The following is a 72,089-nucleotide window of genomic DNA, read 5'->3' on the forward strand; positions in this document are numbered from 1 at the left end:
CCAAGAAAACAGTGGCACGTTCCTTAACAGTGGATACTGTAAGCCAACTCCCAAAAGACACAAAGCCATTGTCAATGGGTGAATACTTCATGCCTGAACCAGGAACGATTTCCGAAATCACTTCTGACAGTGAGATAGAAGCATGGATGTACTGCTCTCCCTATTACATGGCCATAGCAGAGCCAGAGACAAAGGCAGAAGATGAAACAGAGAACCTGTTCTTCTCTTACAGAGCTCCTACAGAGACAAAGCCAGAGCCAGAGACAGAGACAGAGACAGAGACAGAGACAGAGATAGAGACAGAAGAGGAAGGAGATGATATGGAAGAAGAAGGTTATGAAAGCGAGATGGAAGAGCCTATCCCACCCGAAGAGGTTATAAATGAAGAAGAAGTTCCAGAAGCATCAGAAGCAGATGAGCTCATGTTGTGGGACAGAATGGCGATGGCACCATTTGGTTTGGTAAATGGATCTTCTCATATGCAAAATCTTTATAAGAGATGGTTAAAGAAGAACAAGCTGTCTTTCAGCAGTGGCTCATGCCGCCCTAACCCACCTTTGCCAAAAGAAAGATGATGATGATGCACTGTGCCAACAAGCACCAGTCCCACAAACCCAACAGAAATCAGAGGGTCCCTGTTATGTGACGTTCCTGGATGCGTCATCAGAAGATGAGTCTTCAAGCCAAGAGGTAACTAATCGTGAAACCAAACCCGAAACGGCTCTAATCCCATTTCAACATCTCAAGGAGCAACCTAAGTTTCCACCAAAAGAAGAAGTTGGTTCTAGTGGGACATCAGAAGAGGACACCACTCCCTTGAAGGAGTCGGATCTGTACCTAGAAGCAGTCCGTGGGACCTTCATTCGTGAAGTAGAAGGTGAAAGGCAGTTAACTTTTGTGGATGCAAATGGCACTGAACACCACTTGAAGGTGGGTAGCAGCCTATCGGAAGAGGAGTTGTCAACTTTATACAACTTGTTGAAAGAGAATTTGGATGTGTTTGCTTGGTCCTACAAAGACCTAAAAGGGATTGATCCCACAATATGTCAGCATCATATTGACTTGGAGCCTGATGCCAAGCTAGTACGGCAATGACAGAGGCGAATGAACCCGAATTATTCCACATTGGTAAAAGCAGAGTTGCTGAAGCTTCTGGAAGCCGAGTTCATCTATCCAGTGGCAAATAGTGAATGGGTTTCACCCATCGTGGTTGTACCCAAGAAGAATGGCAAGCTCCGTATATGTGTAGATTTCCGCAAGTTGAATTCCAAGACGAAGAAGGATCACTTTCCGATTCCTTTCACAGACCAACTGTTGGACACAGTGGCATGACATGAGCTTTATTCCCTTCTGGATGGATTCAGCGGATACAACTAAGTGCAAATAGCATAAGAAGACCAATCCAAAACAACCTTCACCACAGAATGGGGGACCTACGCTTACCGAGTGATGCCATTTGGGATCTGCAATGCCCCTGCTACCTTCCAGCGAGTCATGATGGCTGCATTCCAAAATCAGCTGCACGACTTTATTGAGGTATATTTGGATGACTTTTGTGTCTATAGTTTGATCCATGAACATTGGGGACACCTGGAACAATGTTTTGACCGATGCCAGGAGTATGGGATTTCCCTCAACCCCGACAAATGCATCTTTGGGGTCTCTTCCGAAGTTCTGTTGGGCCACATTGTCTCTGCACAAGGGATATCAATAGACCCTGCAAAGATCGAAAAGATCGCCGCTTTGACAGCACCCACCAACCTCAAACAGTTGAGGGGATTCCTAGGCCATGTGGGTTACTACAGAAGGTTCATAGCCCATTTTGCAACAAAGGCAACCTCCTTGCACAAGCTTCTGAGGAAAGATGTAGAGTTTGTTTGGACGGAAGAATGTGACAAAGCCTTCAACACTCTGAAGCAGTGTCTGATTGAGGCACCCATTCTGCAACCTCCTGATTGGACGAAGGAGTTTCATGTACACACTGATGCATCAATTGAAGGCTTAGGCGCAGTTCTTTGCCAGAAGGGCTCCTTGAAGCTAGATCAACCGATCTACTACGCAAGCCGAAAAGTCACTGATAGGGAATGGAACTATACAGTGACAGGGTTGGAGTGCTTGGCAATGGTGTTTGCCCTAGAGAAGTTCCGCCACTACCTATTGTCTACCCTCTTTAAATTTTATGTGGATCATGAGGCCCTGTCCTTCCTGATGAACAAAGCAGATGTGAAAGGACGAATGATGAGATGGCTCCTTCTATTTCAGGAGTTTGACTTTGAGGTAATTACCAAACCTGGCCGTTCCCATGTTCTGGCTGATCATCTGTCGCGTATCCCACAAACTGCAGACGAGGAGCAGGATGATCCAAACCTCCCTGATGCTTCCCTATTCCTGGTAGAAACTGTAACTCCCTGGTATGCAGACATTGCCAATCTGTTGGCAACCCAACAGTACCCTCCTGGCATTTCTAGTCGAGAAAGGAAGAAGCTCATGTTGGAATCAACCCCCTACACTCTGTTAGGCGGCGCACTGTACAAGAAAGGCAAAGATGAAGTGCTCAGAAGATGTGTTGCAGGAGATGAGATTGGGATTGTTTTGAAGCCTTGCCATGACGAGCCATGTGGAGGCCACTTTGCAGGAGAAGCCGCAGCCAGGAAGGCTCTGCTAGTAGGATACTGGTGGCCTACCATTCACAAGGATGCCTATGATTAGTGTAAAAGATGTGATGCTTGTCAGAGAATGGGGAAACCTACCAAGACAAGTGCCATGCCACTGCAACCTATCCTTCCTTTGAAGCCTTTCGAGAAGTGGGGCATCGACTTCGTAGGTCCGATCGATCCTCCTACCAGAAGGAAACAAAACCGATACATCCTCATATGTACGGATTATGTCACAAAGTGATGTGAAGCTAAAGCCCTAAAGAGGGACGATGGTAACAGCGTGGCCCTATTCATATACGAGAATATCATCACCCGTTTTGGCAGTCCCCTAGAGCTGGTAAGTGACAGAGGCACTCATTTCATTAATAAAGTCATGGAAGAGTTGACAGAGTTATATAAGATCCACCATCGCAAGTCCACTCCTTATTATCCCAGAGCCAACGGCCAAGTCGAAGTCACGAATCGCATCCTCTGCTCGATTCTGACAAGAACGATTGCCGCACATCGTCGTGATTGGGACGATCGACTTACAGAGGCCCTCTGGGCATACAGAACCTCCCATAAAGCAGCAACATGACAGACACCCTTCCAGCTGGTGTATGGTACAGAAGCTGTTTTCCCTATTGAACTGGAATTGCCCTCTTTGCGAGTGGCTATCAAAGAGAGTTTGGGGGAAGATGATTCACTGCAACGCCGTCTCCTGCACTGGGAATGTTTGGATGAAACTCGCAGGATGGCTCTACAGTGCATGGAAGCCACGCAAGCTCGATGCAAGGCTTACCATGACAGCTTCATCAAGCACAAGGAGTTCAAAGAAGGTGATTTGGTCCTAGCCTATGATTCACGATTTGGCAAGTTTCCTGGCAAGCTCCAACAACGGTGGATGGGCCCATATAAGGTACTTGCTGTCAACCCTAATGGCTTTGTCCAAGTGCAGACCGTTGATGTCTCTGATAATCCCTTCTTGATCAATGGATATCGCTTGAAGAAGTACTTCCCTCCTTGAGGATCTTGACAATCACGGTCACCTAATCCTTTCCCCTATTGGCGTGGCACTGTCATTCTTATGATACTACTTCTAATAGCCGTTCTTCAGCCACTCCTGATGAAGTGGACGCAACCCTCTGTCCCCTCAACCCCACCTTCCAACCTTGATATCTATCCTCTATTTTTTACCAGCGATAGTGGCGAGGTGGGTTCTGACAAATGGTATTTCTACCATTCCCTTGCTTAATTCGAAGAGAAAAAAAAAACAAAAAGAAAAAAATACATATCGGTCATGGGAGAAAAGGACTTAGGTCCCTGTCATGCCGAGCTATTCTTCGAGAAAAGGTGGAAACACCCTCGGGAGTAGGAGAAAAAGAAAAGAGAACAAAAGATTAAAAAAAAAAGCTGTTATGGGAGAAAAGGAAGAAATTCCCTGTCATAGCAAGCCTCGTTCCAAGAAAAGGTGGCACACATCCTTGGGCGAGAAGCTGGCTGTGGAAAAGGTGGCAATACCTTGCAGTCCAGAAAGTGGATTCATCAATTGATATCCCCAGGATCCAGTTCCGAAGCTGCCTCCCTTGGTACGCTGTGTCCTGGGTCTCTCTGCAGAGTGTCTAATTGTCCTCTAGCATACGCCATGTTCCTATCCAACACAACGTTCGATTTGATGGCTACCTCCATGGGTACGCCTCTTCAACAACAGACGACGCGATCTTCATCGACAAACAATTGAGTGATGTGAGCTTTCATCCTAACCGGATGGGGAAGTGAGTATGGTTGCCCTCTGTATCTATCAGAGTGTGAGACAGAGGGTGGGGCGAGAGACCAGTCTTTTCCCTTCAAATCAAATGAGAGGTGAGTAGTGTGAATGAAGTGTTGCACGCACGGGATGGGCCTCTCAATGCACAAAGCACAATTTGTTTCTGTGCACTGCACTATAAGGCTCCCTGGCCTTCCTTCTCGCACAGTATGCCGGCACAGGGCGGGATGCACAGTTGCACCATCAAATGCGCACAAGGCATACAACCTTTGCACAAGTGACTGTGAGGATTACATCAATGGGTTTCAGGAAAGGGCTGCCCTCCTGTATCTATCAGCAGAGCGTGAGACAGAGGGTGGGCTGAGTGTGACTAGAGTTTCTTCAATCAATTATCGAGAGGTGAGATTGAGGGACGTTACGACCTTTGGAGTTAGGTATGTTCCCGTTTCCCTATGCACCCACGGGTGGGTCTCTGCCATCATCACCGGATACGTCACCCTGTTCTGTACACTACACTGTCAGGCTCCCTTGCCTTCCTCCTTGCACTTATGCCAGATGGGTTGGACGCACTAATGCACCATCAACTGTGCACCCTGGCATACTCCCTCTATACCATTCCCCTTGTCGATTTCTAAACCGGGTATGAGATATGGGTTTCAATCATTCTTCCTCGAGTGATATTAGTAATGGGGCGAGTGACTGGTTTTTCATTCCATTTGAGTGACTGTGAGTTGAGTGCAATATCCCTCGACATCGACTCGATGCGATTCCTTCAACCAGCTACCTCCCTGGGTGCTGCCGTGTGGTCCCTGCCATGACGGATGTGTGCTGAGAAGATGCCTTGGTACCTCCTGCTGCAGACAACAACACCAGACGTGCCATCGACAATCAACCTTGATTCTCTACCACATGGGCCAAGTTTTTCTAACCCTACACCTTCTGTTCTCAGTGACGTTCATGTTTTAAGTGTGGGGACGTTAATGGATGGTCTGTTATGTGGTCCTAGGTCCCTGTTGCTCGGTTCACCCTATCCGTTAAGGTTTTAAGTGTGGGGACGCGTCCCTGCGCGTCTACATTACATACCCCTTTGCATATGCCTCAACCTGCTCATGCATGTATGCCATGACTTTCTTTTACCCTGATGGGGTCCCTTCCCACCCACCCGCTTATGTTCCACCCACCCTCGAGGTTGTTCCCTTGCAATTCTGTTTGCATCGGAATTCCAATTTGATTTGACAGCCGTGTCCATCGTGCCTTCCCCCACCTTTTTCCTTTTTCCTCCACCCACTTTCGACTTCTGGATTTATTATTATTAATTTTTAAATGTGTTTTTAGGTGTATTTTTGGTGTTTTTCACACGTGAACCCCTCCTACTTTCGCCGGAACTGCGTTTTGATATGACAATCTTGTGCCACCCCTTCCTGCGGACATTTTTCCTTTTTACTGCATGACATTCCGGCGAGCGGTTCGTACAATATTAATTTCCGATCCTATTTTTGAGTTTGTTTTTTGGGTTTTTCCCACGTGAACGCGTCTTATCTTAGTCAGAACTATGTTTTGACATGATAGGATTGTCGGGCACGTCTTTCTGCACATTTTTCCTTTTTCTTGCACCTCGTTCCGATGCACGGATCTTTCGATATTAATTTTTAATTGCGTTTTTGGACCCGTTTTTTATATTTTTTGCATGTGAACGCCCTGTCTTTCCCCCGGAACCCTCGTTGCATGTTTCCCCTGTCTTCCCCCTACTGTCTTGCCCCATTTTTATTTTTACGACATTTCGTTCTGATGATCGGATTGGAAGATATTAAATTTTCCTTATTTTTACGTGTTTTCACGTGACTTGTCCCGTGCGTGAACGCGTCTCTTTTCGATTTCACGCGTCTCCACGCGCCCCAGTCGTGTCCAGTGACCCCTACCGTCATCCTGGTGCTCTTTCGATCCCGTCACAACAAATTTTTTTACCCCGCGCGCCCCACCCTTCGGGCACCCCCCCATCCTATGGGCCCCTGCCCCTTCCCCTATGCCCACCCACACCTCTGGGCCCCTGCATTACCCTCCCACCCTTTTCCACACCCCCCCCTCCCCCCCCTCCCGCCCATGCCCTTTCCTATCCCCCTAACCTTACCCTTCTCTCTCCCCGACCCCTCCCCACCCCAACTGCCTTCCTCTCTCCATCCCTCTCTCTCTGCGTGTCCCTCCCTCTCCACCTCCATCTCCATTTCCTGCCCTCCTCCTCCTCATTCCTCTCTTCTCCTCCTCCTCTCCTTCACCTCCATCTCCCTCCTCTCCTCCCCTCCCTCCTCCACGCCATCCGCCCCCCTTCTTCTTCTCTTCTGCACCGCGCCGCCATCGTCTGCCCTGGTCCCGCCCTTGTGGACGCCTTGCCCTCTGCCCTGCTCTCGCCGGTGGCCTGGACACCTTGCCCTGTGTCCTCCCTGCGCCACCGTGACGCCGCCTGCGCCCTACTCCTTGCCATCATCCAGCCCCGTGATGATGTCACCGTCCTGCGCCCTGCTCCAGCCCTCGTAACGCCTCCCTGCTGCCGACGACGACGCCAGCCCTCCTCTGACGCCGCTGACTCCCTGCGCCTCACGATGCTCACGACGCCGCCGCTGACGTGGAGCCCGCCTCTGGCGCCCCTACCTTGGCCGCTGTGAAGACCATCTCGCCGTCCTCTGCGCCCTCCTGCTTGCCGTCCTCTGCGCCCTCTTGCACGCCGCCTGTCGCCCTGCTGCTCACCGCTGGCCCGTCGCCACGCCTCCTTCCTGTCCGCCGCTGCCTCTTGTCCGGACGCCCCCACTCTGCTCCACGTGCCACCTGCACTCAAACATATACCCCCCCCCCCCCCCCCCCCCCCCCCCCCCCCTCCCCATTACACACCTAACCCCTCCCATTACCCTCTCTAAGCCCCCCTTCCCCCCCATTACACACCTAACCCCCCCATTACCCTATCTAAGCCCCCTTTCCCCCCCACCCTTACACCTCCACCTACACCCCTCTAAGCCCCCTTTCCCCCCTACAATCACACACACACTCAACCTCTCTGTAAGCCCCCTGTCCTACCCTGCAGACCCGCAGCAGACAACCCTACCGAAACCCCTGTTCCCCTGCAGAACCGTAGAACCTCAACGAAGCCCTGGTTCATACGCAGACAACCACCGAAACCCCCTTCTTAAACCCTGTTCCCCCGTCCCGCCGAACCGCAGCACACCACACCCTGCAGAACTGCAGGCAACCATCCTTCCTAAACCCTTGTTCTCCCTCGAGACGCCGACACACGCGCGTGTGGTTGAGTTTGATTGTGCGGGATCGGGTGCGGGAGATTGTTAGCCGATTGCTGACACACAGCTGCCACACAGCCTATTTCTGGGTATTTTCCCGGATTGTTAATTTCCAATACCCGAAAACCTTTTAAAAAAACATTGAAATTATTAAAAAATCATTAAAAAAACACTTAAAATTCACAAAAAAAAAACACACAATTTTTTTTTGAAAAATCCTCAATATTTTTGTACTAAATTGCACTATTTTTCTAAACTGAAAATTCAGAAAAAAAATTCAGACCATTTTAAAATTAAATATTCTTTTAAAAATACCCAAAAAATGAAAAAATTCATAAAAAATGGTAAAACATTCCAAATTAATTGCAAAAAAATTCCTAAAAATTCCGTTAACATTTTTACTTCTTTTTGGCATATTTTCTAAGCTGTAAAAATACTGCATTACATCCTAAATTCATCAAAAATAAAAAAACAAAATCCTTTTTCATCCAAACACCAACTAAACATCTAGAAAAAAATCCAGATATTTTGGGATTGAGGAGAGCGCATTCTTTGCACTCACATATACCCACTACCAGGTATTTTTCCTTTTATTTATTATTTTTTTTCTTGCTACCCCAAAATTCACAGTTAATTTTTAAAATGAACCCTAAACACCACTATGGCACGTGCATTCGCGCTAAACACACCATTTTTTTAAATAAAAATAAACCAGCTGCTCACTTAGCACGCGCTAAGTGCGCTTAAGAAGCACTTTAACATTTTTAATAAAAATGAACCAGCCGTCACAAGAGCACACGTTGGCAAAAAAACACTCCACATCACCTTAATTTTTAATAAATGAATTTGCATTTAGAGACCCAGTCTGGGTATCGAAGTCTGGGATTCGGATTAAGCACCGCTTCAACCTAATAATTGGTAATTAAAATTTTAAGAAGGAACCACCGTTTTCTTGATAAGGTTTATCACTTAATAAAATTTCACCCATTTCTTAATAATTTATTAAAATGAACCTTTCATTAAATTAATTCCCCCTCACTGCACTTAATTTTCCCTTTTTAATGAACTTGTTTCGTGGGATGGGTTCGCGAAGTCTTCGGAGTTGTCTCCATGGTCAAATCTGTTTATCAAAGTTGTGGTCTTGATATGTGTAGGTTGTTGTTATGTTTTGGTTCAGTTTCTTTGTTACAGTTAAGGGTACGGTGTGTAGTTTTTCTTTATTGCCTGATCAGGGGTTTTGGGTGTTTGCATGTTGCATAGCATGAAGCTTTCGGTCGCATATATCTAGATGTCATGTCGAATTTTTTCTAGGCTGTGGTTTGCTTGGGGATAGTTGGTCGAGTCACGTTTTATCGTTTTGGTTGATATCTTATCCTTGGTTTTTGTCTGTTGCTTTGCATGCATTCTCCTTGATTGTCTGTGTTTGTGGTGTGTGTGTAACCATCTGAATGGCGCCTTCTCACGCTCCTCCCCCTATCCAGTATGTCCCACTAGTCAGTAGGGATTACTCTTCCCTACTCACTTTTGAGCCTCTCATGAAGGCGGGACTCGCTGCTTTCGTAGCTGCCTCCTTTCCATTGCTTCCAGAGGATCCATCGATGTGTGACGAGTTTTTGGCCTCTTACAGCAAGAAGTCGGGACTGGTCCAGGGTACTTCCATGACTTTGACACCTTGAGGCCTAGGGAAGGCTCTGTCTCTTCCCTCCAAAGGTGAACCCTTTGTTACAACTTGCCAGCTTTTCTCTAAGGAAGAGATTTTGAAGCTGTTACAAAAACAGACTAGGGAAATTCTGGATGTTAAGAAGGTGATCAACTCTTCAGGAGTTTCCTTTTCCATGATCACTGATCCTGTGTGGAAGTTGGTCTGTCAGTTTCTCCAAGACAGGTTTATGCCTGTAAAAACGCCATCCCATTACTTGTCCAAAGAGCTCTTCACAGCTTCAAGGATGGTGTTAAAAGGAGTAGCTATTGATTGGAGCACTTACGTACTCACTAAGATGGATCAACATTTCATCAAAGTCACCAGGGGCAATATTGCCAATGTCATCTATGGATCGTATTTGTTTGCCTTCTTGACCTACTCAGGTTTACAGAAGAGTGTGCCTCCACCTCCTCCATCTGATCCAGTACCTCCTCCTCCACCTTCAGATGAGTCAGAACCAATTGATATAGAGGATTTGGATTCTCCGCCTCCCCTGGTCATACAATGCAAATGCTTGAAGCAGGTAGCGGATAAAGCTCCTTCAGTTCTTCCTTCAGTGCCCATTCCTGCTACCTCTGGCAGTGATCTCCTTGGTTATCTCACATGTAATAACCTGTTCAGAGCACATCGAGAAGGTTCATTGGATATATTAGTTCCCTCACTGAACAGTCTAGTCTCGGGAGATGCCATTCATTTCCTCTGTAAAGACATTCAGAGTTCCATTGAATTGTCAGCGACAGCCTGTGTTCAACAGCTGTACGCTTCCTTTTCTGAAGAGTTGATGCAGTCTAAGGACCAGTTGCATAAGGCAACATCCGAGTTAGCCTCTGTTAAGGATACCCTAGCAAATTTGTTTAAGCAGATGGAGCAACAAACCCACCTGATTACAACCCAAAGGGATGAGATATCTTCTTTGAAGATTCAGTTAATAGAGGCTCAATCAGAGGTTACTAGCCTCTCAGAGGAGAAGAAGAGGCTGTCCAGAGAAGCGCAAGAGTTCCAAACTCTTTTAGATGTCAAACTTTCAGCCTCATAGACTGCTAATGACATAGTGGAATCACAAGCTTCCCAAATCAAGCAGTTGCAAGATCAACTGGCAAGGTCATGGTCTGTTCCTCCAAGCCCTCATGTTCCCTTGATCCCTTCTCTCTCACAGCAGGACTTGGCAGTTCTTCAGAGACAGGCTACCTTGTGTCCTCTCTTCCAAGATAAAGTGGAAAGATTGCAGTCCAGAATGGATTTGCTATGGTCTACATTTGAGCAGTATCAGGAATATGTTCCACCAGACCATTCTTTCTTTGTCCACTATCAATTACAGAAGTTGGCCTTCTACATGAAGCTTTCCACGATGGATCTTCCTCTTCTAGAGGATGGTTGAGTGGGGCTTGATCTGCTGAGTTGCTGACAGAGGTGGTAAGGGTGGTGTTTGAAGATTCTGTCACATGACCGATACCATGTTGATGTCATATATGTATCTACGAGGAGACTTGTTGATTCCAGATGAAGTGGATATGGCTTGGTATGTGGGAGACGTGGTTTTACAAGCTGTTTTGTATGTCAACCATTTGGAGTTGCGAATAGATGACATGTTTCAGAGTTACTCCTCCAAAGTGGCTACTTGCCCTGATAATTCCTGGCATAACATGATTGATTCTGTGGTCCTGAATCAAAGACAGAACACAGCCCCTACCTATGTCCAGAGCACTAATCAACTGAGGGTGGATCTCTTAGCTTATCTTTCCAAACATAATCCATTTGATTCTACCTTTTTTGATGCCTATCAGAGAAGATCTACCTTAGGACCTTCTGTTCCTACCCTACTGTATTACCAACAAATGGCTCACCGATATGATATATATGTTTCCCTCTGTCAAACCAATTCCACAACCATCTTACCCATTCTTTTCCAACCTCAATCTTTTCCTCAAATTCCCATATTTACATACTGCTCTTTTATTGAGGATAGAGTATTTTCCCCTTCTCCACCATGTCCTTCTCCATCCATTCATGTACCTTCTATCTTTCCTATTTATCAGTTAACACCCTTCTTAAGTGATTCCCTAAAATTTTCAGCCACTCCTTCTTTAAATTATTCCTCATTTTATGATTTTGCCTATCCATCTCTTCATCCACTTTTCCTTATTCCACTTCCATCTCCTGCCACTTCTATATCTCAACCACCTCAGTTGGTTAGTGACTATGACGGGTTTGATCATCAGATTTCCAGAAGAAGGGGATGGAGCTCGAATGATTCCCTTACAGGACCTTAGATAAACTGGCCAGTAATTCCAGGGGATTGGACAGCTGCCAGTCAAGCATACCAGAACTATATTCATTTTGCTCAGCAGTATTCACAGTATCTGGATCCTTCTGTGCGCTTAACTGCTCATTTTACTTGGTATTTGGCGTATATGCATAGGCATTCTCATAATGATTCAAAGCCTATTCCAAAGTTGTGCATGAATGTCAATGTGAGCATTGATTCCCAGCAGCTTGATATATTGTATTTTCATGCCCTTTGTTTGCTTAGCAGATACCTTGTCCTATTGGAAAGGATGTGCTGCCTTCAGTTTTTTCAGAATCCTCCCAAGACATTTGTAGATGAATCTTTATCTATGGATCGTTTCCGAAATCACCAATCTTTTAAGAGGGATCATCTTCATTGATACCTTTTCAAATGTATGGTGGATGATTTTTAATGACAAAATCTCTCTTTTTGGAGGAGTCATTTAGATGGTTGTGTTGTGTGTAGTGTCTGTGTTGTGAGTTAATTTATGTAATAAGAACGTGGTGGTTGCCTATTCGATTTACTTTCGTGCGAGCTACATTTTGAAGAATTGTGGTGATGGGGCCGTGGTTGGAGAGTTGAAGATGATGCAGAAGAAGAAGAAGAAACCTCTTATATCCTTTATAAGTTTGTTGTGATTTCTAGTTTGATAAGAAGTGTTAATGTATAAAGGGTTTTCCTTTCGTTGTATTTTTATATCAGATACAGGTTATAAGTTGGGGTCGTGGTTGGATAGACTGTTTTTGAAGATATATTGAAGATCAAAGTTGAGCTTTTAAATGAACTTGTATTCCCTTTTTCCTGGGTCGCGAGGACGCTTCCTTATTAAGTGTGGGGATATGTTGAGTGTTGAAATGACTTATTTTTTGGCTGATTTTTGTTGTTTTTGAGAGCTGAATGGTTGATTTTATGAGATGATTGATTGGTTTGGAAGTGGTTTGAGAGTGTTTTGGATGATATTGATTATGTTTTGGAAGTTCATGATGATTTTCAGTAGAGATATGAGGTTCTGTGATGTTTTGATTGGTTCTGTATACCTTCTGTATAGCTTCTGTTTTGTTCTGATTGTCTTCTGTAAGGAGGATGGATTGATGATTGATGAAGATTGAGATCTTGTGAAAGCTTATTAAGTGATTTTTGATGGTTTGGAATGGTTTGAGTATGAGTTATGAGGTTTTGATAACCTTCTGTAGATCTTCTGTAGAGCTTCTATCTCTGTACTGTAGCTGTTCTGGTACTGTACTATGACTGTTCTGTAGACCTTCTATATGCTTCTGTATGTGTTCTGTAGAATGTATGTGTAGCTTGGGAAAGTTTTCTAACTTTGGAAAGAGGTGAATACAAGTGCAAAAGAGCTAAAAGAAGTGAAAGAAGTAGCTGCTGAAGACTCAAGTAAAGACTGGAGTGAAGTGACAGTGGTGAGCTATGAAAGGACACTGTAGTGGCTCTGGTGACTCTTCATATCAGACATACCTCTTGGGAGGGGTATCCACGACCTAAGAAGGATTATTGTGAGTGATTATGAGAGATTTTAGTGAAGATATGATGTATTATTGATGGAGAGAGAGAGAGAGTCAGAGATAGCCAATTCTACTAAAACAGAGTGATTGTATATGAGAGATTGAGAGAGAAGACTATGAAGATATTGAAGATGAATACTATGTGATGTATTTCCATTCAAAGATGGTGTATTCCTTTGCTTTCTTTTTTCTATTGATGGATTTTGTGAAGATATTGAAGAATATGGTTGATTCTATCAAATCCGTGGGAGATCTACATGATGCTGCATGAATATTTGTTGTGCCTGGTGTTCTTTTCTTCATTGTGATCATATAAAACCTAATAAAAAAGCTTGTTGATGTTACAAGATAGATTTTCTTGCAAGAGAATTCCCTTTTCCTTGGTGTTCCTTTTGGGGCTCCATCCTCTAAGAAAACATTGCTTTATTCACCATGGCTACTTGTCATTACTGACCCTTGCCATGCTTTTACTATCAAACACAAGCATTTGAAATATTTATCCAAATCACAATGCAACAATCAGTTGATTGTTAAAAAAACATTTAGGGTGTTGTTCAATCAACCGATAAAACTAATTGTATTTTTTCCAAACAATACAAGAATAGACACGATAATAATTCCATCGCGTATTTGCTCTCCCCCTTGGGATCAAAGAGCGATTCTATGCAAAATTTACTTGATACTTGTATGCACAATTCTTAATGTCATTCTTTTTACGATTATGCTATTCATAACCCCTAACCGATTGCTCTATCAACGAATAAGCCATATGCAACTAAGTGCAATTAACTTCCCTTGATACATGCACTTTGCAAACTTTATCTTTTGAATACGTGATAAGAGGCCTATCCCTTCCCATGACCTATTCTCATACATCATAGTATGGGCCTAAGGTATCTCATGCGAGAATCAAAGCAAGCATCTATCAATTTAGAAATACATTACTTACGACCGGAACCACAGTTGGATTGATAGTGATGTCTTCGCCCGAAGCTTCATTGTTGGTTGTAGGATTGTCATCTGCACGCGACATTCTTTGCTTGGAGGCCGTTGTCCACAAATAGACTCGAGATTAAGAAGGCGGAATAGATTTGAGATGGGAGAGTGTAAGAGAAGATGATTAAGTCGATGCGAGATAGAGAGAATTGTGCAACTTCTCTGGGTAACTCTCTCTCTCTCTCTCTCTCTCTCTCTCTCTCTCTCAAGCTCTCACTCAATCTCTTAGAGGGGTATCCTTCCCTCTACCTCTCTCTCGCAGACTCTCAAGGTTTCCTTATGCTCTCTTGTGCCTCCCCATGCCTCATATTTATAATGAATTAGAGAGGAGGGGATGAGGCTGAGAACAAGAGTTCTTGGTGGAGAGACTCTTGGAAAACTCAATGATCTAATGCTTAGCTCATAAATCTGATGGTTGCATTGGCTCCAAAAGGGGAGTAAAACTCCAAGACACTTGCTTGGGAAGCTTTCAAATCACTCCTTCTTTCTCTCCCTGTTCAAAGTGATGTCTACTGCTTGTAGACTGCGATTGCAGCGCGCGCGATTTCACAAATCTCTCTCTTTATTTTTGTTCTTTTTAAAAAATCTCCAAGACTAACTAAAACATCACTTGTCTTTTCTTTTAAATGACATCTAATTCTATCTTTTTAGGATAATATCTAAAATATGCTAGTTTTTTTCGCCCAAAAATCTAATAATTTTTTACCATCCATATAATACATATTAACACTAGTGATTAATATGGCTCATAACTCTCATTCACGTTGTAACTTCTGTGAAGGGTGGCTATGGTCCTTGTTAATCCGAGAAAAATATCAGATTAAGACTCTTAGTTTTTTATTTTAATATATATTTTTAATTAAATAAAAATTATTAGCTATTAACGTTAGTTAGTTTTTACCTTAGTCTTTAGTTAGTAATCTTGCTAACTTATTAATTAACTAACTAACTTTCAAACTAATCAACTAACTTTTATTGTGTGGAAATATTACAATAGAGATCCGAATGGACACACAGGACCAATTAAGTAGAGGATTTTTGAACCATCGACTTCTAGCAAATCCATATTAGCTAGCATAAAGGAATCACTTACCATAGCAAAATAGTCGATCGAGAATTATGTGCTTCACCTAAACCTTATACAATCCTTGCATGTATAAAAAAATACTTACATGAATCCCTTTTAACAAAAATACCTATATGGATCCCTTTCAACAAAAAATATCTAGGTAATTGTATGAATAGAAGCAACACAGAATAGGACCAATTTACCTATAAGTTGATCTGCTGAAGATAAGATTGAATCATTGCTGATCAAAACCCATTGCAAATGATGGACAAAAGAAAATATCAATCCCATCAAACATAAGGGTCACTAATCAAATGAATAAACTTTGGCACCACAAAATATGACAAATTTACCTGTAAATTGAGCTACAGAATCTCTGCTCTACCTTGTGTTAAGTGCTACAATAACAATTGATCCTTAAGTTAGAACTAGCATCAAACCCTATTGTAAAGATAATAGAAAACACAGAGAGGAAGAAAAAGAGAGTGTGTGAGTATGTGGGAGAGAGAAAGAAATGAGCACCTATTCAATCTTGCCCAAATTGATCTCTACAAACGACAGTAGTAAGAGTTAGTATTTACATGAAGGTATACTGAAAAAACACTAGAAAAGAGAAAACATAAAGAAAGAGAGAGGGGGAGAGAGATGAGTTCTTGTACAATGTTACCCAAAATGATCTCTATAATAAAACAACAAGGGTTAGAACTAACATCATACTGTATTGAAAAGATAACAAAAAAAAACCAAACAGAGAGACAAAGAGATTAACATCTTTGTCTCGCGCTCCAAATAAACTTTGCAAGAAAACAACAATTAGAGCCAACATCAAATTCTATTGAAAACACAACATAAAAGAGAAACAACATATAGAGAGAGGGGAGGAAAGAAAGGAGAGAGAGAGAGAGAGAGAGAGAGAGAGAGAGAGAGAGAGAGAGAGAGAGAGAGAGAGATGATGATGATGATGATGAGCACTTGTGCCTCTTGCCCAAAAAACCCTTTGTAATAAAATAATAATAACATTAAGAAATGACATTAAACCCTATTGAAAAAATAGCAAAAAAGAGAAAATGTAAAGAGAGATGGACACATGTGTTTTGCCCAAAATTTAGAGGTGCGTGGAGAAGAAAGTACAGAGGTAAGTAGAACACTCAAAACCCTAAATACTCTCACTAGGGAGCTTCAATGGAGATGAAAATTCACCAGTATAGAAAAGAGAGAAAAACTGGTACGTTGCTCAACTTTTGGGGCAAATTGATTTTGTGAGAGGGAAAAAAAACCAAAATTGAAAATTCTCCAAAAAAGGGGGGAAAAAATATGAGGTGAGAGAAACTTAAATTTTGTGTACTATTCATTTTTCCTTTTTTAAATCCCTCATTACCCCTTTTTAAAATAAAAACCCAAGATTTGGAGAGATAAGATTCACCCTCCATGGATGCCAACATCTAGCCTTCCTATTGGATAATCCAAAAAGACCACATCTTAAACTATATTATTTTTAAGAGTCCATTTGTGAGTTTATTTTTTTCCTAATGAAGGACACTTGATGATGTTCTTTAATATGAATCAGAAAGGATGAGTTGCAATATGGTATCACAGCTTAGAAGTTGAAACCATAACTATGATTAACTTTTTCTTTGCAGCACTTCAAAGAGAGTTTGCCCCTGAAAGGGAAGGTTAGTATTGACTATGTGTCCAAAATGTAACATGTCAAGAACCTCATGAAAATTTTTGTGGGCATGCCAAGAAATTGAAGGAATTATTTCGTAAGTTGCAAACCTATATTCCCATTCCAGCTGTTGCTCAATTGCAATACTTTTTGAATGGATTAGAATTTAATATTCAAGTGCAGTTGAGAAACGTTGCTCTTGCCGATATTGATACAGATATTACAAGAGCAGAGGAGATAGAATCACAATTACAAGAAGTCTATACCTCGAGGGAAACCGAGTTTAGGGTTTGGAAATACTTTAGCATTAACAAATGGCGATCAAGGGATTCCCATGAGTCCTCCAAATGGGAGAGGAAACATGATTCAAAATGTGCTCATGTTACCAGTCCCTCCTAGTGTGACCATGTCTATGGCTAGCTAGATGGCTCCACCAAATGTTGGAAGCCAAATGATAAATCCTACCATTGTTAGAGGAAATCAATAGCCAAGCACCAACCAAGTGGTTAGGCCAATGGAAAGATAGATAGATGATCGCATGGCTATGAGTCAAGTGCCTCAAATGTCCTTGGCAAAGTTAAGGATATGATGAAGCACTATAGTGGCATGATCATCGAACAATGTAGGCAAATAGCCATTGATGTCAATTTCTTTAAGAAGCAGCAAAATTTGATAGGGAGTTGATGCCATGAAGAGGGTGGATCCTCAAAATTCAGTTGTAAGTAGTGTGGCAGCCAACATTTCCCTAGAAATTGTCCAAATGTTAAATGTGATATATGTGGGAAGTATGGCCATTCAGATAAAACATATTGGATCTAGATTGGTCCTTTCCCAGCACTGAAGTAAATAGTTAGGTCTAGTTAATCATTGAGCACAAGGAAACAATCTCCAGCAAGATGATGGACCAACACAAATACTACAAAGAGGGAAAACTATGGTAGAGGAGTTGCCTAGTGGCAGTGGAGTCAGCCTTATCGAAGTAGTTTGTGTCAATGGCACTGAAGCTTCTAACCTATGGGTTATTACCGCTAATATTGTTAACCCTCAAAAGAACAAGATGGAAAATTTGAAAATTTGAAAGTGGGAAATAGTCCCAAGCCAAGAAAAAGAGCATATTAAGGAAAATTTGAAGACACAAAGCATAGTATAAATTCTGAATGTAAGAGAGCGACACATAAGAATAAGCATAGCTTAATATTTTTGCAAAAAGAGCATTAGACGCATTGTATTTTATTTTGAAAAAGAGCATTTGACTCTCCATACAAGTTGTAAAGAATTAGAGACATGGGTTAAGGCCATGCTAATAAGAAAGGAGGAAAAAGAGTGGAGGAATGAACAAAGGCCCACAAACCAAAAAGGGGATGGCTGTCCAAGGAGGAGATAGGGTATATATAAAAGTTGAAAAGTGAATGAAGAAGCTCATTCTTGGGTGTGTGGCCAGACTTGCTCTCTTCTTGTTTCATTCTTATGCATGAGAGAGGGAGAGAGGGAGAGAGAGAGAGAGAGAGAGTGTGTGTGTGTGTGTGTAAGTGAGGGACCGTGGAAAAGCTCTTCTCCTCTCTTTATCATCATCATCTGTGTGTGTGTGAGTGCGCATAGCTATGTGAGAGGTAGCCATAGCTCTCAACTTGAAATACTTGAAGCAATAAGCAGTCTGCGGGTCTTGGTGGTGTGCTTGCGAGAGTGCCGACATTTTGGTTTCATTGCTGGGACAAACGAATTCAAGCTTAAGTGCTCTTGCATGCTCCAAATTGAGCAATGAAGTAGGAGTTTGTCTTGGAAATGGTGCTTGGTTTAGGTAGGAAGTGAGAAAGTCGGAGAGTATTCGATCTCCTTTGCTTGATAGTTTAGGTATTTGAAGATCTAGGAGGATTAGTTAGATCAGTGGTATGTTGTTTTTCATTAATAGGATGCATTAAGGTTTGGAGAATAAGGAGAAAAGAAGGAAAAGATGAGTCTTTGTAATAACTAGAATACATGGGAATAGAGAAAGAAAGAAAAAAAGAGTTTTAATGCTTGGGAAGGAAAATAAATAGTAAGGAAAGAAAAAGAGAGACAAAAGGTGAGGAAAGGGGAAGAGAGAGTTCATTTGGACACTGAGAGATTGAGAGAGAGAGAGCCACATGTCAAGAGGGCAACATCAACAATCTGTGGTATCATCACATTTGTATGTTCCACGTGTGCTCTGAGCCTTTCTTGATGTGTATTCAATGAAGTTTGAACCTTGTGTGCAGCAACAAGAAGTGCATTTAATCGTTTCAATCAATTTTGTGTCATTTAGCATTTTTTGGGCATTGGTCGGTTGAATCCTCACCGACACTCGAACGTCCCCAAGACTTGGACGGTTGAATCCTCACCGACACTCGAACGTCCGAGTAATTTAAGTCCACTCAAACACTTGGACTCTGATAGTCAAGTACACTTGGACTCAGACATTTGAGTTGCCATAGCTGCACTCAGATTTGAACACTCGAATCAGTCCCACTTGGATTTACACTACTTTTAGGCCTTGGATGGTCGACTCATAGGCCTTTCGCGGTCGACTCGGGGACTTAGACGAGCATCGCTCTGAGTTTGACCACTCGAACGGTCACAGAGTCCACTCAATTAGCCAAGTCTGGGACTCAAACGGGTTGTCCAGAATATAAAATTTGACCATTTTATCCACTCCAAGAGACTTGCTAAGGTCAACATCTAATTGTCTAGCAACAATCAAGATTGGAACTTTGACTACAAACAAGACCATAGCTGATTGTCACCAGAACTTTGATCTAAAAATCCAAGAGTGAATAAAATTATTGACCTCGGTAGCTTACCCCTAGTAGAGACCCAATTTGACTACCTGGGCTAATCACCCATGAGACCATCTATCAAAACCCATGAGAGACCCATCATACCATCTACATGGGGTGATCACTCATCAGACCATCTATCAAAACCTATGAGGGACCCAAAATCAACTGTTAGGAGTATTTATGATCCATATGAAAGAGTTGAATTGCATGAAATTGATTGGTAAAAGTGTGGATGTAATTGATTTCATCAAATGTTGCACCCTATACACCATAGACACTTAAGTGCATATGAAAACTAGAAATCTTGATTTTGCACAATCCACATCAAGTCGCACTGCTCAAATGTGTGTGCATATATTTGTAGATTGATTAGATCAACAAGGAATACACAAAAGGGGATTAAGCTAATAAGAAACAAATGCACTAGTAGGAGTGCAACCCCAAAAATTGGATGAGTGACCCAAGACACTAGAGACAACGATCTAGGAAATATAAAACCATCAGACCACTGAGGGAAGGAAGGACTACCCAAGATTAGAGGCACATCTTTAGCTGGTCTAGTCAATGATACTTGTAGTTGAGTAACCTAATGAGAGAAAAATCTCCACCATATTCATCAACAAGATTTGCAATGAAGAACTTTATAAGGCCTTAGCAAGCAACTCGAACATGCAAAGGGATGTGCTGCTAGGAGTCATTGAGGAGGTTATAGAGTGGACGACTTGCTCAGAGAGAAAAGCTCTAGGGCTACGGTGTAAGGGAACAACATGTTTAGAAATGCTGAGAGAATCGCAACACTTAGTGAATGATCAACCCCTAGCAAGCAAGACAAAGAAAAGAATGTCAACTAGCCCAAGTGATGGCTAATCTAAAGTCACAACAGGAATCATTATGAAGGCCAGTGCAAAACCCACATGAAAAGTGTGCATCGTGGAGGGAACCACCTACCATCTGAGTGTCTTGGTCCTAGGTTCTAGCCTTATGCCAACTACGAAAGATTTGGGTATGATACTATGCAATGTCAATTTCCAAGACGATTGCCATACCAACAACCCTATGCCTAGCCATACTATCTAGGAGCTAGGCAACCTAACTTTGAAAGAGGAGCCCCTTTGGCTCTATGCACACCTAACGATTCAAAGCGAGCCGCTCCAAGGATAAACATCAATCCAACAGAAATCCCTAGACCACCAGGACCTATAGTGGCCTATCCACCAAGCGATGCTCCAGCGCACTTTGTCGAGGAGTCACTGGAGGAAGACTCATACATGAACCCTTATGTCTCTTATGACGAGGAGGATAAGTCCATACTGATGGACTTTAGGCCTATGCCAATTACGGCTTTAGGCAGGTGGAGAAGTAGAGGCCTTGGAGGAGGTTAGAACCATGAGCCCATATCATGTTGGATGTGTGGCCATCCAGGGCACATCTCATCATGTTACCCTGAAAAGGAGCAAGCAAATAGGGAGAAGGATGACTTGAGGTGTCTCGAATGCAAAGTCACACACCTATTTCTCGATTGCCCTAGCTCAACACCCTCCACTAGTTCGGCAATCATGTCATTTGTGCTACTCAGACTCTTTTGTATCAAGTCATCTAACAACAATGCTAGACCCATCCCCATAAATGTCATGACATGAGCCTAAACGAAGCAAGCTGGTATTTCATTACTACCTAGACCTAGCAACTTGGATGTAGCTTTTATAGGAAAGAAGGGCCGACAAAGGAGAAGAAAGAGCATTGATGCAAAAATAACACTCAAAATAGAGAGCGCGATCACTTTAACAAAGGGAAAGCAGGTTACTGATGCAAAAGCAAAAACATCTTCTCCTAAGATGAGGGAGAAGGGAAATGCTAAGGTTGGAGAGTATCCTGACTCCAACTAGTAACTAAAGGCTGTGGATAAGGTCAAAGAATGGATAAAAGAAGTGCAAGATTACTTGCAAGATGCAGAGCCTATCATTGAGAACAAGAATAATGAACTCTCAACCATGAGCCTACGAGTCTCTCCCACATACTTGAGAGCAAGAGAGGCAACATCACCAGATACACAGTAGCATAGGTAGAACATGGATGCCATGAATAGATGAACTATCCAAGAGCATTTGCAGGAAACCCATGAAGCAGAGGAGGAAAAGACAGTTGGTAATTTTCTCACATACTTATATCAACTCCTATAACATTACTACTACGAGAATTACTTAGGCAAAACCTTGCACTATGGCAAGGGTTGAAGTAATGGGTAGAATGAACCAATAGACATGAACCACAAGACTTACTCGACCATGACACTATGACGCACATACCAAGCCTAACACTGAACCCAATGCTTAAGTCCCCAAGTGAAAGCCTTTTGGGAATGCATTGAAATGCACACAGTCTTACCTATCTTTGCCCTAGGAGATACAACACGAAAGTGGATAGTAGACACAAGAACAAGAGTTAATGTACTTAGCTATGCAGTCTTGCAAGCTTGGGGAAACCCACCGATAGAAACTGCACGATTCAATATCACTCTAGCAAATGGGATGAAAGTTACCGTTTGGGGTCCTAAAGGATTGGCCCTTAAAGATAGCGAGAATGTAATTCTCCATGAACTTCATAGTCATAAAGGGAGTGGATTATGATATCTTGCTAGGCAGACCTTGGATGAGAAATGCCCAAGTGATAGAGGATTGGGGTAATGGCTTGATATTCTTAGACAATATATCACAAGCAATCGGAGTAGAGATAAATAATTGGAAAACCTCACTAGTGGACCTAGATGCCATCTTTGCCCTGCTAAAGGGTGACTCAAAGGCCAAAAGCAATTATGGACCTCTAAATAAGTACATTCCTTGTCCCGAGAATGAGTGCGATTGGATGTATGTGTTGGCAACCATTGATCTACTATTCTCGTATGACTATAGGCAAGTAGTAGACTCAACTAGCAAATCCAACAAATCCACAACTTCTAACCTACCCATAGTGCCCCTATGCATGAAGGCCAAGAGTTCCATCAATTGACCAACACCAATCACCTATCATGTCCGAACTAACAAATTGGAACTCCATAGAATCCTTGAGTACTTGTCAAGTGAGCTACCTGGCAACCTAGCTACAAACCTAAAGCCCCTCAAGGATCTCATGGAGAGAGGAAGGAGTGGCGATGGACTAAGGTGCATGACTTAAACATGTTATACAGCTGGGAATTCATTACAAGTGAGAAAAAACTTGAGGACAAGAACCTTGAAGACTGTTGTTCCATTAGTGAGGAAAGCGAAGAGAAAGGGGAGACCATAGAATATGATAGGATGGAAGAGTGATTGAGCAAATCAAAGCAAACTCAAAATCCCAAGAGATCAATGCTTTTAGAGCGAATGAAGGAATTGCCAAGGTAGATTGTGATCAAACTTGGCTAGAATACCTAGATGTAGCAAATTATAAGCAAGTGTGATTAGTTTATCCTAGTACCACATTATTATTTGGAGTGGAGTTGGCCTCAAGGACTACCAGGAGAGAGAACCTATTCTAGTGAGGATTGTGAGTACAACTCCGAGCCAAAGGTAAGCTTTGATAGCAACTTTGAAATGCCTCAACCACCTAGGACCAAACGCACCAAGGGCACCTCCCAGTCCACCTAAGGTACAAGAGGCTAAAGAAAGAGAAAAGGAAATAGTCAAAGTTTTCAGAAGCTGATAGCAAAAATCCTAGGATTTGCCCAAGAACTTCACAAAGTTTAAGAAGGGTAATCAAATAGTGGTGTTAGTAGGAGCTAAGTAGAAAGGCTAGGCAAGGGAATCCTATGGGGGCCTAAAACAGGCCCGATACTAGCTCTAAGGCACTAGTTGGGCCTCTACTACTCACCTAAAACCACCCCACATGGCCTTGTGACCAAGAGCATCTAAGAGCTTTGTGTTTGTCCGATTTTATAGTCCAACGAATAATTCTTTTCCCTCCTAAAAGCGAGTCCCTACACATATTGGTGTTATACACCACATAGCACACACACATGGAGCACCCCTTGGTTAATCACTGCAGCTCCACTACAACTCTCCTATACCTCGGGGATTGGCCCCAAAATGTGCCATAAACATGAAACACATTCGACACAGTCCACTTTTTCAATTAAATGATCCAAGAGATAATATATAAACCTCACCAAATAACTCCTAAGGAACTGAATATCTAGCCCTACGGCTTGGGATACCTTACACTCGCAGTGTCGGTCATCAGTCATACAAACACATGCTATGCATCCAGGATATAATACTATATGGTGCATCAATGCAAGTGTGTATATGATCATCGTGCTCATACAAATCTATTCTTTGAAAATCGGCAACATGAAAGTGCGAAGACAATTCTTTTCATGATTTTCTTTTTCTATGATAGTGCTTCGTTGCTTAGGGCTAGTATCGAGCTTTATCGTGCTACTAGTTCCTTTTTAATTTTAAACAACCGTGAACTCTATATTATATGTAGCATGAAACATCAGAATTTAATGTATTTCATCACTCAACAACCCCCTACTCTCTACCCTTTAAAATTTTGCATGCGTTGATAGGTGTAAGATGTAGCTTTTTATGTATTTTTCTTTATTGAAAGTGATAAAAACTCACTCTAACAAAATATAGGCCTGAATTGAGGCTAAACCTCATGCTTTAGCTTTATCATATATCCACAAACATTAGCCTTATTTTTTTAAAATGATGCAAAAAACCTAAATTTCTCTATTTTTTCTTATTTATTTATAGAAAATGATGCAAAAAACTAATTTTCTCTATTTTTTATATTTTCCTATTTATTTATAGAAAATTACTCATAATTATTGATTTTCTAATCTAGATCGATTGCTCTTATGGAAAATGATTTTCTTAGTATGTTCCATTTCATGGGAATGTCAAATACATACCAAACACCCAAAATTCACATATTTTTTCTTAAACCACCTAGTCTCGGGTTTTAAGTATTTTGCATAAAATTATTATATGAATCATTTTTTAATGATTCCTTCAACATAATTGATCAAACAAAGTATGGGCAATCGAATACAATCATTGCTAACCATTTCAAACAATGGATTATAAAACGATAAAATCTATATTTTTCTCATAAAATTGCTCATTATATGATACACATTTTTTGACGTTGGAGGGGCACTAACACTCTTTCATGGCTACTAATGATTTGTCCAACCTGGATTTATGTCTCTTTCCGCTCCCACATCATCGTACAATCAAAAACGTCAATCTTAGCCCATCCCCCTCTCTTTTACATTAATCCATGATGAGAACAAACCACAAGAGGAGAGAGGAGAGAGAAAGACTAAAATCAAATCTTGGTGTAGAATGCATCATTTTTTATCATTTCTGAAGCGATGGAGGGCGAAGAATTTATGCAACTTGCTACCGAGAGCTTGCCTAAGATGATACTCTTTGTTGGAAAATGATATTTTTAATGATTTTTGGGGACCCTGAAAAAAACAACAACCCCCTCCCTATGTTTTGAAGAATTGTGATACTTCATTCCAAAAGCTTCATTAAGCTTAAAATTGAAGCTCTTTAAAAAAATTGATTCACATTTTTTAGTTCACACTTTCGTTGAAGTGATTTTTTCAATTTCGGAGGGGCAAACATGCTCAAAATTTGAGATCCGTCTGGATGATTGACTTCGTGACATCAAAATCTTTAAACCTAGCCACCGCCACACACTTTTCGACTCCTGGATCACATAGTTGCTTCATAATGCGAAACCTTGCAGGGATTAAATGGGGGGTCAAATGGACTCTAATTGACGAACCAAGTCTTGCGTCGGGTTCGTAGCATTGAACTCCATCTAGAAAAACTCCAGCTCATCAATATGCAACCATTTGATTTTGCATGAAAATTTGGTCTTTTACGACCTCCCAAGCTCTTTTCCGTTTCAAAAATAGCCTTTAAAATCCGCTCTCATTGGCAACCGGGATAGGGCAACTCAGTTTGTCGAATCCCACGAACTAATCTACACAAATAACCATAGAAAGTATCAAGCTGCCACAAAAAATATGCTCAACAAAACATAAGAATAGTTCTCACCCTATTCCCTAACAAAACCAAGGCATGAAGATCCACAAGGGATGGGCCCATCATAATCTGACAGAAATCCAAAGCGAGTCGCTAACCAATTGCTCCAACATAGACTAGCTAAAAGAACCATCAAAGAGGTCAGCCTAGTAGTGATTTGAACTACCTACCCAACTAAGGACAACTGGAGACCAGGAACTCCTACGAGGCGAGGACTCCTATAGCCTAGTATCAGATATTTCCTTGTAACACATTTGTTTTTCAAAATTTCCATACTCGAGCATGTAAGAAGGAGGGAGCTAAGTGTAGAGTGACCCAAGAAGAACAGGGCAACGACCTAGGTCGTGACTCAGCACCCAAGAATCTACCAAGCTCTCATAAGGTGACACTTAATCCTTTTCTTTTTCGCTCACTTTTATTTTCACTCCAACCTTCCATATTTCTTCATTTTGGCTAGTTGCTAACCCTAGGAAAACAAGGCATCGGCCCTGGGTCTTTGGCTCATCCCCAAGAACCTACCAAGCCTCCGCAAGGCGATAATCAACTCCTTTTAGGATTTTTTTCATTTTCCTTTCTTTTCTTTTCTTTTTTAAGGGGGTTAGAATCCCTTTTTACACACCTCTATATTTCTTTATTGGTTCAAGCATATTCAAAATTTCCACTTCTTTATACTTCGACATGCTTCTCTAACTGCCTCACGCTAGTAGGGACTCCCATAACAATTGCCTAGCATGCTAAGAGAACAAGGTCACTAGGATTGCCTTCTAAAACACGTCTCTTAATGCATGACAATGTTAAAACATGTCTCTTAATGCATGACAATGTATTGACAAGAGGTAGACAACTACTCGAATCTCCCCCTAGATATAGCTAACCAAACTCTAGGACTTCATACCTTGATTGCCAGTCCCCACAAACGAAAAGGAAATAATCCCCACATACACACATATAACATTCTGAGCTTAAGGGAAAACTTGAAAAGGTGATGACACCACCTGGAATGGCCACAAGAAGCTCCCGTGCAACAAAGGCTCCCTCCAAGAACACTTCATCAAGCTTGTTTGATGCAATCACTAAAATAGAAAACCATTAAATGTACCTGCACTAAAAAGACACATGGCCCTCTTGGCCTAAAGGAATACAACAGTTCACAACCAACAAACTGGCCCTCTTGGCCTTATGAAATAAAACATTAGAACCCTACAGAAATGACCCTCTTGGCCTCATGGAATAAAACACTTTACTACCATTCAACAATGTACTGTTGAAACAAACCCTTGGTCCTGACATAACTCTGCTAAAGCATAAGACCAACCAAGGATGAGAGCTTCTCAGGCCCTATACTAAGTGCATTAGGTTATTGGCTAATCTCCCTACATAAACAGCAAGAGGTGTCCAACAAATATGATGATACACAATCCTATGCATCCATGACAGAGTAGAAAGGTGCTCACTTGCTACCTGACTCATAACCCAAACTAACCATCGATGGCCGAAATATGATGTGTCAGTAAGAAGGCTAATGTTAGGAGGTAGTTGTAAGGTCTCCCTTGGACCACAATTGAAAAATACATCTTCAACAAAAGCATAGTTAGCCAGGGAATCTGCAAAGCAATTCCACTATCGAGGAACTAATTGATAAGTTAGAGTCTCAAAAATATGCAACATATCCAAGGCTGTACGACGGTACATTCATAGGATGGGATCTCGCACACTATATAGGTCCCATTTAACTGATTGATCGCTAATTGCGAGTTCCCTTTCACTAACAATTTGTGGATACCACCACATCGGGCTACATTCAGCCCCATAATCAAGGCTTTCTATTCTGCCATATTATTAGTAAAAGAGAGTCCAAAATAGACTCCCATCTTCATGACAACCTTCTGTCGGGGGTCTTTAATGACTATACCAACACTCTCATGTTTAGCAGGTCCCCCTAGAAGCTCCATCAAAATACAAAGTATAAACCCAGTCTTCAGGGATAGGCCACGCCATATTAATCAGCTTACTCGTACTTATTATAATCAAATCAAGCCGAGAGAGAGGATGTATAACAGGTACAATCTCTCCTTCCTTGTTAAACTTGATAGAAATGCTAGTTAGAATTCATTGACAATGGCGGTAGTAGACCTTAATTTCCCACGTAAAATATCCATCTCACCACTCAATAACCTTATAGCCGTTACTCCACCAGATCACTCGACCTTGGTGGTAACATTACTCTAGATACAGATGCTCAAGATATGGAATGATTCGTCCCATCCGCTTGTCTTGATATCTATTGCACGTTAAAGTTGAATCATGAAGGACTTGCACAGGCACCAAGCCAACTTCAGCCTTTATAGATAATAAGGATTCATCTTATTGAAATTAACTTTAGTTTTAAACTCTATCCCCTACAAGTATGCTAGGACTGTAGAGCTATTTTGTATGGTCCATCCCATTTAGGTTCCAACTTACCTAGAAATAGCTCATGACAAGCATCATAATAGAGAACCAATTGACCCTTCACAAAGTTATATTTCTTAGCCCAAAGGTCATGAAGGGTTTTTGTTATTTTCTTTCCTACTTCTTGATGTAATAAATGCTGCAACCGAATCTCATCGAGACGTGCAAGAGAAGTATATCTTTCCTATAATGCTTTTGTTTCTCCTAATATGAATGATTGAGAACAAATCGCACAATGGGGAGCTCTAGTTCTAGTGGCGAAATGCACTCTTTCTCATATACTAGCTTGAACAGGGTGTGGCATGTAGCTCTCTTGAATGTCGTGTTGTAAGCTCACACTACCACATATAATTTCTTATCCCAATCATGCTTTCTTTTCGATACTACCTTGGATAAGATTCCCACCAACTGTTTATTTGTACTCGCAACTTGACCGTTCACTTGAGGATTATACGGAGTAGTTTTATTATGCTTAATCTTCAAAGCTTCCATTAAGGATACTATAACTTTATTCAAGAAGTGTGTCCCTCAATCAAACACTATCTCCTTCGGTGGACCAAAACGGTAAATAATTTGCTCCATGATGAAACTAGCAGTTTCATTAGCATTAACCTTCACCGTTGCTCGAGCTTCAGACCACTTTGTAAAGTAGTATGTCACTACAATAATATACTACTTGTGCGTAGTTGATGAATGGTATATTAGTCCCACAAAATCAATACCCATTTTTCAAAGGGTAATGTAACCAAAATGGGATTCAGAGGTCACCTACGATTCTCCCTCGCATCATGTCTTTGGCAGACATCACAATGCTTAACATAACTGAAAGTATCTTGAAAAATAGATGGCCACCAATAGCCATCACACTAAGAGCTTTTTGGAAAGTAAGTCATCCAACAAAATGTTTTCCACATTCTAAATCATGGAATTCCTCAAGAATGAATGGTACCTCATCAAATACTGCACAACGGTGAAAATGTCATCTACTCTTCTCCAATACAAGACACCTGCTATAATTGAAAAATGTACTGCTTGTTGCTTAATCTTTCTCTTTTCCAACTTTGAGAAAGCAATCCTAAATCCTCATGTGGATAAATAATGTATTATAGCTACATACCAAGAAGGGATGGAAGCTATATCGATCTTGAATAGACCTTCAATGTCACTTCCTTCAACTAGAATTTCCTTTAGCTCCCCGAAATCCACAAGGCATTCCACAATACCTTACAGCTTCAGTGGCTTCTTCCTATTCTCATAATCAAACTCATACAAAGTGATTAACCACTTTGCTAAACGGTCAGGCAGCTCCAACTTATTCATTAACAATCTAAGTCCTTCTGCCTTCGTAAAAAATACTACCTTCTCATAGAGAATATAATGCCTAAATTTCTTTGTGGCAAAAACTATTCCAAGGCACAATTTCTCCATATAAGGATAATTGACCTCAGATATCCCCAATTTCCTACTAGCAAAGGCAATTGGATGATACAATTCCTTCTCCCAAATTTAGGCTAAACAACAGCTAATACTATGCATTGTTGCTACTAAAAATATATAGAAAACTTCACCTCTTCTAGGTGCTTTTAGGATTGGTGCTTTCACTAATTCCTGATTTACATCCTCAAAAGATACTTTACAAGCTTCATTCCACTCAAACAGACATTTAAAATATAGGAGGTTCGTCAATAGCAATGCTCTTTCTGCGAGGGCATTGATAAATCTTTGATGATATCCCACTGATAACAGAAATCTATGTGCCTCTTTTGGAGCTTGTAGTGGGGTCATAGTAACTACAATCTTTATATTTTTTGGATCAAATCACAATACAAGCCAAACTAACCACATGGCCCAGTAATAACCCATAGGGTACCCCAAAGACTCACTTCTATGGATTAAGAGCAATGCAAAACTGTCTACAACGCTCAATTTTTTTTTCTTAAAATGATCAATTATTGTTGCCTTGTAGTGGAGTTTTCCCCAGATCATCAATAAAGACTTTTAACTCCTCTGGGAAGATGTCACCAAAAGTCTTATCAGTTGTTCTTGCCAAGAACCAAGCACATTGCATAGACCAAAGGCCATCACATGATACACAAAGGTACCGAAGAGAGTGATAAATGTTGTTTCAATTTGTCTTCCTCCACAATAGCCATTTGGTTGTATCTAGCAAAGCAATCCATAAATGAATAGATTTCCCTACTCACTATAACTGATCCAAAACCTGATCAATAAATAGTAATAGATAGTAATCTTTAACCTTTTGCTTATTAAGCTCTCTAAAATCTACACAATGCCGAATTTGATTATCCCAATGTTGAGCAGGTGATGTTCAACATTTTGGTTTTGTGGAACCAAGGACACATCGAGTGTGAAGTTGCTTGCACATTGCACGTTTTGGAATAGGAGGGGCATGGGAATGTCAACTCCAAAATGTGTGACTAAGTAGATTTCAATTTGAAAATTCATTGTAGTAGATGAACTGAGTTTCCATAACGAGTCATAGGATTCAAAAATAAAGAATAAACAATTCAATAATGGTACTTATAGATTAAAATGAGAATTTAATAATAACTAAGATGTTCTTTACATAGTGTCCAAGGCATCTTGTTACACATAAACGGGGTTTTATGTCCCTTCAACTCAAAATTTATCTTAGATGCATGAAAGGGAGCCACTTGAGGATCAACAAGATAAAGAATGAGATTGTATGCTCTCGGTGTGTGAGCAAACTAGGGAATCGAGAGAAGATAGATATAGAGAGATTATGGGAAGGGAATATGATCTTAGCTCTTTTTATGACTTACTGGATTATTACCTTTTTAAAAAAAGCATGTAGTCATGCTGCTTTTAAAAATCCATGTGCTTTCCCGTTAAATAAGCTCCACTGGTATTTTACATGGTTGCTCAACAACTATGTCTTAAGGCTACACCTCATGCATTGAATGTGTTGGAATAGTTGGAGAGTACATTCTATGTATGGGGCTCTTCCACCCTCCCACATGTGACTCTCTCCTCTCTTAGTGGGGTGAGAGTGCATTAAGGGAAGGGAGAGAGGGCACCTATTAGTTTGTAACACACAATTGCACTATCTTGAAGACTCACTCATGAGTCTGTGCATACTCCTTTTCAATTGCTTGCAGCATAAGGTGCATGCATAAGGAATTGAAAATGTTGATGAACATTTTTTTAAAAATTTAATGAAGAACATTGAGCACTACATTGAGATTGCATTAAAGGATAGATGCATATACTTCCATGGCCCTTGAGTAGGCAATACTCACTCTTTGTGTGATGAATAAAAGGATTCATTTTCTTTGAATGTAATTTTTTTTCATTTTGTGAGGAAAAGGACCTCCTTTTCTATGTGTACTCTTTCAATTATTCTTGTGTACTACATATGCAGTTAGGCATGGCCATGAGTGTGTAGACTCGACCTACTTGTATATTCAAGCATCCAACCTAAAGCCCTTAAAATGACCCCTTTTACTTTATTAAAACTTCTATAGATTTTTTTCAAATTGTAATTAAAAAACCCAAGTTGTAAATATAATCCTATAAATTTTACTAAATATAATACCCTTTCTTTTGAACTCATGTGGTATCTTACATGTTCTATAAAGGTGGACCCCTAGGATCCATTGGCACATGCATGCATAAATGCGTAGTGCATCCATAGTATACATATTAACTCTATACTAACACACAACTGAACCCACATGCCCATAACACCTCTCTACACACCTACCTTGTAGGCACCTTAGCACCTCATCTACACACATAGTGTATCCATAGTGCAATGTGCATCCACCAACACACCCACATATGCATTGTGGATTCATACACACACATTGTGCAACCCTAAGCTCAAAATGCATTCATCTACTCGCTCATAGATACACATAGTGTGCATCCACAAATGCATTGTGCATCCTCCTATACACATTCACTCACACACCATGCATTTGAAAAGACTACAACCACTATTACGCCCATGCATGATCACACTACACCCCGAGGCACATAGATAATACATCACATAGAGGTGGGGTGCCATCTCTTGCATGTAGTCTTTCCTTCTCAAGCTTCGCGACTCCCATACTAGTGGAAGGAGGAAACTTATAGAACTCAGTATTTGAGTTTTTGCGTCATGCTCAGGCAAGTCCATGGTAATTGGCTCATTTGGTTCTTCAACCCACTGCTTCAGCTCCAGCCATAGCATTGGGTGTTGCCGAAGCAGGTCGCCTAAGCTTAGAGTTACAGGGGTGGTCATCAGTGTATTGAGGAGGTTTCTAGCCGCTTATCCCTCTTCTAACTCCGCCTTTCTTGGCCAATGGCCTTGACTGGCTTGGTGGCCCAAATAATTTAGACTTTGTTTGGATGGCCCAGCTTGTGGTGCCATTGCCTCCCTTGATCTTGGTCATGGGGGAGAGATTGGCATGCTTATGCTTGAGAGATCATCAATCTTGTCCTCTAGTATAGGCTCAAAATCCTTTAGGTGTTCATGGACCTCCTTCACCCACTCCTTCACCTTCTTGATGGCTTCGAGTTCACGCCTCGGATTGGGGTACTCCCCGACCTTAGCACTTCCCTTTTCAGCTATCCATGGAGCCGGTGTTTCTTCCTCTATGTCAGTGACTTTCCTTCCCACTGGGAGTGTTGTGGCACCTTCGGTTTTGAGGGTGACCTTGGCATCTAGTCTTTCCTTTCTTCGTCCCCGACTCTTCTTTCCAACTGAGGTTGCGCCAAGGTTGCTAGGCCTTGGCAATGATATGACGGCCTGCTTCTGTGCTCGGGTCATGACGTGCAACGGGATAGATGTGGCCTCCCGTCGAGTGTCTCGACATCGAACAACCCCAATGGAACTGATGGTTCAATTGCCAAACTAGAGGATTGCCTCCGTCTAGGGCAATTGACAAAGAGATGAGTGATTCCACACTCAGTTCATCTCAAGTCAGCCTTATCTCTATTTGCTTGCTCCCTCTTGGGGCAGTGCGAAGAAATATGTCCGGGGTGACTGCAAGTCCAACATATGATCGGTTCTTGGGCTTGCTCTCCTAGGCCTCTGCCTCTCCCTCTACCTAATGCCATCACTAGTACTGGTCGATAGTCCATGAGGATAGTGTTGCCTTGCTCATCGTACGACACATATGGGTTTACATAAGGCTCATCACTGTTAGGCTCGTCCACATAGTGGAATGGAGTATCACTTTTAGTGGGTGGGTCATGTAGGGTCCCGATGGTCTAGGGATGCCTATAGGATTTATTTCCATTCTAAGGATGGTCGGTTTAGCGTCATTAGGTGCCGAGAGAGCCAATGGGGCTCCCCTTCCAAAGAGGTTTGGTGGCTTGTTCGCAAGGTAGAGTTGATTGTAAGGCTACGGGTATAGGAGCCTCTGAGGTAATCAACAATGCATGGTATCATGGCTGACGAACCTACCACAATTAGCACAAGGTCGTGACCTAGAATCCTGACACTCAGCTGGCAAGTGATTTCTGCCACAATGCACACATTGAACATGTGGGCGCATTGGTCGTCTCATCATCTCCTATAGTTTGGCTATGTCCATCCTGATCTCTACTAGCTCTTGTCTTGAATCAGTACCTTTCCCTTTATCCAGCGGGCTTGGGTCTACTCTTTCACGCAGTTTTGAGGTTCTATGGGAACTCCTGGCACTGGACTCTTCTTGATTCAAGCCTCTAGAGCTTCTTTCCTTAAGCTGGTCATCCACTCTAATAGCTTCTTCAAAGACCCTTGCTAGTGCATCTCGCTGTAAGCTTGAGTTGCTGGCCAAGGCTTTTAGAGCTCTTCACTTCGTATTTCGTTGAGGAATACTGTGGATACTGCCCTTTCGGTTGGCCTCTCACCCATGGGAATTCTCTTGAAGAGGCCCCTCACCTAGGTCACATAATCTTGAATATCCACTCTCTCTTTCTACTTGACATTCATAAGTCGCACCAATAGGTTGTTGGAGTATTTAGGTTCAAAAAATCTCTTAATGAAGAGATTTTTCAAGCCATTGAAATCGGCACACTCTGCAGCATCTAAACTTGTGTACTAGGTCCGACCCTTGTCCCCTAAGCACAGCCCGAACGCTTGGGAGTATTGAGTAGGATCAGTGAGGCCATTGGCCTTGCAGACCTACTCAAACTGCTCCACGAAGCTGTATGGATCGTCGATAGCTTTATATTTGTCTAGCTATTTTTCTACCACATCGATTTTTGATTGGCTCTTAGAGCCTCGATTGACTCCTAACCATGTTAGTAGCGAAGTTGCCAATGCTGCAGCACTGTTTTGCGGTCGTGTTATCTAGCAACCACTTTGTTAGGAGCTCGCTCAGTGTGAGATCTCCTTCTAGCGCTCTCTCGCTCTTTGACCGATTCCTACCTGCTAGGGCTAGCACGCTCTGGATCTCTTGCATTTCTAAACTCTGGCATAAGTTCCTAGTTTATTGATCCTGGAGAGGGCCGATTTGATGAATCAGTGATGGACAATGGTTCGAAAGCGTAATGGTACATAGATAAGGTGATTTGGATGCATTAGTAGTGGCTTGTGCTAGCAGCTCCACTTTCTTGAAATACAAGTTGTACGTATGCGAATTTTTGAGTTGTAAGCAACTCTTATTTAATTTTTATTATGAATCGTTTAATGCATATGATGAATAGATGATTGCAAATGATTGAAGTATGTTTATTGATGTTTGCAATTTCAAAAATTCATGTATTTTTCTTGATGCATGTTAAAAACAATAAAACCATAAAACTCAAAACATATGATTTAATTGAAAATGGTGTTACTCTTGGGTTTTAGGGATCCATTGATGTTCATATGGCATGAAAATGAGTATGTTGATGGATCACACTTCACATAAGTCATAGAAGTCAAAAAAATAAAAATAAAAAACAAAAATTTATTATTAAAATAAATAAATAATTTCATTAAAAATATTCAAATGAAAAAAATAAGTTAAAATTTTTTACTTTTATGTAAAAAAATTAACAAAAATTAAAATAATATTTTTTGATTGTATAATAAAGATAAAACATGAGGGTTTGCTTGGTTTGTCTTTATTTATATGTTAAAGTGCATGTTTAGGGTTTGTTTCTATGGAAATCTCCCTACATTTGTGTGAGCATGAAAGACATAAATAGTAGGGGTGTGGGGATAAAATGAAGATATATTTGATTAAGTTACTGATTTCTTTGCATATCTTTGCATATAGGCCATGGTTTTTATAAGTTTTAAGAGGTTTAGTAGCATGAGTTAGCCTAGTGTTGTTCCTTATAGCGACGCATCACAATGCTAGTAGAAAGAAATCATGAAAAGATTGTTTGTGCACTTTTATATTGGTTGGTTTTTCGTTAAGTTGTTTGAGCATAGAATCACATACACTTTGCATGTGCAATCTAAATATGGTATTAGAAGATAAAATCATGGATGCATTGCAATTGTATGTTGAGGTGATGACCAACATTGAGAGTGTAAGATTCCCTTTGTTATAGAGTAATACGATAACTTGGAAAATAGATTAAGTGAGGAATATATACAATCTCCTAGATCGTTATGTTTAGATTATGAGAGGACTCTGTTAGGCTTGTGTTCTTATGTTAAGACGGTGCATCCCCTGGGGCCAATACATGGGGTGTTGGAGAGCCGTAAGAGCCACAACACTCTATTGGGAGGATCTCTTTGTGTATGTGAATCAAGGTGTTCATTACATGTATCCCTCTATTGGAGTTGGAAAGGGAAGTACGTTGGACTACAAATCGATACAAACATGTGATTTATTTAGAGTAGCATACAATCTCTAGACGCTCTTGATTGCGAGGTTGTGAGGGTAGTTTGGTGAGCATAGGAGGCCGACCAGCTAGATCCCTAAAGCTAGTGCTATATCAGGACCAAAAACAGACCCGACACTAGATATAGGGACTAGCCGGGCCTCTATAACACTCACAAGACAACCCCACATGGCCTTGTGACCAAGAGCGTCCGAGGGTACACTACCCTAATTGCTACTAGAGATATTGCATTTGTAATGGAATGTAGTCCAACGATTTACCCTTCCCTTCTCCTCAGAGGGAGATCCCACACATAATGGTATACTATACCACGTAGCACAAACATAGGGAGGCAACCTCTCGGTAGAATCACCGCGGCCCCACTATAGCTCTCCTACACCCCAGAGATTGTTGGCCCCAAGATGCACTACTTCAACATAAAGAACATACAAACATACTCCACTCTTTGATTTTTAATGATCTAGGAGACTTCAATATTTCCTTACCAAGCACTTTCCCCAATAACCGATCATCCAGCCTTCAGCAGCAAGGGTATTCTTACACACTACTCCACATTGGTCATTTATTAGGTAATCAAGTGCTATGCATCTAGGTTTTATACCATGTGCATGCAAAATGCAGAAGTCTATGACCATTGTGAAAAAACCATTTTATAATTAGAAATCAGCCACATTATGTGCCAAAACAACCCTTTAATGATTTTCAACTTACGTGTTATTCGAGGTTGCTAGAGATTAGCACCAAGTTTCCTCGTGCTACTAGTCTCTTTAACCTTAAATTATTATCGGCTTATATGCTATGCGTAAACCAAATTAATAAAAATTTAATATATTTCCAAAAACCTCTCACTCTTACAATCTCTTTTCCCCACCTAATCGTTTAGGTTTTGCAACATTGCATAGGTGTAGGGTTCATTTTTGTGTCATTTTTCAAATGGAAAGTAATTAAAAATGTACTAAAACATACAAACAAGGATGAGCTAAGGCTTAATCCTCATGCCTCAACCTTCTCACACATCCAGAAACATGGATTATGTTTTTTCATATTTATTTGTCGCAAAAAATCTAAAATTTTTCATTTTTCTCTATTTATTTTTTCAACAATTATGAAAAAATCAAAATTGTGAGCTCTCCTTGATCAAAAGCACTCAGCCCCATTTTTATATTCATTTTCATTCCCTGGAAACTCAAAGCACTCACTAAACCCCCAATTTTTATGATTTCTTCAAAAACTGCAATTTGGGGTTTTACATGTTTTGAGAAAAAATTACTATGTAATCAAAATTTCTAGTTTTTTCCTTTCATTTCAAAGATAATTCAGCATATGTAACCAAGATCAATCATCATCAAAAATTTTCTTCAATCATCTTTCATCAAAAAAAGAAAAAGAACACTTACTCATAGAAACCCACGTATTCAAGGCACATATCCCGAGATTGAGAGGCCGTTGACGCTTCCCTCTTGCTGTTGATGTGCTCTCCAGCCTCGATCTACATCCTCTATGGCTCCATCAGTATCGTTTGCTTCAAAATCGTTATCACCCCCACCCCCTTCTCTCTTGAATCAATGCATAGAAACAAACCACAAGAGTAGAGAGGAGAGAGGAGAGAGAAATACAAGATTTCATTCTTTTTACTCAGTGCATCAATTTCAGATTTGTTCAAGGTGATGGAAGGCAAAGAAAATCTGCAACTCAGGGCCCCCTCCATGACTTGCATCTCTCACCAGTTGTTGCAAATGCCAAATTTTCTCCAAAAATCAACCTCACAAAAAAATACACGTCCGTCCCCCCCTTCGTGACATTTCATTTCATGTTGATTAGAACTTTCATAATCAAGCTTTAAGCTTAAAACTTTAAAATAACTAGTTCATGACTTCATGTTCACACTCAAGTGGATATTTTGATTTTGAGGGCCTAAATAAACTCTTTGAAATCCGACTAGACAAGCGGATTCATAACATCGAAACCCACAAATCTAGGCTGTATCACGGTCTTCCTGACTTTCAGACCCAGTAGCCGCTTTATAACACTGAACCTTGCAGGGATTAAATGGGGGGTCAAATGACATCTGATCAATGAATCGAGACTTGCGTTGGATTCCTGACGTCGAAATGCATCTAGAAAGACTCTAGCTTAGCCATCCGCCACCATTTGATTTTTTATGAAAATTGACTTTTGACACTTCCCGAACACTTTTTACTCCAAAAATGAGTTCTAGCGCTTCAAGAACGGGCCCAAATGGAGTCCTAAAATCCAACTCTCATTGGCGGCCATGAGATAGGGAGACTTAGCCCGTTGAATTCCACGAACAGATGTGCACATAAACAACCACAAGGAGCATCAAGTGGATACAAAAAAATACACAATACGCATCACAGCTCTCACCCTACCCCTAACAAAACCAAGGCATGAAATCCATGAGGAGTGGGCCTAGCATTTTCTGACAGAAAGCCAAAGCTAATCACTAACTAATTGCTCCAACACAGCCAAGCTGAAAGGAACTATTAAAGAAGTAGTTCGAAGTGGTGGTATGAACTACCTACCTAACTGAGGACATCTTAACCAGGAGCTCCTCCTATATGAGGTCTCCTATAGCCTTAGCAATAAATATTATATTTTATCATATTTTTCTTTTAAGCCTTTATTTTTCCATACTCGAACGTGTAAAAAGGAGGGAGCTAAGCGTAATGACCCAAGGAGAACAAGAAATTGGCCTCAGGTCCTGTCTTGGTACCCAAGAGCCTAACAAGCCCTCGCAAGGCGACACTTAATCCTTTTCTGACACTCACTTTTATTTTTGATCCAACCTTTTCTTATTTTTATTTTTTCAGCTAGATGCCGCCCCTAGGAATACAAGGCATCAGCCCCAGGTCTGACTTGCCTATCAAGCCTTTGCAAGGCGATAAGCACAGATCATAGATATTTATTTCTCTCTTTTTTTCCTATTTTGATAGGGGTTATAATCCCTTTATACACACCTCCGTATGTTTTTATTCTCCAGCTATTCAGGATTTTGCTTTTTTGCATATATTTGTTATGGAAGGCTTTTCTAACTGCCTCACAACTAACATAAACTCCTAGAATGACTGCTTAGCAGGTCAGCTACACATGGTCACTGGGATTGCCTTCTAAAATAGGTCTTTTAGTGCCTGACAATGCCTTTGCAGGAGGCAACAACTGCTCAAACCTCTCACAGACATATCTAGCCTAAACTTGGGACTTCATGCCTTGATTGCTAGTCCCCAACAAACGAAAAGAAAGTAACCCCTACATACACATATATCATTATCTTCTTAAGGGACAAACTCAGAAAGGGGATGAGACCACTTGGAATGGCCACAAGAAGCTCCTCCGCAGCAAAGGCTCCCTCCAGTGACTTCGACAACCTATGTGATGCAATCCCAAAAATAGAAAACCATTAAATGCACCTACACCAAACAAACATATGGCCCTCTTGGCCTAAGAAAATAACACAGTTCACTCCTAACAAAACTAGCCCTCATAGAATAAAGAAATAAAACATTTAAACTCAACAAAAAATTAGCCCTCTTGGACTAAGGAAATCAAGTATTAACCCTAAAAATAACCGGCTCTCTTGGCCTAATGGTATCAAATAAAATAGCTTGTATATATCCCCCTTGGAAAACCTTATTAATATACAACAACATGCTCCATCCCAAGGAGGAAATAGGGCTCTTGCCCTAACTAAATGCATCAAATTGTGACCCGTACCTCCTACATAAATAGCAAGAGGTGTACACATAACATGTCTTCTAACCAACCTATGGGTCCAAGATAACAAAGGAAAATGGATCTCGGCCACCCTTTGCATCACCCATACTAACCATTGCTTACCATATAGGGCATGTTCTGATAAAAGCCCCCATAATTGACCGAGTCCTATCTCATCATCCATAGAGATATCCAAACCAGGATCACAGTTGAAGAAAAGTTCTTCTTCATAAGCAAAGTTTGCTAATGAGTCTGCAAAATGATTCCAATAATAGGGAACCAGCTGAAGAGACACTCTCTCAAACTCGTTGAGGAGGGTCAAAGCAGTGCGATAATACATAGAGAGAATAGGACTTCGAATTGTGTATGCCCCATTTAGTTGGTTCAATACCAACTGGGAATCCCCCTTCACTAACAATTGACAGATACCGCCTTTCTTAGCAATATTCAAGCCCATGATTAAAGCTTTGTATTCCACCATGTTATTGGCAAATCCAACCCTGAGATAAACAACCAATTTCATTACGAATTTACTCGAGGATCTCTAATAACTACCCCTATACTCCCTTTCTTATTGGGACCCCTAGATGCTCCCTCAAAGTACAATGTGTATATCCACATGTACATCCACAATCGATTCACATTGCCAGCCATCGTCACCTCTACTCGTAATTATGATAGTCAAAGTTTAGCATATTTAGAGGATGTACTGAAGGCTCCATCCCACCTTCTCATCGTCACCTCTACTCGTAATTATGATAGTCAAAGTTTAGCATATTTAGAGGATGTACTGAAGGCTCCATCCCACCTTCTTCATTGAATATAATAGGGATACTTGTTAGAATTCGTAAGCAGTGATGACAGAAGACTTTGATTTTCGAGACAAATGATCCTTCCTCTTACTCAATCACTTTCTATCCTTTAATCCACTAGATAAGCTTCCCCTGATGATATCTCTACTCCAAGTATGGGTGTTCCAAATAAGGAATTAGTCGCCCCATCAACCTCTTTCATCTCTTGCAGTTTCCTAATTGATCTTGTAGGGACAGTCCTATTTGGGCTCAAGTTTTCCTAGAAACAGTTCTCTCATGCATCATAATAAAGAACTAATTGCCCCTTCTTAAAGGTGTATTTCTTCGCTTTTAAATCATGCAGCTGCTTCATCTGACGCTTAGCCACTTTTTGGTGCAACAGACTCTGCAATTTGAGCTCATCCAAGTGGACCAGAGTCATAAAGCACTCAAAGAGTGCATCCTCATCACCCAAAGAATGATTGATTGTGAATCTGATAGTTGGCAACTCAATCTCTAAGGGCAAATCACACTCCTCCCCATAGACTAGCTTGAACGGGGTGTGGCTAGTGGCTCGTTAAACCTCATGTTATACGCCCACACTGCCACATACAAATTTTTATCCCAGATGCATTTCTTCTCGGACACTATTTTTGATAGAATATCCACAAGCTGCTTGTTAGTACTTTCAACCCCGCCCCCCGCCCCCCTTCACTTGTGGGTTATAAGGAGTTGTTTTGTTGTGCTTAATTTGCCATGCATCAGTCAAGCTCTTAATCACCTTGTTTAAAAAGTGAGTTCCACGGTCCGATACTAATTCTTTTAGCGGACCAAATTGGCATATAATCTGCTCTAATAGGAAACTGGCAGTCTCTTTTGCATCGTCCTTCCTCATCACTCGTGCTTCTGACCACTTTGTAAAGTAGTCAGTCGCCACAATAATATATCTATTTTGCGCAGTCGACGATGGGGTAATAGGACCCATAAAATTGATACCCCACTTCTCAAATGGAAGTGTAGCCATAATCAGAGTAAGTGGTTGCTTCATATTCTCCCTACTATCATGCCGTTGATAAGTATCGCATCTCTTAACATACTCGAATGCATCTTAGAAAATGAATGGCCACCAATATCCGGTTCTGAAAGCTTTTTGTGCAGTAAAATCTGCCTAGCAAAATGCCCTCTGTAAGTGGAGTCATGGCACTCTTTCAAAATGAATGGAACCTCATCAGGCCATCACACATCGACGATAGATATCATCAACCCCTTGCTGATATAATGTTCTTGCAATCAAGGCAAATTTCAATGCATGCTGTCTAATTTTCCTCTTCTATGATTTTGATAGTCCGGATCCAATCTCTCCTATCGAGAGGTAATGCATTATAGCGGCATACCAGGAGAGAATAGATGTCGTATCAATCTTAAACAGCAAATCCATATCACTTCCTTCCACCAAAGTCTCTTTCGGCTCCCCGAAATCCTTCCTGTTCAATTTGATTATGTCGATAAGGTGCTTAACATGGTGGTTGAGAACCTGGAATTAAGTCTATTTTATGATCTTTAGGACATGTAGGTGGTAAGCTAGTGCATGGTCACACGAGATATTGCAGAAAGGAGTACACCACTTTAATCGGCCGATCTAGCACACATAGTTGCATCGTCATCGAGCACATAGCCATATAGTTGATATTAGCACACCTTTCTTTTTCTTAAAGCATACTTGTTCCAACGGTCGGGCACAGGCAACGATCACATGAGCGATTGAGCACAAGCAATGCTCGCGTAACCAAGCATCGCAATCAACCTCACTAATTAGATCAGTATCGACCTATTGTAGTTCCACACTCGGCCCACCAGCGCCCCGTTCCTACTCGAGCACATGCAGTGCTCAATGCAATACAAATTGTGCTCCATAGTCACCAATGCATCAACCTACAACTTTTCAATTCCTTCATCCCCATCATGACATTAGTAGACCCACGGGCATCTAGATGGTCTCGCTTCTTGTGGCAGTTGATATGGGCACAACTTACTACGCTAGTCACAACTCACACTAATCTCACACACTAAACACCGCCTCTCACAGACTTACCAAGTTACCTACACTACATCCCATTCACACATAACACATTACACCAACACGTATTCATGCACTATATTGATCACACACTACGCACGCACATCACGCTAGTCACACTAGATAGGCCACACAACACATTCATGCTCCACTCTCCATCACACACAAAGCACTCGTCTTGTGAGCACTCACTTCACAAGATGACACACAACATGCTCACACACTCATGCTCCACTCTCCATGACACACAAAGCACTCGTCTTGCGAGCACTCACTTCACAAGATGACACACAACATGCTCACACACCAAGCACTACATCCTATTCACATATGTAATATACTCCAAAATATACACACACAAGTAAACAAACCATCACACATAGCCTGCATACACTCACTCATTTCATACCCCTCCACATAGTATGCACATGCCATTCCAATCACATATATTGCATACACACACATGCATCTCACTTCACATCATGGCACATGCACATGACATGCATTAGCCACCTCATGTGTACTAGTTCACAACATCAAAAACTACACAAACATGAAATACACAATCATGCATACAACCACTCCCCTTAATTTCACTCAAAACCTTAGGCACATTGCCTAGGCATATAGAGCACTACACTAAGCTGAAAACACACCGCACACTCTACAATCACCTTCCCAACATGCACTACACTAGAGCCTGGTAACACATGACACTAGCATTGAACAAGACATGCTAAGTATTACACAATGTAATGCACACTACCAAAACACCACCATACATACACCTAAGCACAACAAATTAATTGTGCAATACACTTACCACATAGGCACACGCACTTAGTTAGCACCCACACTAGTTAGGTAGGATAGAACCACACTTGATTTCCTCGTTACAAGTTGTGGATACATTAGGAGCTTTAGGTTACACAAATTTAAAGAAACCATGATACTCACGTAACGTTCGTACTCAAACATTAGGGTAGGGGCACATATACATGTATAAGCACGAGTGTAGATATTGACATGCTTAAACACTAGTATGGAAGCACATTAAAGAACCGTAGGGCACGTAAGGAGGTCTCCTAGCATCACATCCTAGAATACATATTTGGAGTACTAGTGTACATGAGAACCTTGCATAAAGTCCCTCTAGCCTAGGAATCTATGGTGCATTAAAAAAACAAATGCAAGCACACATTTGCACTAAGGTTGCACACTTGCATTTGCTTAGAAACCCTAGTTCATCCTTGTGTAAGAAATGCTCGATTCATAGGTAATTCTTGCCTTGAACCTTTGAGGAATCACCTACACCAACATCAAACACTCGATTAGTTGTACTACCCTTAAAAGCCCCACACCAAACTTCGATAACCCATCTGTAGTAGGGATTACACTTTCATTACAAAGAAACTACCACACTGAAGTTGCACATAGTATTGGAGATATTAGGTAACACGAATCCTTAGGTTTTGCATTGCAAATTCACAAGTAAGACATAGAAAACCCCTTGTCATCACTAGGGTTAGGAATTACAAGTAAGAAAATGGTAGTGGTGACTCACAAACTTGTAGTGCAAGACCACCACACATTGCCCACACACAGGACATTCCTTACGTGCACTGAGACCTTGGAAAAATTAGGATTTTCACTTTGGTCAACAATCACAATCCCAAGAACCAAGTGCATGACGAAGCCTAGGCTCAAGACCCACCAAGCATGCAATTTGAATCCACAAGGCATTCACTAGTGCTCGAAGCTCTAAAAGAGTAGGCAAAAGGGGACTCTTCACCAACCTCAAAACTAAGGCAAGCAACCAAAGCTAGAACAAGTTAGAGAACTTGAACTCGAGAACTTGTACTCATATTAAGGCTTACCAACTCAATGCCTTATGGACCTTGAGTTGCACTTGTGATCTTACATCTTTTGCACACCATTCTTATTTAAGATAGGTCATCAAAGGCATTAGGCTAGCGTGCACTAGGTAAACATTCACCGATAGTTTTACAAGCTATTTTAGAACCCACACATATAACACAAAAAGCACTTGTAGCTATGGTCACTCCCATAGGAAGTTAGAATCCCTAGGGCATCATTGCAACAACACCATCGCACATTAAGGATCCACACTCCAGCCTTTTGTCCCTTAAAGAATTGGGGAGAGCAATTAATAGGTTCTCTTCAAGGTTCTACATCCTAAGGAATTCTCCTTATCCCTTGAGGGGTTGTGATAACCTCTTATTCCACCTACAGAAACTTCGGACTTGGATGCTTTAACAATTGGAAATCACAATCAAACTATAGCTTCTAGAGCTTCATTCTATGTGTGTTGTGATCAACTGCTAGGACATCCAACCTAGGAAGCAAGTCACATAGGATATGATCATGCACATAGTTGCATACTAGACAGATCACATCTAGAACTAAACCACCAACTCTTGCTATCACTTAGGACAAGGACACTTTGTAATATCTTAGGAATCATGTGACACTGGTGGTTGATTGTTTTGGGATCATTGTGCCTTGTGAAGTATGAAAAGGCAAATTGAAAGGATATGATCTATTGCTTCATTATTAAAGAACCACCTATCAAAAATGACTAAGAGATGAGAGAGACAACAAGGTTTGCGAGAGAAACACAAAGTGTATAGCAAACACTAAAAGAGAAGAGAAACTCAAAAACACAAGAACATAGTGATGATGCACTAAATCATCCTATGAGAAGAAAAGCTAATACAGTGAAGTCAAAGCTCAAAAGATGACTATAACTTTCCATTTGGTTTAGGCAACAACACCTATGGGGAAATTACACAATAAAGGGAGAGAAACACAATCCTCTGAGCATTGGATTGTCGAAGTAATCATTGGAAGGTGAAGGACAACTATCAAGGGAGCGAACTGCATCCTCTAATGCCGTCACAGATGGGGAAGATGATCACCAGTTGTCGAGGGAGCGAACCACAATCCTCAGATGCTACAAAGATTGCATTGGTAGAGAATGCAAATCCTAGAGTGTGTTGGAGCTGTCAAATGCAGGGAGAGTAGCCCAAATGCTAACGCTAGGTGGAGTATGATGATGCTAGAGGATGGAGGATCTCCCAAGCAACAAAATGCAAATAGCTGGGTGACAAGGAGCTAACACCAAGTGGACAAGTCCCAAACACAAGTTGTCTAATGGTCACCAGGTGGGAGATGATGTCATCACCTATATAGGACTGACATCAAGATGTGGGAAAGCTCCAAAATGCAAAACTTGATGATGGAACAGGGTGCCTGAAGCAGAGAGTGAAGAAGTGGAAGATAGTCACGAGCCACGAATCACAACATTTGCCAAAAGAGGTGTGAGGGTAGTGGAAGGATTGGAGAGAGAAGGAAACGATGTTTGATCACAAAGAAGAGAGATGAAGAATGACTGAAGTGGGTTAAAGAATGAATAAATTGATGGCCTATTTATAGGCACGAGCTATCTAGGGTGGCACACCACTTAGTGGGTGCCCACTCACAAAATGACCAAAATGTGGAGACCAACTCCTTTTGGGATTGTCAGTGTGTGAAACCCTAAATCAAGTGTGTAAACTAAAGAATTCATTTCTTAACACCCTCTCTCATGTCCAAAAAGGGATGAAGAAAGAGGAGCAAAGAAAGAGACAAAGATGTAGAGGATCCCTGAGATCCAAGATTTCCACCTGAAAGGTAACAATTTATCCAAGATATCATCTGTCCTTGGGATAGGAAAACGATTATTGATTGTGACCTTGTTCAAAGATATGTAGTCTATGCACATACGAAAAGAACCATCTTTCTTTTGAACAAGTAAGACTGGAGAGCAGTATGGAGAAGAGCTAGGTTGAACTAACTATTTTTCCAACAGTTCATTTACTTGTTTTAGGATCTCCTCTTGCTGACTTGCACTTAATCGATAAGGCGGTTGGTTAGGTGGTAAACTACCTGGGATAAGATCAATTGTGTGATCTTCTGGGTGCTTAGGAGATAACTCTCCTGGGCGTGAATCACTAAAACAATCTTCATATTGTTTAAGAAAATCATATCTGGCTTGATCAATTAAAGAGAGGGGTTCTTTTTTTTAAACAAATCTGAGCTAGATCTGAATCACGCGAACGAATCTTGCAAATAATCCAAAAAAAAGCTCAACGTATGAAACACGATTAGTCATGGATCTTCCCATGGACAAGAGTTATTTCATGTTTCATATGTCACGAGAGGAATGCAAGTTTCTTCAAATAGAATGATGGATCAACAGAGCTTGATCACACAGAATGATAAATTTTTTTCCACTAATGTTGATAAGAATTAGGTGGATAAGATTTAAATATTATTGATGTAAACATTCAAATAGATCTTCTTCAAGGGTTGAACTCATTGAGAATAAGATACGAGATTTGCAAAATGACCATTGTTCTATTATGAGACTTGTAAAACTTCATGACATTAATTGTCTTTGATGAAATATGTCTCCAAAAAACAAGCGACTTGTGAAATGCAAGAGGATGTTTGTTTCTCTTGTCCAAAAGGCCTCTTTGCAATTCACATGTCTTGTGCTTGCATTGTTTTATTAAAATGTAACATCCCTATCTAGTGTAGGAACCCCCCTCCTTATATATATATATATATATATATATACACCTCCCCCCTTGTCGTCATCGAACACGTGGTTGGGGGGGGGGGGGGGAGGACAAGGTGGATGACGGCAAGGAGGGGAGCCATCGATAATGGTGTGGGAGCTTTCACTCAACCGCCAAGACCCTCGGACCGCTTATTGATTCAAGCGTTCCAAGCCGAGCACTAATGGCTACCTCTCGCATAGCCGATGCGCCATCCATATCTACGGGTGTAGTGAGCTTACCTCCGTGCCGTTCGAGTTACCTCCTCTCTCGCACACTCCGGTAGCTCCACGATCCAAGTGCAAGCTTCAAGCAAGCTCAATCCTCAAGCTCCACACTCCAAGCTCCATTGCCGCGAGCAAGAGAAGAGAAGAGAAGAGAAGAGAAGAAGAGAGGAGACGATGGAGAGCTTCTCCTCCTCGGTCCCTCACCCTCACACACTCACTCCCTCACACTCTCACACTCCCTCTCTCAAGCACAAGCTCAAGCAAGCAAGAACAAGAAGAAGAAGAAGAAGAGGAGAGCTACTTTTGGCCACACACAAGAATGAGCTTCTCATTCACTTTTCAACTTTATATACAAAACCCTAAATCCCTTTTGGGCGGTCATCCCCTTTTTCCCTTTTTACATGGCCGGCCATAGCCTAGGCCCTTTTTCCCATTGTCCTTCTATCTTCCTAGCTTCCTTTCCACCGCCCGTCTACCTTTACAAATTGCACGGGTGAGAGCCCGACGCTCTTTTACAAGATTTCAGGGTGCGCTTTTTTATTTTAAAATGCGCCTTTCCCTCTTTGCCTTTGCCTTGGACTTTTAAGGTTGCCCTTGCGCTTTTGGCCTTTTCTCCTTTTCTTTCTTCAGTCGGGCTACCTTTTTTCCGCCTTTGCCCTGCGTCTTTTCCACTTCCTTTTGCTTTCTTCGTGTTGGGGTTAACATTACCCCCCTCCTAGATGAGTGCCAGTCCCATGGCACTCACCGTTGTAGGTAGCAGGCTGGAGCATGCACCGAAGATGTGGGTAACAAGGACACCTATGGTTTTCATGGAGGAATGTTGGTGGTGGTGTGGCAGAAGGTCCTGGGGGCCTTTTGGTGGCCAAGGTAGCTGGTGGAAGGTTGTTGGAGTTGGTGGTAGGGTTATGCTGCGTTGGGGATTGCATTGATGGCCAGCACAAGTGCTGGTTTGTTGGGGATTCCGCACATGACGATTTTTTGGGGGCTTGTCAGATGGTTAGTGATAAGCATTCAGAGTTGGGTGTTGATGAAGATCTAATGACACGTTCTGTGGAGTCTTCAACACCTGCAATTTGAAAACCTCTCGTGTGGTCTCTCCCTAAGGGGTAGTGCTAGTCTTCTTATCGTGCACAAGACTTGTTTGATTAGTTTGGGAGACAGGTCGAACTCTAAGTAATCTTGGAGTATTGTCCTGCGCTTGAGGACCCAAACCGTGTATATGCTTTGGTGCAAATAGTATGTGAGTGCTCGTGAGTATTTAGGTTATACTTAGTTAGAAGACTGTCGACCTGGTTCCTTGTATAGCAATGGGTTAGTGTAGCAAGGGGCTAAGTTGATGGAAAAATTTGTCGATGAAGATGGCAAAAGTACACTTGAATATTGCTTGAGACATCATTATGGTCTTGTTAAGGCCATGTAGCATAATTGAGCTCCTTGATGTCTTAGCTTTTGGTAGCTAGTGGCTACTCGTAGAAAAGTATGGTGTACTTGTCCATTGTCTTTCATGCCTTGCTTACCACTATTGATTGTAATGGCATTGAGATGAGTGCGAGAGAATTGTGCAAGTGGTTCAGGGTGACAAGTCTAACCATAGGCGAGGCGAGCTCCCGAGGTATATCCTGCCCTTGATGTGCCCTGAACAATTGTGGGGGATGTATAAAGGGCTAGGGGATTAGGGACGGAGCCAGCCGACCAAGGTCACTGGACGTACCTAATTTGAGGACCCCTAGGTGCGGTGCTGTGATTGTGTGTGCTTTTTTCTTTTTCTTTATCTTTTTCTCTTTTTTTTCTTTTTCTTTTTTCTTTTTCTTTTTTCTTTTTCTTTCTCTTTTTTTTCTTTTTTTCTTTTTTTCTCTCTCTCTCTCTTTTTCTTTTCCCTTTTTTCTTTTTTTTTCTTTTTTTTTGTGGGAAAAATAAATACAATCAATGCCATACATTGAGGCTGTTAGCCTTTCATTTGGATTGAGAAATGTTGGGATCCAAAGGCTATGAAGGATGGATATTACAAAGATGATTGTGTCACCAGCCTTGATGCTAGAGGAACTGTTGTTGAGATGAAGAGATACACTTGAGATTTTGCAAACCTCTTTGTAACATGTGAGACATCGAACAATTGAGGTAGCACTTGGAGCGAGCTGTGCATGGACAAGGGCAGAGCATCTTGCGAGTTGAATCTTGGATGATGAAGAGACGCTCGTCCTTGTTGAGAGCGTGGCTCCTGCCCGAACATAGAGTTTGGCTAAGAAGGAGGAGGTAATTGATGATTATGCTTTGGCCATGCTCAGTCACAATATGTGCTTTTGCAGAGGTGTCCTTGGGTTCTCATCTAGTGGCGTTTCCGTCATGGCTTTTGTTTCTTGGTATTCCTGTCACTTCCTCCATAATGGTTCTTTGTGGCGTTGGTGGTCTTGTGGTGACTTGGATGTGAAACGCTTCTAGACATTGACCTGTGTCATTCTGCATCAACTTGCCGCTTCATGAGAGTACATGCTTGGTATACGCCGCAACTATAATAAACCAGTGCAATGCAAGGAGACATCACTTATCTGAATTTTATGGTGTTGACTTAGATATTTATCACCTGCGCTTGATTAGCTTTTTCTTTTGCTAAAGACGTGAAATATATTAAACACAGATTTGATAAGTTCATACAAGTCAGGAACATGTCAACACTTAACAAGTCAGGATCACTTAACCATTTAAAAACAAAAAGTCCTGGTCCGGTAGCATTTGATAAGCCCTTTATACAACATGGGGCTACTCTATTTGTACGAGGCGAGGCGAGTCTGGGTGGCCGGGTGATTGGGGCTCTGCTGGTGTGGGGCTCCCGTGGGGGTGAGCAGGGAACATGTCGACCGGGATATGAATGGTGTAATCCCGGCTCGCTACCGTCTCCAAAATTTCTTTAAATAATTCATTAAATTCTTCTCTTTCCCGAGCTGCCCTTTCTGCCTTTGAGCGTTTGGGGCTCGAGCGGGAGCTGGGAGTGCGTACCACTAGTGCTGCCACCTGTTGTGTGTTTCGAGTCTCGACTTTCCTGACTCGAGGATTCTTCGGCCTTCGTCCTGGGCAGTGTCGCTTAGGGCCTTGCTTCTTGGCATACCTCTTGATGGTGGGCGCATAGCGCTCCGGTGGAGGGGCGCGTGCCACATGTTCCCGTCTTTTGCGAAGAGCGTCTTTGCATGCTAGCTTTCCATGATTCTCCATGCGTTCCGCCACAAAGAGAAGCCTGCAAGATGTAATACAAGGGTCAGACCTGGATATAGGATACAACTGTTTGCATGGAAGGGATTTTAGTGTGGTTTATCAAGCGCATGTGACAAGAAGGGGAGGGGTGAGGCATGCAGTGTTTTGTCGTAACAGGATGGCCCCCATGATGATGTTCGTTTTGCCTCCAGCCATTAGCCAATATTGCCGTATGCTAAGTTGTGTGGACTGGTTGTCATGGAGTGGGATAGGGCACATCCTCGGAAGGATAGACCAAAAAGGGGAGAAGGTGTATAGAGAGGGGCTGCACCCTGTCTACACCATCAGTGTTGTTGGTCAAGGCTTCCTATGGCGGTAACGTGGGTTGCATGCCCTTCACTTGGAGGTGGGAGTGGTCACACGGCTTTTAAATGTGTGAAGAGAGGGGGACGTGAGGAGCTTAGCCTGTCAAACCCAACTCTTCTCCCTGCGCTTGACTATCATTGCTTGTGCGTGTTGATAGTATCTATACAGGGTAACACAAAAATCATTGTTTATATACACATTTATACACATACGAATCCATGTCACCTCACGAGGATAGAAACCAATTGTAGAACTCAGGATTGTACTAGAGCGTGGCACACACATCTAGTATTCGTGGCAGCTTACTCAATACAGATATATATTTTGCCACATCGAGTAGCAGGGAACCTTGTTCGAGTCTACTCGCTATATGTAACTCCTCCTCAGTGAGAACCTTATCAAACAGAGCGTTCTCTTGGCTAGTTCCAGCTAAGTCCATACCCCGAATGGCAGTTAGCACTCGTAGGGAAGTTGGTGCCACATAGGTTGGGTCTCTTTGAGACCGCCATTTGGCCAATCGCTCCTCAGAGACTGTCATGATCTGAGCCCCTAGTTCGGCCATTGCAACGCGGTTCTCACACCAACGTTGTTCAAATTGACTTTGGCCCTTTGTTAGTCGCTTTAGTTGCTCTATGTCCACGAGATTCGGTCGGCAGAGCACTTCATTGAATGTGACAGTTAAGCGCAGTTCGTCGGCTTCCTCGTCAGAGATGAGTCGCATATGTTCATGCAGGAGCCTGTCGTAGTGCCCGTTAAGATGTTCTTGTTCTTCCCACAATAGAGGAAAGGTCAAGTAATCTCCAAGCTGCTCCTTGGGGATCGTGCCCATGTCCGCAAGGATGTAGACACGCACGACCACTTTGAGCTTAGCCTCCAACTCAGTTAAGCATTCTGCGACACTTCTATGTTCAACGAGGGCTTGCTCGGTTGCTATCTCATGCACAGTTCTAAGAGCTTCCTTAGGCTTTAGCATGGCTGGGGGCTCAGGCCTAGACGAGCAAGATTGGTCAACGCTAGGTTTTCTTATGCTCTTAGGGTTCTCACGGTTCTCCTGAGGTTTTGCTGCTATTTTGTCATGGTTCTCCTCGGATGTGACTGGTACAGATTGGTCACCCTGTTGTGACAGCGTTGTATCCATTGTTGATTAATCAATGTGAGTTCTATTGTCAGTGGATAGAGTGTTGCAAGCAACTGTTGATGGCAACTGTTGCTTTGGTTTGTCAGAGCACACAGGTGTGTCTGAGGTTTCACCGCTATTAGGAGAGGCATCAGTGGGTTCATTGGTGGATGGACTCGATGCTTTATTCATCAGCTCTCCAGCGCCCTTCGTCTCAATGTTCTTTGGGTCCACAACCACCTGCATCTGTTGCTGTTTTCGTTGCTTTCTCCTCTTTTTCTTGGTCAGTGCAGGTGCATCTAATGGCTCAAGACCTTGGGCTAGGTCGACTGCTGATGTGCTTGGTTGGGCCTCAGCATTTCCCTTCTCTAGTGTGTCCTCATGGGACACAGTCGTGGCCTACTGAATTGCTTTACCAAGCTGTGAGGGCACAACTGCCTCCCTTTTCAGGGAGTCTAGCTCTTCAGCCAACTCCCTTGCGTGTAACTCCTCCAGCCTAGGCTTTAGACACTTTGGAAGTGCTGGAGTTGTTAATGAAGTTGGTTGCGACACCTCCTCCACATGTAAACCACTAAGGACACGTTCCGCAAGGGGCATTGTCACAGCCAAGGGCTGTGACTGCTGTGATCCCTGATTGGAAGTAGTGGTGGCTAGTTCAATGGATTGGCTACCATTGGTAGACTGCGGTGTCAAGTCCCTAGGCAGATCAGAAGTGGTCGTGCCCTTTGTTGCCCTTTGCACCTTCACTTGTGTAGGTTGAGCAGCGGCACGAGGCTGATGTTGCCGCGCTTCACGTGTCAATTTAGGTGAAGAGGATGTAGGAGATCTGGGACTCCTACGTGGGCTTGGCACTGACTGGAGAATTTGCTCGAGGTTACTAGATGATTGTGCCATTTGCTTTGTTGAGCGATCAGCCTTGTCTTGAGTAATGTTGTGCCTATGATGCTTGTTCTCCCCTTGGGGAATCAAAGGCTCCTTGGGCACTAATGGCTTTTGTGCACGCTCAATGGTTACATATGACATCTTCTTATTAAGCATGCTAGGTTGAGGCTCTTTTTTTCAAACACTCATGTTTGGTTTCTTACCTCGAGACCTAGGGTTTCTCTTAGATTTCCTCCTGTGCTTCGTTGCTCTTGATGCACTCTGGCCTTCAGTCGACCAGGGAGGTTTAGCAAGGGGTTTTGGCACCCAAATCCATCGGTTGCCTGCATAATATCCTTGAGCCCGGAGCAACGCTTTGGATATCCATCGCAGCGTTGTGCTAGCTCTCCATCAATGCCTTCGTCTATAAGGCTTGGGCTTCTTTTGGGGTCTTCTACGATATTTGTAAGTCCAAAGCCCGTCCTTGGCATTGTCTCTTGACCTTTTTGTTTCAAGCATGGCCTCACTCACTGGTCCTCGTTGTTCGACCTGTGCTTGTATCAACTCTTCCAACAAATCCTTGCTCTCATTACTAGGCTTGCTTGGTAAGTCAGAATGCTCCTTCCCCTTCCTTCGAGGTTTGGTGAGGTCACCCTTGCTAAACGTTGTGATTATCCTCATGCCTGGTAGTGTTAGGTGTATCCTCTGTGCTATATAGTCAGCTTCACACTTCGTTGCCTTTTTGAAGGGCGTTCCTAGGAGGATTTCCTTTCCACAATTCTCGCTATTTGGAGGGACATAGAACAAAACTGGCAAGCTTTCTGTTTCAATAGTTACAAGGATTCTGCACTTCCCTAGCAGTGCTTGTGGGTGTTCCCCGTAAGGGTTAAGAGTTGCATCAGTCGGTTTGAGCTCTAGTTGACCTAGTAGAGTCCATGCCTCGTAAGTCAAGATATTGAAATCTGCTCCTTCATCAATGAGAGCATCAACACTATGCTCTCCTTCTGCGGTGAGTTTGACCCTAAGATAAGCAGGTGGTACTATGTCTTCATCTTCCGGGTCCTGGCTTGTAAATTTAAGCCTTCTGACAGATGCCCTTGAGTTCTTGACTGCACGACCAGATGTGGATTCTCCGCTGCTATCTTGGATCGTCAGTGTAGTGCTATTCAAGGTACATCTCTCGTCAAGAGTGTCATGTCTAGTCATCTCGGCATTTGCAGCTTGCTGATGTTGCATTCCGCTCTGACTAGACGTGGTATGAACACAATGTCTTTGTGTTCTCGTGGTGTGGCCTTTTTGCCCTTGATGGCTAGATTGGCCCATTGAGGTTCTAGGGTCCATGTTTCTCTCTGTTCGGGTATGGGCTTTTGGTTGCTCTTTCGCAAGTGAGAATCCATGCTTGTGTAGAGCCATCACTTCACTAGGGTCCAATTTGGAAGACCTGTCACGGCGGTTTTCTCTCCAACCTACTCGGGGGAGGTGCGGAGGGGGCAGAGCCCCCTCTGCGGGGGTCCGGGGGGGGCAGTCCCCCCCGGCCCGTAGGGCCGTTACGGTAGACGCCATATGCAATTTGGAGGACCGTTTATAGCTAAATTTTGAACTACGTGCTCTAAATTTTAGCCCGGTTATGGATCTGTGATGTGCCTTCAGCACTACGTAGCCTTAGGGGTCGATCTCGGGGTTTAGATATATCAGAATTTGTGTTCTAGACACGTGTCCGATTTTGACAGTTTCTTGTCCGATTCTCAGATGTCCGATTTTCAGGAGTCCGACTATCAGAATCGGGCGTTCGATTTTGGGTTGGTCCGATTGGACCAGTGGTCCGATTTTCAAGTGGTCCGATTCTGGGATTCGGATCGGACAGGGTGGTCCGATTCTGGTTGGTCAGAGTGCCACGTGGCACGTCCGATCGGACTGTCCGATTCTGACTGGTCCGATTCTGGGAATCAGATCGGACGGGCTGGTCCGAGTGGTCCGAGTCTGAGTGGTCCGATCGGACAGGATGGTCCGATTTATAAAATCGGACGGGCTGGTCCGAGTGGTCCGAGTTCGAGTGGTCCGATCGGACAGGATGGTCCGAGCGTCCGATTATGGACTGGTCCGATTCTGGGACTCGGACGACCTGGTCCGACTACGCGGCCGACGGCCCGCGAGTTACACGCGATGCCTCTAGACTGACGTCTACTACACCAAATCGTCCAGTGCCTTCCAGATAGGTGCAAGACACTACCAGGAAGTGCCAGACATGCCTGGAACCACTGTGGTGCTCGAATCGAACGGCACTCCAAGGATTTGTGCCCCTATTTCCCTGTTTTAGCCTGTTATACAGCAATAGAAGACCCTACAGTTTGTTTCTTTTTTTTTCTTCTTTTTCTTTGTTTTTTCCTACCCTAAATGCATCCAAATCACAAAATAAGTACCTATACTACTCCATTCCACAACATAAATCACAGAAAGCAAAAAACCTACTTGCCAAGGAGATCGAACACCATCTTCAACCCCCTCGCTTCCTACCTATCTCAAGCACCAGTTCAGGGAAACCCTTACTTTGATGCTCGATTCGAAGCGCGCAAGCGCTCAAGGCTTGAATCTGTTTGTCCCGGCAACGAAACCAAAATGTGGGAGCTTTCACTCAACCGCCAAGACCCTCGGACCGCTTATTGATTCAAGCGTTCCAAGCTGAGCACTAATGGCTACCTCTCACATAACCGACGCGCCATCCATATCTACGGGTGTAGTGAGCTTACCTCCGTGCCGTTCGAGTTACCTCCTCTCCCGCACACTCCGGTAGCTCCACGATCCAAGTGCAAGCTTCAAGCAAGCTCAATCCTCAAGCTCCACACTCCAAGCTCCATTGCCGCGAGCAAGACAAGAGAAGAGAAGAGAAGAGAAGAAGAGAGGAGACGATGGAGAGCTTCTCCTCCTCGGTCCCTCACCCTCACACACTCACTTCCTCACACTCTCACACTCCCTCTCTCAAGCACAAGCTCAAGCAAGCAAGAACAAGAAGAAGAAGAAGAAGAAGAGGAGAGCTACTTTTGGCTACACACAAGAATGAGCTTCTCATTCACTTTTCAACTTTATATACAAAACCCTAAATCCCTTTTGGGCGGTCATCCCCTTTTTCCCTTTTTACATGGCCGGCCATAGCCTAGGCCCTTTTTCCCATTGTCCTTCTATCTTCCTAGCTTCCTTTCCACCGCCCGTCTACCTTTACAAATTGCACGGGTGAGAGCCCGGCGCTCTTTTACAAGATTTTAGGGTGCGCCTTTTTATTTTAAAATGCGCCTTTCCCTCTTTGCCTTTGCCTTGGACTTTTAAGGTTGCCCTTGCGCTTTTGGCCTTTTCTCCTTTTCTTTCTTCAGTCGGGCTACCTTTTTTCCGCCTTTGCCCTGCATCTTTTCCACTTCCTTTTGCTTTCTTCGTGTTGGGGTTAACAAATGGCAAGGAAGGAGTGGAGGAGGAAGGCGACGATGACGAAGAAGAAGCGGGAGATGACGTCCACAAAGGAGGAGAAGAAGGCGATAATGGTGAGGGGGAGGTCACATGGTCTATCCCCCCTAGTAATGCAATGGAAATGAAGGGGAGAATCGCTAGATGATGTTGAACCCGCAACTTGTGTTTGCCTTCTCTGATACAGAGGATCTTCGTGGCTCACTAAGCACCTCTCACTCTGATACCATGTCAAAAAATGACTAAGAGACTAGAAGATAACAAGGTTTGCAAGGAGAAACACAAAGTGTGTGCGGAAAATACTAAAAGAGAAGAGAAACCCAAACATACAAAAGGACATGGTGATGATGCATTGAATCATAGTATGAGAAGAAAGCTGATACAATGGAGCCGAAGGTTAGAAGATGACTACAGTGTCCTGTCTGACAAAGATGATAGCCCTTGTGGAAAACTTGCACCGTAAAGAAAGTGAAACCTAGTCCTCCAAGCAGCGGGCTATCGAAGTAATCACTCGAAGGTGAAGAATAGCTTTCAAGGGAGAACCATGGTCCTTTGATGCTATCGTAGATAAAGAAGATAATCACTAGCTATCGAGGGAGTGAACCATGATCTATAGATGACAAGGTGATGGATTGGGCAACAAAATGCAAATCTCATTGTGTGTCATAGCTATCAAATGTAGGGAGAGCGTCCCAAATGATGATGCCACGCGGAGTACAATGATGCCACACGATTGAGGATCTCTTAGGCTGCAAAATGCAAATACTTGGATGACAAGGCGTTAAGGCTAGGGATAGAAAGTTGACACCTGATGATGAGGATGCTATTGCCAAGGGGAGAGTGCTAATGCCACGTGGAGAAGTCCCAAATGTAGGCCGTCTGATGATCACTGGTGGGAGATGATGTCGCCATCTATATAGGACTAACACAAGATGTGGGGAAGCTCCAAAATTCAAAACTTGATTATGGAATAAAGTGCCTAAAGCATAGAGTGAAGAAGGTGGAAGGAAAATAGGAGCCACAAACCACAATGTCCATTAAAAGAAGGGGTGTGACGATAGTGGAAGCACTAGAGAGAGAAGGGAAGGGTGTCTAATTGTTAATCCCAGCTCAAGACAGAAGAAGCAGGTTGGAGAATAAGCAAAGATGCAAGGACGGCCTCTAAAATTAAGCTAAAGGCAAAAGTGCATTTCTAAGTGAAAGGCGCCTTAAAAATTTTAAAAGAGCTCCACGCTCTCTCCTGTGCAAATTGTAAAAGGGTAGATGAGCATAAACTAAAGAAATAGGACAAGTAGAAGGGAATGGGAAAAAGGACCTTGCCACAATGGCCAGTCATGTTCAAAAGAAATTGGGTGCCCATGGGATTTTAGGGCATGTATATAAAGTTCAAAAAGTGAATGAGAGCTCATTCTTTGGTGTGTGGCAATAAGAGACTCTTCTTCTTCTTTTCTCCTCTTCTCTTTGCTTGCTTGTGTGTGCTTGAGGGAGAGAGTGTGAGAGTGTGAGGAAGTGAGTGTGTGAGGGTGTGGGATTAAGGAGGTGAAGCTCTCCACCATCTCCTCTCTTCTTCTTCTTCGCTTATCTTCTCTTCTCTTGTCTCATGTATGGCTATGGAGGATGGAGCTTGGAAGTGGAGACTTGAGGATGCTTGAGCTTACATCAAGAATCATGGAGCTATTGGTGTGCTTGAGGGAGGAGGCAACTCATTCGGGCATCGAGGTAAGCTCACTACACTTGTAGAGAGGGATAGCGCATCGGCTATGTGAGAGGTAGCCATTAGTGCTTGCTTGAAATGCTTGAACAATAAGCGATTTGAGAATGAGCTCACCGCTACATTTTGATTCTGTTTATCAGGACCAATAGATTCAAGCTTGAGTGCTTACACGATTCAAAATCGAGCAACAAAGTAACGGTTTCATCCTCGAACCAGAGCTTGAGATAGGTAGGAAGTTTTGGGTTTTTTAATATTCACAAGAAGTAAGCATTTTGGTTATTTTGATGGTTTGATGATTAGGACAGTAGGAGAAATCAGTTCAGTGCTTTGCTTTCGATTCTTACTGCATTTAGAGTAGGTTAGGATTAAGAAATCGGATTGGAAAAGCGTAAGGTTTGCTGCAATAAAACAGGCCCGAGCAAGGCACAAATCAAGAAAAATGGGGAAGAAAGAGTGATCAAAGGGAAAGTGAGGGGTTAGGAGTGGCAAGATCTTTGTTGGGAAGGGGGTTTAAGAGCCAAGAAGCTAAGAGAGAGCTCATTTGAAACCCTCAGAGAGAGAGAGAAAGAAAGAAAGAAAGAAAGTTATATTAACGTCTTCTAAAGACCAAAACTGGCCTATGAGACAAACTGTGATACAACTGATGAGGTCCAGCTATCCAAAATAAAAGTGCTGAATGAAAAGCTAAAAACTGGAAACTGAAAATACGGTGCTGTGAGTGTGATAAGTGTCGTATATGTGTATGTGCGTATGTAGCTCTGGTACTCCAGATAATGGCTACAAAAGGGGAACAAATGTCGGCTGTGATAGGGGAACAACTGTCGGCTGTGATAAAGTGGTGCGATGTGTATATGTAACAGATGCAGGGAGATATACTATCCTGGGATGTAGTAGCAGTCATCGAAGTCGCTAATAGCAGGTGATCCCTCCTGGATGCAGGATGTGGTACATCGGCGGTGGAGAAAGAGCAAACTGGAGATCTGAGATCCAATGTGTCGAGTGTCATCGGATCTCAGTCTGCTGTCGATGTAGATCAAGAATCCTCCGGATCTCCTATCGGTGTGGTTGTGGGGTTTGAAACCCCCGGATCCTCGTGCGGCGTCGGGTACGCTGGTCCTCAGCCTGCTGTAATGTGAGCCCGGAGGTCTGGCTGGAGGCTGGTATAGTAGCTCTCACTCTGTCTGTCTGAAAGAACTGTGTAATAGTCGTCTGGGTGGGCCCCTCTCTGACTGGGACCCGCTGTGTGCTCTGCTCTCTGATGTGCCATGCCTCTCCTAGAAAACAGCCAAATGATCTCTGATCCATATAGAGAGAGAGAGAGAGAGAGAGAGAGAGAGAGAGAGGTCCATTGTGGGGGTTCACTTCAATCTTACCACTGACAAGTTTGTTTCCCACTACAAATATACCCACACCTTCTCCTTCATGCATGGATAGGATCTGGAAGTGTTTAGCAAATGTGAAGCTAAGAATCACTTAATGCGAATAACTTTTTGTTATTTTGAAAAAAATGCTCTGCATTCGGCCTGTCTGAGTGGCTCGACCCTAGGCTGAGTCCCAAAATCGGCTCTCAACCACTCGTCTTCAGCCATTCGGCTTGTTCGAGTCCTCTTGTCACATTTGGACACGTAGCCACTTGGCCCGTTTGAGTCACACATTTAGATGTACTAGGTAGTCAGCCTACCCAATTCGCCGCTCGATTTGGCCCAGCTTAGCCTTGTGGCCCTCGACCTCGGACGCCACACCCATTCGGCCCTCGGCCACTAGACCATTCGGCCCACGCGGCCTCGCGGCCATTCGGCCCTCGGCCACTCAACCATTCGGCCTAGCTTCACTCGGCCTCGCGGCCATTCGGCCCGTTCAAGTCATACACTCGGCCCTTGCAATTCAAACCTGTTGGGCCAAATTAGAATTTTCCAAAAAGTTGAAATCCTGGACCAGATCCACCTAGGCACCGGCTGTACGAACCCCTGAAGGCGATATAGACACTTGAAATGCCTTCCTAGCGCAAGGAATAGAAAAATTGGCAAGACACAAACGTGAATGCAACACTAGTTGACCATCTAGCGATTCGGCCTGTTAGCGGCATCAAGTAGAGTCGTAGATCCCCAAACGAATCTTGACTGAGTAGAGACGTAGTGAAAACCCTATAAACTCACGAGGACGGCCAGAAACCGGCCAGAAACCGGCCAGAAACCAAGCCTATCAATCCAAACCCATAAACAAGAGTGCAAGAGCTACTTAGACACTCTGTTTTCTCACTTACTCTGATTTTCAACACTTAAAATGTACTTAAGAAAAGCTAAAAGCCTGATTGCACATAGTGCATAGAAACGAGTACACACACGCACACACACGGAGTGAGGGTAAGTTGAGGATTGTTTGTAATTAACAAGAAACTCACTCAAATGTAAAAACTTGAAGGAACCCACCAATAAGAGAAGATTCCAAGACATAAACGGGTGATTGAATCCCCAAAGGTAGGACCAAGCGAAGAACATTATTGGAAAGCCTAATGCAGCAAGGACCGACACTATCGATGAAGTGGATCTAGCTGACCTCATCAACTTGATTGACAACTTGGCAGAACATAAAATCTTAGACATGGAAGAGGGAAACTCAGTAGGCCATAGGAGCAACAAAGAACTTGACTTAGGAGACTTTCCTGAGGCAATCCATCAATTAGTGAGAAGATATGACACTCAAACTCGGTTAGAATATTGCAACAGTAGATTTGTGGAGGACATCATAGTGGATCTTGAGGAGTTAGAAACCACAGCAGTAGATGTGCAATGTGAGTCATAAAAGACAGGGGCAACAGTCTCATCTTCCTAGGCAATCAAACGGAGGCTGTGAGGGTAGAGATGGACACCTGGAAGACTATGCCGGTTGACCTAGATGCCATCTCCACCATGCTGAAGGGTGAGGCCAGATTAGGAAATCCTACTGGGCCTTAACCAAGTATATCCCATGTCCTAAGGACAAGAGAGACTAGATGCACATTGTTGCTACCATCAACCTGTCGTTCTCAGACAATGAGGAGTGTGAACAAGCCATCAAGAGACAATTGGCAAGCCCAAGGACACACCCTAAGTACCAGTCTGCATGATAGCTAGAAGTGTATGGGAAAAACCCACCAACCCTGTCACATTCCACGAACAATAGATAAGAGCTCCTAGAGATCCTAGGATATCTGACCAACAAGTTGGCAGGAAATCTAGCAACTAACCTCAAGCCACTCCACGATCTCTTGGATGAGCCTAAATGGTGATGGACCAAGGTGCACAATTTAAACTTGATGTACAATTGGGCTCTAATCCCTGACCAAAAGAAGAGACGTATCAAAACTTGTGAAATGAGCAGTCGGACACGAATAGCTCTAATGACGGATATGAAGTTTGTTATTCCTTTAGTGATGAGAGTGAAAGGGAAGTAGACACTATAGAATATGACATTGGTGGCGTAAAATCAAACAAATACGAGTTGACTCTAGATCAGGCAAGCAGAATGCCTTTAGGATAGAGAAAGGAGTCATGCGCATGGAGTGTGATCGAGCATGGTCAGAGTGTATGGGCAGAATTGACCACTAGCAGGCAGGCCTAGCCCAACCAAGTGACACGCCACTACTAAAAATGGACTCACCTTTCAAGCTACGACCACTACGAGAGACCCTCTTCTAGCAAGGATGGGGAGTTTGATTCTGAGCCAAAAGTCAGCTCAGATCATGATCCTGAGATTCCTCAACCTTTCAAAACTAGACACACCAAGGGGGACCTACCCGACTAATACATCCCTTACAATTTGTTCTTAATTATATGGAAAGTCTGCCAACTCAACTTGTAAGGATTAACTTAAAAATGGAAGAAAACATATGCATTGGAGTCTTGCTCAAGATTCTCCCTCCAAAATTTGGTAATGTCTCCATCACAGTAATTATTATGCCAAATCCAAAGCCGGTAGACATCAAAGCATCACTCCTAGAAGAAGAGAAAAAGCTCAAAAGTAAAGAAGAAGCAAGTGCCTCAAAGGAAGAACATGTTCTCTATGTCAATAACAAGTACAAAGGGAAGAAAGACATTGTTTGTGACTCGTCTACAAAAGAACGAGACACATTGAAAAAATTTGCCATGCTAGGAAAAGATCATATAAGGCCTACCTAGCAACTACCAAAGAAGAAGAAGACTATGAAGAAGAAGAAGAAGACTATGAAGAAGAAGAAGAAGAAGAAGAAGAAGAAGAAGAAGAAGAAGAAGAAGAAGAAGAAGACTCTCAAGAACAGAAGGAAAAACCTCATCAGTCCTTCTATTCCCACTATTCAGACTGAATTTTTTAAGTATTCTATGTACTTGCATTAATGCTCCAATCATAAGCCTTGTGACCCTCATGTAACATATGCACTACAGCCTCTACACACTTAATGAGGCCTTGTGACAGCCTCTAGCTTTATATGGTTGGTTCTTCCATGTCTACACTTAGCAAGGTTCTACTCATGACAATCTCTGTATACTCAATGCTTTTTATGGTTGTGATTGAGGAGGGGTGTTGAGATGTATGCAATCACACCTCTAAGATAGCCTCTTTATATGGAGCAATAGGGCAAGGGACATGAAATAACTTAGGAAAAGTTGCATTTATTCCATAGGCATAGTGGAGGAAAGTGGTACCATCCTGCAACTATAAAAGAATGTAGTTGACAATCATTTGAATGAGAATGCTATTGTACTTTGTACTTTAATCTATCTTGGAATCTAATTCACTTGAGTAATAGTCAGTGTGATGGTCTAGTCACATTCATCATGCTTTTGGTAATTGACTTCCTTCATCCATAGCAAAACCTTTCTCAAGATCCGTGTTTCTCAACACCTATTGTGTCAAGATTGTTCTTTTTGCAATAAAACAAAAACCAATTCATCAAATGACCAAGCATTCGGATTTCCTTTCAAATCATCAAACAAAGACTGGATGTAAAACATTGACAATAATTAGAAATATCATTGAAAGAAGTCTCTGGACAAGTAATTTCTGTGGCAAAATCTCATCTGTAGCAAATCAGCTACTCCTTGAGATCTTAGATATTTGTTTAAAAAAAGTCCATGGCCTCACCATCATCCACATGTTCACTCTCTATTTCTTATGCAAGCAAGCAATATAGGCCTCATTTCTTACAAGCAAGCAATGCGGGCCTCATTTCTTTCTTGATACAAACATAGAAATATATTCCCAAGAATCCTTAGCTATCTTGCATTAGCGAATACGTGGAATCATGGTACATTTAGCAAACAATGCAATCAAAGCATGAGCCTCTACATATCTACCATCCTAGAAAATCTACTCAGGAGTAGGTGGTGGTGGTGCTTTAGCATCAACTAGAGTAGAAACTTGTAACATCTTCAATAACACCTATTTTTATTATTTCTACTATACTTGTAGCTTTTGAAAGATCTCTAAGATGTTCTCCAATTCCATCACAATGTTCCAAAGCCCCTTTTCAACCAATACATGATGCATCATATAAGCCCATAGTGATATTTAGTTCTATTGAATTTATCTTAAATAGCCAACATACGAAAAATATCACTATTGCTAGCCGTGCCATTATTTCTATGTGATGCAAAAGTTTTTTGTATTATTAGAGAAAAATATGTACAATGGACCATGTATCAAATGAGATTGTAAGACCTCTTACCTCTAAAGAATTTACTTATATAAAAATTTTTACACAAAAGGATAAAATAGCATGTGGAGTATTTGCAATAATGTAAATGGAGGCCAAAACAAATCCAAACAAAAAATCTAATGGCATTATCATCATGGGCCATCTTCATGTATAAACACAGTTCCATCTCACTATGAGTATAGCCTTGTGAATGCATGAAAGTATCACACTTATAGTATCATTCCCTAGGTGCCTGCTTAATGCCATAAAGACTCTTTCTCAACTTGCACACCAGGTGTTTCCTGCTCTTTTCCATAAATCCCTTAAGATACTACATATAAATATCCTCATGTAAATCCCATGCAAAAAAACCATTTTCATATCCATCTAATAAAGTTCCAAATCTAACTACGCAACCAAGGCCAAAACTAAGCATAGGGTAGTCATCTTGACTACAAGAGAAAAGACTTCATCAAAATCAATACCATGCTCTTACTTAAAATCCTTAGTGACCAATCTGGCCTTATGTCTTGGCTTGGGGTATCCAGGGGTGCTCTTTAACTTGTACACCCACTTGCATAGAAATGCATGTTTCCCACTAGGCAAATGAACCAAATCCCATGTATGGTCTTTCTATAGTGAATCAAACTCAAAGTGCATGGACCTCTCTTAGTGGTAACGGTCACCTCTACACATGGCCTACTCATAATTAAGAGACTCACTAAAATCTGTCCCCATAACATAGTCCATGGAGGGCTCAAACTGATCATGTTGACTTCTATCTCTAGTAGACCACCTCAAATGGGTTGTGGGGCCTATATATCCTATCCATTATCATGTTCAAGGGCTAGTAGAACATTAGTTGCAAGCTATCTAGCTGGCTATATGATAACAAGGGGCTCCTCTTGAAAGATCACCCCACGTACCTCAATGACTTTCTTAGGTTGCTTGTGCACCTTCTCCTATGGAAAACAACATCATGATTGTAGATGGCCTTCCAAGCATGTGGATCCCATAGGTGATAGCCCATCTCACCTACACCCCCATAACCAAGAAAGATGGATTTCACTAACTTATTATCCAGTTTATTATGTTAATCTTTGGGTACATGGGAGGGAGCCTAACACCTAAAGACTCTAAGATACACATGTGAGGGGGGTTTTCTATATCATACCTTCTCTACAACCTGACAACCAATGGTAGCACATGGGGATCTATTTATCAAATGTACAACAATTGTAACTACCTTAGCCCAAAAATGTTGTGGCAAGTCTACCCGACTAAGCATACTCTGAACTCTTTCCTGAATGGTATTTTTCATGCGCTTGATAACACCATTTTGTGATGGGGCATATGAAATGGTGAACTGGCACTTAATTCTCATCATCGCAAGATTGCTCAAATGCCTTAGAGACATATTCACCCCCCCATCATCAAAACTTAGGCATTTATACTGACACCCAAACTGATTCTCAACAAGAGTAGGCCAACTCTAAAAGTTAGATAATACATCTTATTTTTGCTTAATAGGATATGTCGAGGCCTTATGCTTAATCATCAATGAATGTAGCAAAGTACTTATTGCCACCCAATGACCAATAGGGTAGGGGACCACATACATCATGATGCATAAGAGCTAGAGGCTCACCCATGCACATAATATGGGGCTTCTTATGAGAACTACATGTTTGCCTACCATAAAGACAATGATCACAAGAATCAACACATTTGTGAGGTGAAAGATACTATAAACAGGTAAGCATTTTCATTCCTTTTAAGGATATGTGCAGAAGGCTATGATTCCATAAAGATACATATGGTATATTAGCCACAACCAAAATATGGTCAAGAGACCTAGATACAAATAAAGGATAGAGGCTAGCAACCTTGGCACCTTAGCAACGATAATATTTTCACATGTAATCTTCCATGCAAAATCACCAAAAGATAAATAATAGCTTGTGTCATCCAATTGACCAGCAAGGCTTTCAGTACATGATGTATATTATGTAGAGTATCAAAGCTACTTTAAGGGAAACTGTAGCATGACATCTCTAACACTAATAATATCCAATGCCATCATTTTCCAGTCACACAAAACTTGCCATGCCATCCAAAGCCAACAATCCCTATGCGGAGTAATATGAAAGGAAGTCCTTGAATCAAGCATCCAACATTGAGAATATGTAGATGAAGCACTAATTAATTGAGAATCATCAAGAGAGGAAGCTGCTAAGATGGTATCATCATTTGACTTTGGCTACACTACATTTATCTATTCAATCTTTACATTGGACTTACTAGGGACAATGTTGCAATTATCAAACTTTTTCTACACTTTACCCTTACCTTTCTCTTTGCACTTATCATCATGCATCTTATGGAATTGTGGCCAAATATGACCATCCTTCCCACAATAATATGTTAGTGAGAACTAAAAACCATGGGACTTATTGCAAGAAATCCGCAAGATTGAGACCTATGTGAGTCTCTATCATGGTGATCATCATTGCTCTAACTATCATGTCTTCCCCCTAATAGTCAATGCATGAGAAGTATAGGAGGCATCTACATTCTTTCTATTTCCTCCTCTATGATTAAGGCACCCTCAACATCCTAGAGTTTCAAGCCATTGTTAGGAGTATTGGCACACCTGGCCATATGGAACGTATTCCATGACTTTAAAAATGCAATGAGACTAAGAACAAGGGAGGTAGGTTATCATTGAACTTTGCAAATTAAATTGGGTGAAAATTAAATGAAACTCTGTCAAATGAGTGGACACAAAAGTCCATTCCTTTATGCAAAGTTCCATAAGTTGCTTCAACCAATACATTTGTGATGTAAGACTTTGCTTATCATAAAGATTCCATATCTTTCCCATAGCTTCCAGGCAATATCTTCAGGCATCATAACATCAAAATAAACTTGTTTAGATAGTGATAATATGAGCATATGATTTGATTTACATTGCTCATCTAACTCATCCCAATCATCTTGATCTATACCTTCTAGCTTGACACACTAGGTTTTCAATGGCTTAATATGATGCTTCTACACCAATACTTGCCATACTTGTATTTTCTAATGAGGAAAATTTGTGCCATCAAGTTTGTCAATATTGAAGATAGAACTATCATTCAAAGAACCATCCATAATGATAGTATACCAATGCAAAATCCAATAGAATGGATTGTTGTAAGTGACTACAAATAAACCCCAAAAACTCAGCCAAAACAAGGGCAAAATAGAAGGGAATGCCAAGGTAAAGAGAGCTATCCACCAATGCAAGCAATGGACTATCAAAGTAAAATATATCATCTCCAAATAATGTTGAAAATTGTAATTACAAGACTACTATAATAAATGTAGTAGTATGACAAAGATCATTATGGGCAAATAATAATAAAATACCAAGTTCCCACTACCAATAATATATGGGTAACAATTGAGATATGTAAAAGTAATTAACAGTGAATAGGCATACAATTTGTACTAAATTCTATTGTAAACTCAAGAGAGTTTGTAACCAAATATATCCCATAGGCATAGACATTGTGTATGTAAGAGATCTCAAGATCGGGTGCAAAGATCAATCAAATACATAGCTAACTAAACATAGAGTAATAAAACTCAATACATAAGAAAAAAGCATATATACACCATAAAATCCTTCTAATAGAGGTAAGCGTCGATGTTGAAATCATGTAAATAAAATCAGCTCACTATAGGAGATGTAACTGCATCTAGGGGTATCCAAGAGAGCATGTACATAATCCAAGAGTCCCACTGTCCTAGTAAACCAAGCTCAACTGCATATAGGAGATCCAAAGCTCTAATGTAATGTATCGAATTAAATGAAAATATCTCAAATGTGCATCCACTAAAGCATATCCAAAGTATAAAAGAGCAATGCAAGGCTTACTACATTGAGTACATAACATTCGGGTGTAAAAGAGCAATGCAAGCTTGAGGACATCAAGTACATAACATTCAGGTGTCTAAAGAAATCAACCAATACATTCAGTGTCATGGGATGTTTGGCATAGAGTGTGAAACTAGGAGGTGTACTATCATGTGGATGAATGTGGAACTAGTGCACAATGTGAATTCATTAAGATGCACTAGTGTGCTAATCTAGTGCATGTTATATACATGAGTGTACATGGATGCATTGCATGAGATGTAGTGCAAGTGCACAATGTATGTACACTAGGATGATGTTCTGGTGCAATGTGCTCCATGTGCAAGAATTCTATGTCTAGCATGCCTAGAATGGATTATGGGGTACTACACAAGTGTACTATAAGGTGTCACCTTCCTCCCTCCTCCTCCTTGACCCTCTTTACAAATAGGAAAAGTATTGGGGTGCGAGAGAGAAAAAAAAGACAACAATGAGTACACAAGCGCGCATTATATTCATGTGCATATGCACCAAGGTATGTTAGTACACATTGGATGCATATTGTACATGCACTAGTGCACATTGCACTATGGTGTTAGCCTAATAGTGAGATGTGTGTGCCTAGTTATGAACATATGTGCATGATGGTTTGCAAGGAGGGTGTGGGTATCTATTCACTAAGATGCAACAATGTGTGCAAGGTATAGTTCACTAGGATGGAGTTCTCAAATGGAAATAGTACATAATGACGTGCATTACTAGAGTATACTAAACACCATATTAGAGAATTCGAAAAATTTTCAAGTCCCAATTTTAAATAAGTGATAAATCTTTTAGCATCTTCGATGATATCATCAATGACATCATAGAGGGGGTTCCAATTTTATAGTGTGAAAATAAAAAATTTACGAATATATGGGCAAGCATCGTGTGTCACGTCATTGGATGGGCTCACTCCAAGGCGGCGACCAAGTCATAGACCTTGGCCTACTTGGCAATAGGCTACAAAGGCTTCATTGGCATTGTTGGCTATGTGTGAGAAGCTTCCACTAGCTTATAGGAAAATCTTCCCAGGAGGTCACCATCCCAGCAACGTCATCACCCAAGTGCACTTGCCAAGTGACTATCTACTAGGCTAGTTCTTTTTGTTGTTCTATACTACAAACATAGTTTTAATAAGCTTGACTTGGGAGGGTTTCCCAAGTCTTCCTTCCATGAACTGGCATATAATACCTCATTAATAATAATTATTATCTTTATATCTAGAGTTAGTTTAAAAAATGTGCAATCTTTACCGTTTTGTTTTTAGCATAAATCAATTTTTGGAATGTATATGCACATTTTTTATTAAAATAAACTAAGTTGTAATATCCCCCCCCCCCCCCCCCCATGCCTCCCCCTCCATGAGAACCCCCCCTTTTAAAAGATTTTTTTTAAATTTAGTACAAATTTTTTTACTCTCCTTCTCTCTCCCCGCCGACAGCATGACGGGGAGAGAGAGTGTGTGTGAGTGAGTAAAGAGAGAGAGGGGGGCATGCAGCCCCCCAGGTGGAAGGGTGGCAGCCATTAGACGGCCATCTCCCCCCCCCCCCCCCCCCCAATATACCACCTCCCCTCCCCATTATAAAGGGGAGCCCCCCCTCCCTCGTGGACATGCAGCCCCCCCTCGTCGTCTTGGATAGCAGCCCCCTCCCTCGTTGTCGGACAGGCAGTGGCTTCCCCCCCTCATCATCATCCCACAGAGAGAGAGAGAGAGAGAGAGAGAGAGAGAGAGAGAGAGAGAGGGGGGGGGGGGAGTTTTTGGAAGTTTATTCTTCCCCCCTCTTAAAGGGAGGTCACACACCCCTCTAATATTTTTGGAAATACACCCCTCCGCTTTCATTATCTTTTCGCCACTCAAGGAGAGGCTGCAAGAATTTACTTATAGTTGCATAGGAGAGTGCGAGAATTCTATCTCTCGTACACGCGTCTTTGAGTATGACCCCGAAGCGTAGATCGACAAGGATGGCTGGAAACCCTGCAAGTGTGGATGGTGGTTCGAATCAAGACGGCACCACAACCGCGAACGGTTTATCAGGCATGAATACCATTGGAATCAAGACATCACTCCAAACCCAAGTTGCTCTATTATTAAATCATAGATTATGATTATCACAGTGAAAATTCATATTCACATGCATCACATTAATTGCGTGTTTGATAATTTCCTAGGTATGAACTTAGTTGTGATGTATGTAACAAACAAGATAATTTTCGTTGTAAGATGACATCATAATAGGTGAAATTGATTAGATAATTGCATTGTAAATAATCAGAAACGTCTTGCATGAATTCCTGCATAAAGTGCATTGCTCCTTCCACAAGTTCTTACTTAAAATGCATTTCAGAGAACATTGAAAGAAACAGAGTGCATCTCCATATTGCAAGATGGATTCTAAGGTACATGTAATAAACTGCAGAAAAGAACAATCTAAGCCCTTCCGCCTTCGTATAAAATACAACCTTCTCATAGAGGATGTAGTGCCTGTATTTTTTAGCAACAAATACCATTGCAAGGCACAACTTCTCCATGTAGGTGTAGTTGATTTTTTATATGCCCAACTTTGGACTATAGCAAAAGGAATCGAGTGGTACCATTTTTCCTCTTAGATTTGGGATAAGTAGCAGCTGATACTATGCATGGTGGCTGCTGAAAATATATAGAATACTTTGCCTCTTTTAGGTGCTTTTAAAACTGGTGCTTTTACTAGCTCCTATTCCACATCATTAAAAGCTACCTTACAAGGGTCACTCCATTCAAATAGACAGCTAAAGGATAATATCTTTGTTAGTGGCAATGTTCTTTCTTCGAGGGCATTTATGAACCTTCGGTAGTACCCCACAAATGACAGAAAGCTATGTACTTCTTTTGGGGTGCAGGGTGGACTCATGGCGACTATGACCTTGATCTTTTTAGGGTCAATCGAGATCCCTATACTGAACTAACCATATGACCTAACAATAGCCCATAAGGCACCCCAAAGGTGCACTTCCATGGGTTAAGAGCTATGCAAAATTGTCTGCAACACTCAAAACACTTTTGCAAAATAATCAACTGCCTTTCTATTATGGTGGCTATCCCTAGGTCATCGATAAATACTTTCAATTCCACTGGGGATATGTCACCAAAGGTCTTGTTTGTTGTTCGTTGCCATGAACCAAGTGCATTACATAAACCAAATGCCATCACATGGTATGCAAAGGTACCGAAGACAGTAAAATAAACATCATTTTAAGTGTAATATTTCCACACAATAAAAGTTAGTTGGTTAGTTCAAAAGTTAGTTAGTTAATTAATAAGTTAGTAAGATTACTAACTAAAGACTAACTAAGGTAAAAACTAACTAACATTAATTATTAATTTAATTTAAAATATTTTATTTAGAAAAATCAAGAGTCGTAAATTCGATATTTTTTTCGAATTGGCAAGGACCGTGGCCATCCTTCACGTAAATTACAACGTGAACGAAACTTATGAGTTATATTAATCACTAGGATAATGTGTATAGTTTGGATGGTCTAAAAATATTAGACTTTTGGACAAGACTAGAATATTTTAGATATTTTAGAGATTATCTTAATTTTTTTTTAAAAAAAAGAGATATGGAGATTTCTAGAACTAGATGTCATTTAAAAGAAAAAACAAGTGATGTGTTAGTTAGTTTGAAGATTTTATAAAAAGAAAAATAAAGAAAAGTGACTGGCGAAATCGCGCGCGCCGCGATCGCAGTTTACAGGCAGTAGACAGCACTTCGAACAGAGAAAAGAAGAAGGAGTGAACTGAGAGCTTTCAAACCAAGCGTCTTGGGGGTTTTACCCCCCTTTCGGAGCCAATGGAACCATCAGATTTATGATCTGAGCATCAGATCACTGATCTTTCCAAGATCCCCCTCCACAAAGAGCTCCACTTCTCAACCACAAGCCCTCTTCCCCAATTCACTATAAATATGAGGCATGGGAGAGGCATAAGGAGCATAAGGAGACCCCGAGAGGCTGCGAGAGAGAAGAAGAGAGAAGGAAGAACACTCCTTCAAGAGACTGCGAGAAGCTAGAGAGAGAGAGAGAGAGAGAGAGAGAGAGAGAGAGAGAGAGAGAGAGAGAGAGAGAGAGAGAGAAAGAGAAAGAGGAAGAGAGTTAGCAAAGTGTAGCTAGACTCATACAATAATCACATAAAGTTATAAAGATCAGATCATTCAAGAAGGTTATAGATCGTGTAAATAATTACATAGAGGATAATGTTAAGATTGCATGCATAGAAAGTATCTTCCCATTTGTGGCATAAAAATATCATATGGATTATATCAAAATTGTAAGCATTGAAATGAAGGCATG

The sequence above is a fragment of the Lygodium microphyllum genome, chromosome 13 (genome assembly GCF_053477565.2).
Source record: "Lygodium microphyllum isolate KBCC chromosome 13, Lygodium_microphyllum_v1.1.10, whole genome shotgun sequence".
Lineage (NCBI taxonomy): Eukaryota > Viridiplantae > Streptophyta > Polypodiopsida > Schizaeales > Lygodiaceae > Lygodium > Lygodium microphyllum.